Source organism: Capsicum annuum, chromosome 10, assembly GCF_002878395.1.
Source record: "Capsicum annuum cultivar UCD-10X-F1 chromosome 10, UCD10Xv1.1, whole genome shotgun sequence".
Lineage (NCBI taxonomy): Eukaryota > Viridiplantae > Streptophyta > Magnoliopsida > Solanales > Solanaceae > Capsicum > Capsicum annuum.
The window spans coordinates 120,741,388-120,813,476 of NC_061120.1; positions in this window are offsets into that span (position 1 = coordinate 120,741,388).

Genomic DNA, 72,089 nt, shown 5'->3' on the forward strand with positions numbered 1-72,089 from the left:
CTCTCATGTAAAATTCAAAACTGCATTCACTACTCTAGACAATTCAATAGCAGCCTAAAATAAAATGGTCAGCTGCCGTTCTGGACAACCTAGTGGCCAATATTATTGCATCCAGGATTTGGGATTTTACCCGAATCAATCTTCCTTTATTTTCAGGATGTAAGCCAGAAGAGGATCCACAGGAGTTCCTCGATCAAGTGTAAAAAGTCACACATTTCATGGGAGTGAATTCCAATGAGAGTGATGAGTTAGCTACCTATCAGCTACAAGATATAGCCCATACATGGTTTAAGTAGTAGAAGGTAGACAAGGGTGCAGATGCAGAGGCCATAGAATGGGAAGAGTTTGCTATGGCTTTTTCAGATAGATTATTTCCCTTAGAGATAAAAGAAGCCATGGTGTTAGAGTTCATTAATCTTAAGCAAGGAAGTATGAGTGTTAAAGATTATTCCCTTAAGTTTACTCAGTTAGCCACGTATGCTCCCTATGTAGTGGTAGAAAATAGATCCGGAATTAGCAAGTTTGTGTTTGGGGTATCGGGTAGAGTGGTTAAAGAGTTCAGGACTGCAATGTTGATTAAGGAGATGGAGATATCTAGACTTATAGGCCATGCTCAATAGATAGAGAAGTAGAAGTTTAAGAAGATGGAGAGAGAAAATAAGAGAGCTAGAACATGTAATTTTAGCTTCTCTCAGCCTAAGTCTTAGGGTGGAATTCATTCTCAGTTCCTCCCAAAATCATTATCCCCAGTTCCATCTTCAACTAGTGCACTAGTACCAAAGTTCAAGAATAACAGTCATGATGGGGCGCCAGGCTCCAAGACCCAGAGTAGTGCAAGTTGGGTTCGTACCAACCTATTTTATGAAGAATATGGTAAGAATCATTAGAAGGTGTGTAGAGATAGTAGTGATGTGTGTTTTGGATGTGGCGCGTCAGGTCATAGAGTTCGATATTTTTGTAAGCTTGGCCTATGAAGTCAGCACAGCCATTCTTCAGCTCTGTCTGATCATTTGAATCAGTGGGGTGACACTTCTAGTGCCGCCAGTAGGAAGCGCCCAAATAGGATTTATGAACTTTAGTCTATGAAAGATCGAGAAATTTCTCCTGATGCGGTTACTGGTACGTTACAGACCTCTCTTTTCACATGTTTATTCCTCATCCAATTCAGGAGCTTCTCTGTCTATTGTAACTCTTTGTATAGCAGTTAGCTTTAAAGTCAGACAAAATATTAACAAAACCTTTCTCAGTCTTCTCCCTAATTAATCAGTCTATCATAGCCTGACAGGTATATAGGAAGTGTTCAATTAAGATATCTCAGGAAGTCAGGCTTCCAGATTTCAGTAGTAATATTAGTATGTGTAGTAAAGTAAAGGGTGGGAATGATGCCTAATCCACCTTTACCTCTGTTCAAATTTTTGTACTTCATTTATCATGATACCTACGCATGATTTATGTCTCAGCTCCATGAACACAGCTTTTATTGACGCACTTTCTATAGAATTGTGTGTGCTTACAGATCCTAGTATGAGGAGTTAAAGCTTACTCAGTAGTATGAATCATGTTCCATGAGTGCAGAAATCACCAAACTTAGGTCATGAAGCTCATAATTACTACTCTCATGCCTTACAGTGTGTTTAGCTCCTTTACCATCTCGATTACAGTCTTTATTATAGTCTCAGACATAGTGTCAACCTCAATCTCAATCCAATAATTAAATTCATAACTTGATTTAGTCTCAGGATTGCTCGACTATAGCAAAAAGTTATCAGTTACTCAGATTTTTAGTATCTCATACCTCAGTTTTTAGGCTATTTCAGAATCATATCAAATGCCTGGTCTTGTATTATTAAATATTACAATTTTTGTGAATTTTTTCTCAGTTATTTAATGTTATCCAGTCAGTCGTTACCTCGTATACATGACACTCTACGGTCTTAGTTTAGTTATTCAGGCTAAGTACAGTTTTGTCTTGCAGAGACAGTAATTTAGTAAATCCAATAAGTTAGTATGCTTACGAATTTGTGCTCAGAACCCATGCAAATAGTTTTAGTATTCTAAGGTGAAGAGTTCTACTAAGGTGGAGAGTATAGTTGAAAGGATATCTTTAAGATTAAAATTTTTAGTTGCAGTGCATAAGGCTTAGCCACTTCATCTTAGATAATGTTTCATAAGCCATGACTCACATTATAGAACTTATTCAAACCATGCCAAGATTTCCATATCCCCTAAAGACACTAGAACATTCCATAAATTATGTCAGAAAAAGGCTTCATTCGATTATAAGTTTTTAGCATAAGTTAGTCCGCAGAGCCTGTGATTCAGTTTAGCAGGTAGGTGGATAAGTTTGTATGGTTTCCCATCTTTATATTCATTCGTGCTATCTAAAGTCTCATGAATAAAAATGTTCCAAGATGGGGCAACCAGGTAGTTGTGTATTCATCCCAGACCATGTATCATGTCTTAGTTTTAGGCCCTAGATATGATATCCAGATAAGACTCGATTCGTAGGTTCCCTGTGCACCATCCTAGTTTTCCTCAGTATCTTAGCCAAGTATGTATTCTTCGAGAGACATAATCTCCCAAGGAGGGAGATGCTTGATAACTCCCGAGCTATTATGTCCTAAACTGTCCAGCTTCTCATCACATCATGAATCTAGTTTGGAATGGTGTCTACTCATAGGTTGACCCTTAAGTTCCAATCTCAGCCGTGAGATATGTATTTAGAGGCTCAGTTCAGTGGCTGATATTCAGTCCATATATCACACTTCAGACTCAGTAATGTCCCCAAGTCCCTCTAGTTAAATTTCTTTGGCCGGATTACTCCGTTAAGGGAGCTACTTGGGAAGCAGAACTAGACATACGGACCAAGTATCCTCAACTCTTCTCAACTAACTTAGACTTAGCCCAAGGTAATGGCTTTCCTTAAGCTTATTCAGTTTCATGCTCAGATTTTCTTTACAAACTTGGTGTCATTTACCATTGCGTACTCAGTCATATATTCTTTAGTTAGTCCAGTCATGTATTCATGAATCAGATATGCATGATCAGTATAAGAAAATCAGATTATCAATACTCCCAGTCATGCATTCATGAATTAGCTGAGTCATGTACTCATGAAATTTAGCATGTCGGTAATATCAGTCCTATAATCAGGTCCCAGTTATTTATGTCTAGTAAGAAGATTCAAACTATTAGTACTCTAAGTTTAGTCAGTCTCATTTGAGAATGAATATTCCTAAGGGGGATATATTGTAAGACCGCACAAAATTTCTAACTTAATTCAGTCCTTTAAGCTTGATAAGGGGTCCTAGACTTAGAAAAATTCTTGCTAAGTATTCAGATTTCATTTATTTTTAGGCTTAAAAAGTTGGAAATCTCATTTTGCGACCTTAATGTCCTTTAAATATCTATATTTTAGTTAATTCATGATCAGGAAGGTCAATATGTGAACTCGAGCAAGTTTTGAATTTTTTGGACGTCATTTGAAGCTCCTTTGGAATACCAAAATAGTGAGCTAATAAAATCTTGGAGCGTTGAGCCGATTATTGCATTGGTTGATATTTTCCTCAGATACCAGTGCCAAATTCCAGTAAGTCAACATGATCTTGGTGCGACGCGTCGACTATCGCATCGATGCCATCGATGAGCTGTATCAACCTGTGCATTGGTAACACCATTTTTATTCATTAAAAGGCCGCATTCTTGAAGGGTATTTGGGTCTTTTCCCCTGACCCTCAACCCCCAAAACACGAAATTTAATAGCCTAGAAAGAAAATAAACTCATTCTTTCTCAATTTATCTCAAGTACAAGCCTTAGGGTTTTTAATTTTTAAATCAAGAACTCAAGATTTCCATCATTAATTTCCAGAAATTCTGTAACAAAGTATGTAAAGTTTTCATTGAAAGGTCCCTTCCACCCGTGGAGTTCAAGAAACTTCTTTTAAAAACATAAATTATGATTTCCATGTTATGGGTTTGAGTGTAATCATGTTTATGTTGTGGTATGTGTTCCTAGTTGAAATCTTTATGTATGTCTTGATATTATGAGAGCATGTAAGAATTGTGATTCTCTTAAATTGAAAATCTTTAATTATGAAGTCATGATGTATTAGCATTGTTGTTCATTCCCAAGTATGAAGCTATGCTTACCATGTGGTTGATAAAATGCTAAATTAAGATTATGGTATTTTATGATCCTTTGGTGATGTAAATGATGATCTTATGCTATAGCCACATGTTTACACTGTCTTCCATGCTAAAGTTATACCTTGTATATGTTTGATGGAATGCTGAGATTGGTCTAACGAAATTATGATCTGTTAGCATGCATTCCTATTCATGTGCTAGTTCATGGCTTTCAAGCGATTGATGAAATGCCTAATAGAATGCATTTTGAGTTGTTGACTATTGTTAAGTATACAAGAATTGTCATATCTTATTATTTTTATTCTATTGAGTCTTGGGGTAATTAATAACTGATAATTTAGCTGTGCGCCTAGAACTAGTGTCAGTTACAGAACAGTCTCAGTCAAGTCACAATTAGTAGTACTCTAGTTCAGTTATAGAACTCAGGAAAACTCAGTAAACTCAGTATCAATCTAGTCCCATTCAGTATTCAGTTCAATGCTTCATAATCTCAGTCAGCTAACAAAACTCAGTAGTATTCTGTCAGTCAATGAAACTCAATAAACTCAGTTCAGTTCAGTTATTCAGTAAAATCAGTAACAGATCAGTCCAGCCTAGTATCAACTGGGAAATCAATCCAGTATCTATCTAGTTGGGAGTAGGATTCAGCATCGAGTAAACCCAAGGATAGGGTCTCACCCGCCAACAAAGGATGTGATCCTGAAAAGAAATCCATGCATTCCAGAACTATTTAGCCAGCGTAGGTTGAGATATAACCATATGAGTCTAGGGTTAGTACATCTCATTCAAGTTCTCCAACTAGCGAGGGGCTGATGGAAGAGCTCCCTGTCAAAGAGTGTTAACTCATAGCTGGTCTTTACCCATGGCAAGGTACTAATACCTTCCAACAAGGGTTATAGGTTGGACCCCAAATAGTTTAGAATGGGGCATGTCGATTAGATGGTTACTTCCTGTAATCTTAGTCTTATTCAGCAGTAAAGAACTCAGATAGTTCTATAGATTTCAGGACTATCAGATGCAGTCACTCAGCTCGTTATGAAACTCAGCTAGTTCCATCAGACATAGGACTGTAAGACAAAGTCACTAAGTAAGCAGTATATTAGTTATCAGTAACATCAATTAATCAATATTCAGACTCAGTATTTGGTATTATCACGATCTCAGTTATAGTTCATGTATTCATACATGTACTCTCATTCAGTCATGCTTATGTTATTCAGTTGTTATTGTTCATGCATATAAATAATGCATTCAGCCTTACCTCACTTTGCATACCAGTACATTCACACATACTGACATATACTTTTTTTGTGGTATGGCATTTTATACCATAGGTTTAGACATACGGGATCTAGAGAACCCTTATCAGATGATACTTTCAGCAGAACGAGTAGTGGTGAGTCCTCATACTTTAAGGACATATTTATTCATTTAGTATCTCAGTTTATTTTTAGTAGTCGGAGTTATCTTGGGGATTATCCCATCAACTCCACTGTTTAGATAGTTTTTGAGGCTTTTTAGACTAGATGTTCAGGCAGTATTTAGTATTTCAGATTATGATGATTTTATCAGATTTTATCATTTCTTTTTATAAGTATTACAGTTTTGAATGTTATAGCATTTCAACCTATTGTTCCGCATTATACAGTATTATTACTTTGTTATTGCAGCAGGTACAATTCATGAGTTAGCTTATGGTCCTTTAGGAATATGAGCACCGTGTAGCGTCCAGGGTACAAGACTCGAGGCATTACACATACATACATAAACATTATGGAAATTTGAATATAAAAAAATACATAAACCATCCTAAAAGTTGGTGTCATAGTGTGATAACAACTAAGTACATCTCGACGTCAAAAACAACATAACCAAAAAAGCCAAAAGAAAACATAAGTGTATCTATGAAAGCATAAAGCGACATGAACCAGATAGATGAAGTTAGAGGTTAACTGCGAAAGCATCAATTGACCACTACCTCAAGAATATTCCAAGCACCGCCAATGCAATATCGTGTGATTAACTCATACCTAGATATGCATAGAAAGGGAACAGAAGGGATAGGTATGTTCCACTTGTACTCACTTGAATCATAGGCCAACTGAGCAAAGTAGAAAATAAAGTTTATAAAAACATACTATGGGCATGTCACCTTCAATCAAAAAATATTCCAAATGGTAGCCGACACCGTCTCCAACAAAAATTCTAGTTATAACATAAATATCAGGCATAAGTATGAAATGAAATACAAAAATAAATAGACATCAAATCAACAGGAAAGTACAACACATTAGATTCATAATATATGAAACAAAATAAAAATGATAATGATGATGATGATGATGATGGTGTGATATGTCTGAGGCTATCGCACAACCTCCGAATATACATATCAAGCACTGCTGCCGAGGTAGGACCCATGGAGGGTTCTCAACCCATATATTATCTAATTACCAATACCAATATAATTCCATTATCCATAACTCCTCGATAGAACATGAACTTTGGTAGAGGGTTTTTAAAGATGTCATATTTCAGTAAGAAATATCGATATTACCATAGTGTTACTAAAGCCTCATGAATGTATATATGCTATTAGGATGTAATTCTCACAACCTATCAAGAATGGAAATTTCAAATACAACCAATACATTAGTATTGAGCTAGAATCCACTTAATAAACCTACTATCCATGTTTAAGTATAATCTATTTACCATTAGAGTGAAATACACAAGTAATATGTCATTGATACCACATAAACCCTAACTTAAACATATAGCCAACAACATCATTAAAACTCCCACTCTAGTTACACATACCAAATAGTGTCTGAAAACACCAATAACAACAACATAGGCTCCACACAGGAACATAACAATAATAACACCATCTTTAAGATTAGTAACCATACCCAGAGCATGTATTTTTTATCAGTATTATATACCCAACCTAGTTTGAAAAAATTTAAGTCATAACTTACCTCAAACAAAGAAAGCCCAGTCCAAAATCCTCTAATAAACAAGCATTTCCCTCACAAATAGCCTCAAAATAAACTAAGACTTATAAATAAAGAATCTACATGAAAAAGAAAACAAAAGGTACTTATATAGCTTATTTTAAATACGGGTTCAAAATGGACCTTGAAATGTGTTTTAAAAAAAAAGTAAAATAAGAATTAATGTTCATAAATACATTATAGGACAAAAGGAATCCATAGTATAAAATCCAAGAGAAAATAGGTTAAAAAAGTTAAATCTTGAAGAAAGCCATTTTAGGACTTTTGAGAAAGAATTCACAAATTTCACTTTTAAAACCATATTTTAACAATCTTTAAATGACAAGAATTAAAGAAAAATAATTGGAATAGGCATTTGGAGCTTAACCAAGATTGAAAATAGAATAAATTTAAAAAAACTCTAAAACCAAAGCTTCAAGTCTCAAAAATGGTGGAAAATACAGAAAAAATCTATTTACTTGCAGTACCATTTGACGCTATAAAGTGGTCAAATGGCCTCTTTAGTTGTCACTGGTAAAGTTGTCATGTATCAATTTAGTAATACCCACTTGCATGCCAATTTGCTAAAGTGTACAAGGGGCCTCCTTAGTGGCCTCAACTAAAGCAGATAAGGCCAGCTTTTCCCAGCTTGGGTCGAGTTGCTAAAACAGCCAAAATTACTCGTTAGAGCCGACTGATAAGCCTGACAAAATAAAGCTTTAGCGCCCATCACTAAAGTGTCTGAAATGTTGGTTTAGAGACTTTACAAACTAGGTGGTGCACCAGCTGAACTTTTAAATTTTACAAGTCTTTGCCAAGACCTCAAGATTCATCTAGATTCTTGAGAATAAAAACAAATGATGCTACTATATTGAACCTTTAGTTAATATTCTATATTTCTTCTTATTTTTAGTGTTAAATCCTTTCAATAGCCTTCCAATGTCATTTATGATTTATTAGAACTAATAGTTTGGTTATCGGGTAGTTTTTTTATTTTTTAGAGCCAATTCTCTATTTTGATGTCTTTGCTGGTTTCAAATGGCCACCAGGTGAAAACTTTATCAAAACTATTTTAAATGAAAATTTCAAATTTTCCAACAGATCCATAATATAAATTTAAGGCTACATAGATCTTTGGTTCTGCTCCTGATACAACCGAGCTCATTTTGACCTATTGGTAGAAAAGTTGGAAAATTAAGAATATGGGTATAGAACCCATATTTGGTTGAAACGACCTTGGATGGAGAATCCAAATTTTCCATTATGTTCAGAACATTCAATTTTTGTGTGTTTATTTTGTTCATCTATTTATATCAGATTCTGAATGAATCCCGAGGCCTTAGCAAAAATTTAGAGAAATTTCCAAGTTTCAACAAATAACTGGCGCCTCTATGGTCGCACCTCTTAAGTATCAATCTTACCAGTATGTGAAGAGAGGGTAGTGCCATCTCAACAAGGGATGTGATAATCTCCATACTTTTTTCTTATGTTAGGGTGTGCGATTGGACACCTGGATGTGCGATCACAACACCCGATTACCAGGAATTGGTATAAATAGACCACTTATGTCTCAAATTAGTCTATTTTTGCATCCATGCCTTGAGAGAAAAAAAAAACTTAAAGAGTGTGGTAACTCAAAATTTAGGCTTGTGGGTTATTTGAAAGCTTGTTTAATATATATTTTTGTGATTATCATTCGAACTAAGGTAAGATTTCACGTTTTTTTTTTAAATTTTGATGATTTCTTGGCCAAAACCCGAAAAGCTTGAGGGCTTGATTTTAAGCCCAATTTATACTGGTTTTTACCCATTCTTAAGCGTTATAATTCCTTAATGATATGTGAATGTAGGGTTGGGCTTGGAAATGTAATTTTTTGAGTAGGACCCATGTGGGGTTTTGATGTTGTTTCTGGAGCCAAAGTACAATGGTGCGAAATGGGTATCGTTGTTATGGTATTAACATTTAGATTGTGATTCTGATAGCTTGGCATTTTTTGAGGCTTCTTGAAAGGTAAAAACCAAGGTACAGTAGTTTGTGACATTTCTTCAACGTCGATGTAGACTAGGTTTAACCCTAATTAGATTAAAGAACTTCATAGTATATTAATGATATTTTGTTAGACTAGGATAGGTTTAGGTGTTGGTTTTATGGATTTCAAAACTTGGGTTTAGTTGATCGGCTTAGGATATTTTGATACCATAAGTTTGAATCCTTTAACTTGTTCCCTTAAGCTTTAGTTGAATTCGAATTTATCACTCATGCTTAGAATGAGAATGAATTAGTTTACTCAAATTAGTCAAATTTAACCTAGTTACTCATGTTTTAGGTAATTTCTTATCTTAGGGTTAACTAAGGTCTGTTTAACATCTAAAAGTAGATTTAGATACCTTTAGCCTAGTTTGGGTCAAACTTTGTCTAAAATGGAACTCGAGGATTAGAGTGGACTCTTAACCTACCTTAGGCTTTGACACATGTTAGGTTTGGGTAACCTTGATGCCGATTAACTCTTGAAAAAGGGGTATTTAGGTTATGGTGAGAAATCTTAGTACTTGATGATATTGTTGGTAGATGTAAAGAACGATTACATTGTTGTTTATGCTATTATGATGATGATAATTATATAATTATTACCGGTTCAATTTCAAGTCTTTTAGATATTTATGATTTATTCAAATCCGAGCCTTGGTGATATTTATGATCGATTTAATTTTGAGTATTGATGATATTTATTACTAGTTAAAATTTCAGTCTTAATGATATTTATGCCTAATTCAATTCTAATTCTTAATGGTACATATTTAAGGTTCAATTCCAGTGATGAATATAATTACATATTCAAGTCCGAATATATATATATATATATTTATATTTATTCCATGGTGTATTATGGCATGAAAAGTGGTGGTTAGCTAATATTATAATGGCTAATGATAAAGGATGCCTAGTTGATAAAATGGTGAATTTGAGATAAGTAGTAACTAGTTGATGGATAATGTTAGAGATAAAATGGGCTAATGATTGACTAGAGGTTTATGGAATAAGGTTTGTAAATTGCCATGTGGTGGTGTAGTGCCAAATGATGGCGAATTATGGAAAGATAGTTAATTATAATGTAGATTGACTACTTCCTTTTCTCTTGGGTGTATTCTCTAATCATATTGGATGGTGTAATGAGTTCTTTCCTTTTCTGCACCAATTGGCATATGAGGGCAAATTTTTAGTGAAGTTTGTATGTGGTACATTGTTACATTTTGTTATCATTATAATCTTAGTTTATGTACTAATTATGAATAGTAATGATGGAGATGATTCAGGTTTGATTTTGTACCTAGGCTTAGTTACGTTTTCTTGTATTTAATCATTTTTATATCATGACTTAGCTTAGTTGGCTGATGATGCTTATAGAGTACCCATTGTTTTGGTATCCATACTACACTTCTGTACCTTTTTGGTGTAGATCTATGTAATAGTTATCGGCATTGACCGCAGAGTTGATCTTTCGGGGATATGGTGGCTCTTGGAATTAGAGTCACCTATTTTTTTCTATCTTTATGATTTAGTCTTTTATTTTAAGATATATTTCTGACTATTCTAAGTATGATGAGTTGTATTACTACTTAGATGCTCTTGCACAAGCTCTACCAAGTCATGGTATTGGTATTTATTTGTTGACAGTTTTATCCATTAGAACACTATTTATTTATGACTTTTGTTCATTAAATTTAGCCTATGTTGGGCATTTTATCCCAAAATTAACACATTGTACTAGCTTCAAGTTAGGGTTTTCGTTTACCTACTTGCGAGATTTAGTAAGTCGCATCATGACTCGTAAATTTGGTCATGAAAAATTAGCATCAAACCCTAGGTTTAACTAGTATTGTTACTACAAGACCAAGGGTCTTGTAAAGACTTATAAATTTAAACAATGATGTCCATTTCCAAACTTTGGGAAGCTATGTAACATTCTTAGAAGTTCTAAACTCTCTTCACTCAAACTGTGGAAGAGTCAGAGTTTGTTAGTAGAGTATTTCTTTGACTGTACTCTTTTGTAAATGGCCAGGACATGCGCTACTTCTACGTGAGATGAGCATCCCAAGATCGAGCCTAGGGATCCTACTTTGTTTTGCGTATGATGTAGAGGTCATGGACATTCTTGTGATGTGTCCCCAGCTACGTTTAAGGATAGGCCGCCTTCCCCAAACCCTATTCCTGCTCCTTTTCCTGAGTTAGAAGTGTTTCTGCCAAAGCCAACAATGGACCAATGACTAGCCCAGGCTCTACTAGGTTCTATTCATTCCTCATTGCCCTGAGATACATTAGTTTAGCTGTTGGGTTTAGTTGGTGGGGTGTCATATGATGGTGCACAGTCTACTGATCAGAGTGGTATTGAGGTGGTGGCATAACTTGTATCTATAGCTCATAATGTTAAGGTTTCTCCTACAATAATAGTTGCTCAGCTGGTATTAGCCCAACCAATAGTTTCTAAGACTATTATGTCTTTCGAGGAGCTTAAAATGATAGGTATATTCTTGGGATTAACTCCGCCTAGTTTTTTTGGTTCCTCAGGCAAGGATGCATATGAGTTTCTGATTCTTGTAAGGATAGGCTTCATAGTTTGGGCCTTGTTGAGGTTCATCGTGTAGATTACACCATAGTTTAGTTGGACTAGTCTGCTCATCATTCGTGGAAAGGTTATACGGATTCTATACCAGCTGGATCTTCTCTATTGTCTTGGACTAAGTTCTCTGAGATATTTATGGAGAAGTATATGCCTCACAACCTTAGAGATTATTTAAGGGATCAGTTCTGTAGATTAGAACCAGGCTCTAAGAAAGTTGTAGTGTATGTGGCTTATTTTCATGAGTTGGCTAGGCATGTGACTTTGAATCTTGAAACTGAGTATGGGAGGGTTCATTGATTAATTATAGGGTTGAGACTTCCTATTCATATATCAACTCAGATTTTGGTCCTTGGAGGAAGATTTTTTGTAGTGGTTTTAGATTTGTTATAGTAATAGAGGAGATGAATTTTGAGGCCCAAGGGGAAACTATAAGAAGTCTAGATATCAAGGCCCTTTTAATGGGAGCCGTAGTAGTTCCTAATTTAGAGGTAATAGTTCTCATGGTTAGTATTCTCTGAATCCATCTTATTAACCTCAAACTTAACCTAGTGGATCGGTTTAGGAAGTTTTTCATATTACTAATAGAGGTCAGTTTAGTTCTAGTGATTGCCTTAGTCACAATATTGGTTGGTCGTTGATAGGTGTGTCCACTTTTTATTCTTGTCAAGATTATTTTACTGGGTCAGTTTAACCTATTAGATCAGGTTCAGCTTCGATGACATATTTTAGTTTTAGGTCATTTGATCATTTTATGCGTGACTGAACTGATCGTGGGGAGATTGTTCTGTCAACAAAAGGTACTTCCCCTATTAGAGTCATTTATCCGTCAATTAGAGGTGGTTCTCATGGTCACATGGGTGGTTCCCAAGTTGTTTGAGATATTTCTCAGGAAGGTTGGACAGTAGGTCAATCAGGTACCCCATAAGGTGCCGAGCATAGTCCATTGGATGCATACCTGCTTCACCCAAGGATTAGACGTCGGATGTTGTTGCTACAGGTACCATTTTGGTGTATTGCCAACCAGCCCTTACTTTATTTGATTTGGGATCCACTTATTCTTATATTATTGCTTCTTATGAACCATGATTGGAGTTGTCTTATTATTTATTATCTGGGCCATTGTGTGTATTTACTCCCACAAATGATTCTTTAGTAGTGCATCAAGTATTCATATGATATGTTATAACAGTTAGGGATGTTTATACTTATATTGATCTTATATTTTAGATATGGTGGGTTTTGATATGATTCTAGTCATGGACTAGTTATCAAACTAATAAGAGGTCATAAATTGGTTTGCCAAGACTATTACATAAGCTATGTCGTGCACACTGTAAGACCTCGCAAAATCCTACGCTTAATTCAGTCTTTTAGGCTTATCAAGGGGTACTAGACTTAGAATATTTTAGGTAAGCACTCAAACTTAGTGTCATATTAACCTACTAAGGTTGGCAATCTTATTTTACGACCTTTACGTTCATTAAATATTGATGTTTAGGTTGATTTATAATAAGGAATGTCCGTAGGTGTTTCCAAATAAGTTTTTGATTTTTTGGACTTCGTTTGAAGCTCCGTTGGAATCCCAAAACAGTGGATCAACATGATCATGGTGCGCCGCATCGACTATCTCGCTGAATACCATTTTCCCTAGCTACCAGCATCTAAGTCCAGTGAACCAACACGAACATGGTGCGATGCATTGTCCATCGCGTCTATGCCATTACTGCGCTGCGTCAACTGGCGCATCGGTAACCTAGTTTTCAGTCATTAAAAAACCACAATCTTGGGGATATTCAGGTCTTTTTCCCTCAACCTTCAGCCCCCAAAATACGAAATTAAACTCCCTATAGAGAAAATATAGTCATTCTTTTTGAAATTTCCTCAAGAGCAAAACCCTAGAAGATCCAAATTCAAATCAAGAACTCAAGATTCAACCATAAACATTCAAAAATTCTTCAATAAAGGTATTTGAAGTGTTCATCCAAGGGTTCCTTCATCCCTTGGAGTCCAAGAATCTCTCATGAACTTGAAGTAATTGATTTTATAATTTCCATGGTTGGAATTAAAGTGTATCTGTGATTGCTATTTTGATTAAGTTCCTAATTCAAGATTATATGTATATATCTCATGTGAAATTGATCATTATGTGTGTAGATTCATGTGAATCCATGACAAACCCTTGACTTATGATATTAGAGATGAATTATGATGCTCACTTGTTGTTCAATACTATGTGCATATTCCATGCTCACCAAGTGCTTGATAAAGTGTCCATGTGAACAATTAAGAGAATCAAATCATGTTAAGTTAGCTTATGTGCAAGTGATATCATGCAAGAGTTTGTAAAAATGCCCTAATGTATGAATAATGATCAAGTTCATAGTTTACATGTTTCATGCTATGTCATATCTGTTAATTTATGCTATCGAGTCCTGGGGGTACTTGTACCCAACAATTTAGATAATTACTTAGAGCCATGGTAAGTTGTAGAATAGTATCAATCACGACACGATCAGTAGTACTCTCAGTCAGTTACAAAATTCAAGAAAAACTTAGAAAAATCCATATTTGCCCAGTCTAATTCCATAGCCATTTCAACCTCAGTAAACTCAGTCAGATAGCAGAATTTAGTAGTATTCCATCAGTCAACGGAACTCAACAAACTCAGTTTAGTTTATCTAAATAGTAATCTCAGTAACCGTTTAGTCAAGCCTAGTATAGACTAGAAATCAGTTCTGAATCTTTTCAGTTGAGAATAGGATTCAACACCGATTTAACCTAGAGGTGGGGGAATTCCTATCAGCAGAGGGTTTGACCCTTAGCAACAATCCCTGCGTTACACTACTATGTAGCCAGCATAAGTTGAGGTATCTTTTAGCCAGACATTATGAGGGTTGATACTTCTCATCCGAGTTATCCTGCAAATGAAGGTTGATGTAAGAGCTTCCTATTAGCGAGGGTTAACTCACATCTTATCCTTAATCGTGGCATGGTATTGACACCCTTCCAACTGGGGTTATAGGTTGGACCGCAAATTAACTATAGAAGGGGCATATCAGCTAGATGATTACCTCCTATATTCTCAGCTCCAGTATCAGTCTCGAAATAGAACTCAATTCAGTTTTACAGATTCACAACTATTAGACATAGTCACTCAGTTCGGTACGGAATTCAGTATGGTTCCGTAGTACTTAGAACTATCAGATATAGTCATTCAGATAATTGGAAATACATTATTCATAAACCTAGATATCAGTTATTAGTATTCTGATTTAGTACTCAGTGTTAGTACAATCAAAGTTACAGTCTATGTGTTCATGCATGTACTCTTACTCAGTCATACTTATGTTATTCAGTTATTATTGTGTATGCATATGAACCCATGCATATCATCCTACCTCACAAAGCATACAAGTACATTCAAAGTACTGAAACATACTTTTCTTTATGGTAGGATGTCTGATATCATAGGTTTAGATGCACAGGCCCCAGAGTACCCTTAGCATTTTAGATTCTTAGCTTTCAGAGTAGTGGTGAGTACTCATAGTTTAAGGACATACTTATTATTTACAACATGTTAGTTTTATTTCAGTACATGGAGTTAGTTTGGGGCTTCTCCAATCAACTACACAGTTCATACAGTTATAGGCTTTTTCAGACTAGAGTATTTTCTGATAGTTGTTTAGATTTTTAGTGCTTATATTTAATTTTTGTATTTTTATACTGCATTTAGATTTACTTACAAATTTGAACCTTTGGGCATATGTTTCTGACTATTTCTGCAATAATTACCATGTTTATTATATAGTTATTACAGTAGGTACCAGTCATGGGTAAGCTTATGGTCCTTTGGGATTATAAGCATCGTGTAGCGTCCAAGGTACAGACTTGGGTATTACCAACTTGGTACCAGAGAATAAGGTTCAATAGTGTCCTAGGAAGTCTGAAAGCCACATCTAGTAGAGTTATGTGCATGGGTGTGTTGCTCACCACACTTATGGATAAAAGGCTATGAGATGTTTTTGGAAAAGTTTCCTTTCTTTTACTATTCATATCATATGAGTGAGTATGTGCTCCAGTTACACTCTTTTTCTAATCCTAGCTTCTATTCCATTTACAGAATATGCCTCCAAAGAGGACTCAGGGAAGAGGAACTAGAGATCAGTCAGGTCCTCAGCCCATCCATCCAGATCCTTTAGGTGAGCATGTCTCCAATACGGAGTTTAGAGCAGCCTTCACAACCCTAGCTCATTCTATGGTAGCCTAGAATAAATGTCCATCTATGGTTTTGGCCAACCTAGTGGCTAATACTACTGCTGCCAGGATTCTGGACTTCACACAAAAATACCCTCTATATTTACTAGGTCTAGGTTAGATGAGGACCCTCAGGAATTTCTTGATTAGGTGCAGAAGTTTATTGATATCATGGGGGTAACTAAGGTTGAGAGCATTAAGTTAGCCATATATTAGTTATAATATATGGCTAACTCATGGTTAAATTAATGGAAGGTAGAGAGGGCCACAGATACAGGGTCCATAGAATGGGAGAAGTTTGCAGTTGCTTTTTTGGATAGATTATTCTCGCTAGAGTTGAAGAAAGTAAAGGTTGGAGTTTATGAACTTGATGGAGGGAAATATGATGCTGTAGGAGTATTCTCTTAAGTTTACTTAGTTAGCCAGATATGCCTTGTATGTTGTAGCAGATAGCAGAGCAAAGATAAGTAAATTTTTGTCAGGAGTGTCAGCAGCGTGGTCAAGGAGTGTAGGACCGCAATGCTTGTTAAGGAGATGGACATATCAAGGCTAATGTTCCATGCTCACCAGATATAGGAGACTAAGAATAAATAGAAAGAGAGGGAGTATAAGAGGGCGAAAACATGTTGTTTAAATTTCGCTCAGCCTAAGTCAGAAGGTGAGAACTAGTCTAAGTTCCCCCCCTAAATCCTCAGTTACAACTCCTTCCTCAGCTAGTGCTCCAGTTCAAAAATTTATAGATGGCAACTGAGATAGGGCATCAGGCTCTAAACCCCAAGGCACTGTTAGGAGTGCCCAAACCAATCCTATTTTCTAGAAGTACGACAGAAACCACCAAAGTATCTGCAGAGCTAGTAGCGTTGTGTATTTTGGATATGGCAAGCCAGGCTGCAGAGTCTAACAGTGTCTTCATGTGGGTCCACAGAAGTAGCATAACCGTCCCTTAACTTAGTTTGGTCGTCCTAATAATTAGGGTGCCTCTTCCAGTGCCACCAGTGGGTAGTCCACAAATAGACTCTATGCTCTTAAATCCCGACAGGATCAGGAAAGCTCTCCTGATGTGGTCACTAATATGTTACAAGTTTATTATTTTCATATTTATGCTTTACTAGATCCAAGAGCTTCTTTGTCTTTTGTTACTCCTCATATAGCAGTTGATTTCAGTGTCAGTGTAAAAATTCTAGTAGTGCCCTTCTCAATTTTTACCCTAGTGAGTAAATCTATCATAGCCTGGCGGGTATATAGGAACTGTCCAATTACGATATCTCAGAAAGTCACTTCAGCAAATTTAGTCGAATTAAAGATGACTAATTTTGACATCATTCTTGGCATTGATTGGCTTCATTCCTGCTATGCCTCAGTCGATTGTAGAAACAAAATTGTCCAATTTCAGTTTCCGAATGAATCGGTCCTAGAGTGGAAGGGTAGTACTTCAGCACTTTGGGGTCAACTTATTTCTTACCTTTGGGCTGTAAAGATGATATCTAAGGGATGTGTCTACCATCTTGTTTGAGTATAGGACTCTAGTTCAGAAACCCCTACTCTTTAATCAGTATCAGTAGTATGTTAATTCCTATATGTGTTTCCTAAAGATCTTTCCAGAGTTCCTCCTGAAAGTGAAATTGATTTTGGAATTGACTTTTTCCTAGATACTCAGCCCACCTCTATCCTGCCATACAGGATGGCTCCAGTAGAACTCAGAAAATTGAAGAAAAAGTTAAAGGATCTCTTAGATAAGGGATTCATTAAAACTAGTGTGTCCTCATGGGGCGCACCAGTTTTATTCGTGCATAAGAAAGATGGTTCCCTCAGAATGTGCATAGATTACCATCAGTTAAACAAAGTTATGGTTAAGAACAAGTATCCACTCCCCTGAATCAATGACTTGTTTGACCAACTTCAGGGTGCCAGTTATTTTTATAAGATTGACCTCTGATCAAGCTATCATCTGGTCAGAATCAGGGAAAGTGACATCCCAAAAATAGCTTTTCGAACTAGGTACAATCACTTTGAATTTTTATTCATGTCCTTTAGTCTTACCAATTCCCCAACAACCTTCATGGATATGATTAACCGTGTGATCAAGCAGTACTTGGATATGTTCGTCATAGTCTTCATAGATGACATTCTCGTTTACTCCTGTATTGAACATGATCATGCAAACCATCTTAAAATAGTATTGTAGACTCTCAAAAACCATCAGCTATTCGCCAAATTCAAAAAGTATGAATTTTTCTAAAGTTAATAGCATTCCTTGGCCTTATAATTTCCGATGATGACATTAGATTTGATCACAAAAAGACCGAAGAAGTGAGAAACTTGCCCAGGCCCATAACTACATCAGATATCAGCAGTTTCTTAGGTTTTTCTGGTTATTATCGATGGTTTATTGAGGGATTTTCATTTATTGCATCACCTATGTCCATATTGACTCAGAAGAAAGTCAAGTTCTAATGGTCAGATCCTTGTGAGAAGAGTTTTCAGGAGTTAAAGACTCGACTCACAACTGCTCTAACGTTGGCCCTACCAGATGGTTCTGATAGTTTTGTTGTGAACTGTGAATCTTTCAGAGTTGAATTGGGTTATGTTTTGATGTAGAGAGTTAAGTTCATATCCTATGGTTCTAGATAGCTTAAGCCCTATGAGAATAACTATCCTACTTCTGATTTTGAGTTACTAGTAGTAGTTTTTGCCTAAAATATTTGAAGGCATTACAAATATGGTGTGCACGTTGATGTGTTCATTGATCATAAGAGCCTGCAGTAGGTGTTCTCTCAGAAAGAGCTCAACCTCCATATGGGAGGTTGGTTGGAATTATTGAAAGACTATGATATGAGTGTTCTACACCATTCGAGCAAGGAGAATATAGTGGTTGATGCTCTTAATAGAATGTCTATGGGTAGTGTTGCCTATGTTGAGAATAGTAAGAAGAAGTTAGTCCAGGAAGTTCATCAGCTAGCCCGACTAGATGGTCACTTAGTCGATTTAGAAAAAGGTAGTGTGTGGGTGCAGAGTAGTTCAGAATCATCCTTAGTTCCCTAAGTGAAGGAAAAGTAGGATAGGGATCCCACTCTAGTCCAGTTGAAAGAATCAGCCAGAAATCAGAATGTAGAGGTTTTCCCCTAAGGGGGAGTTGGTGTTTTGTGTTGTCAAGGTCGGTTGTGTATGCCAGGTGTAGATGACTTGAGATAGAAAATTCTTGCAGAAGTGTATGGTGTGCGTTACTCTATTCATCCAGGGGCCACGAAATTGTACTATAATTTATGGGAGATCTATTGGTGCAGTGGGATCAAAAGAGACATTGAAAAGTTTGTGGCTAAGTGCTCAACATATCAGTAGGTTAAGATTGAGCATCAGAAGCCTAGTGGGTCCACGCAAGAGTTTAGTATTCCTAAATGGAAATAAGAAAAAGTGAACATGGACTTCATAACTAGTTTGCCTTATACTCGTTGTTAGTATGTTGAAGTTTGGGTTATTGTAGACAAGATGACCAAATCAGCTCATTTCTTTATAGTTCATACCCCCTATTCATCCAAGGATTATGCCAAACTATATATCAAGGAGTTGGTCAGATTGCATGGTGTTCCATTATCCATTATTTCAGATAGAGGTACCTAGTTCACCTTTTATTTCTGGAAAGCATTCCAATAGGGTCTTGTATCAGAGTTTATCTCAGTACAGCCTTTCATCCTCAGACAGATGGTCAAGCAAAAAGGACTATTTAGACCTTGGAAGATATGCTGTGAGAATGTTCGATAGACTTTAAAGGTAGTTGGTATGACCACTTGCCTTTGATTGAGTTCACCTATTACAACAACAATCACTCCAGTATTTAGATGGCTCTGTTTGAGGTGCTTTATGAGAGGAGGTGTAGATCTTATATTGGTTGGTTTCATGTGGGTGACGCCGCAGTAGTAGGTCCTAGCTTGGTGTTTGATACCTTGGAGAAGGTCCAGTTGATCAGGAAAAGTTTTAAGATAGCTTGGGGCTGACAGAAATCATACGCAGAGCTCGAGTTCGATATTGGTGACTATTTGTACTTAAAGATCTCTTCTATAAAAGAAGTGAAGAATTTTGGCAAGAAAGGGACACTCAGTCCCTGATATGTCGGTCCTTACTGAATTATTAGCTGTTTTGGAAAGGTAGCTTACAAGCTTGAGTTACCTTTAGATTTATCTTCAGTACATCCAATGTTTTATGTCTCCTTGCCAAGGAAATGCATGGGTGACCTATCAGTCGTAGTCCTTATTGAGAGCATAGATATTTAGAACAACCTCTCTCATGAAGCGATCCCAATCAAAATCCTTTACTATCAAATTTGCAGACTAAGGAATGAAGAAGTTCCTCTAGTCAAAGTTTTTTGGTGGAATCAGTTCGTTGAGGGAGCTACTTGGGAAGTAAAAGTAGACATGGGAACCAAGTATCCTCATCTATTCTCCTCTAATCCAGACTCAGCTCAAGGTAATAGTTTTATTCGGCTTAATCAGTTTTATGTTCAGATTTCAGTTACAAACATGGTACCAGTTCCCATTGCATGTTCAGTTATATGTTTACGAGTCAGTTTAGTCGTGTATCCATGCATCAGATATGCATGCTCAGTATATAGATTCAGTTTATTAGTAATCTTAGTCATGCATTCATTAATCATGCTCAGCTATATCCATTCATCAGTTATGCATGGTATGATGCATTGGCTATTTTATCCAGCTACCAGCGTCCAATTCCAGTGAATCGACACGAGTATGGTATGATGCATTGGCTATCGCATCAACCTGCTATCGGTAACCCAGTTTTAATTCATTAAAATACCGTATTCTTAGGGGTATTTAGGTCTTTTTTCGTTGACCCTCAGCCTCCAAAAATTAAATTAAACTCCCTATAGAGAAAATATAGTCGTTCTTTCTCAAATTTTCCCAATAACAAAACCGTAAAAGATCTAATTTCAAATAAAGAACTCAAGATTCAACCAGAAACTTAAAGAAATTCTTCAACAAAGATATTTTAATTGTTCATCCAAAGTTTCCTTCCACCTTTGGAGTCCAAGAATCTCTCATGAGCTTTAAGTAATTGATTTTATGATTTCCATGGTTGGAATTAAAGTGTATATATGGCTGTTATTTGGATTAAATTCCCAAATCATGATTATATATATATATACATATCATGTGAAATTGATCTTTATGTGTGTAGATTCATGTGAATCGATGACAAATCCTTGACTTGTGAATTTAGAGATGAGTTATGATGCTCACTTTTTGGTCAATACTTTGTGCATATTCTATGCTCACCAAGTGCTTGATAAAGTGTCCATGTGAACTATTAAGAGAATGAATTCATGTCAAGTTAGCTTATGTGCATGTTATATCATGCAAGAGTTTGTTAAAATGCCTCAATGTATGAATACAGATCAAGTTCATAGTTTACATATTTCATGTTATGTCATATCTCTTAATTTATGCTATCGAGCCCTAGGGGTACTTGTGCTTGATAATTTAGATGATTACCTCGAGCCATGGTCATTCATAGAATAGTATTAGTTATGACATAATCAGTAGTAATCTCAATCAATTACAAAATTTAGGAAAAACTCAGTAGAATCCATATTTGTCCAGTCTAATTTAGTATCTAGTTCAACCTCAGTAAACTCAATCAGCTAACAGAATTTAGTAGTATTCTGTCAGTCAATGGAACTTATCAAATTTAGTTCAGTTCAGCTAAATAGTAATCTTAGTAACTGTTTAGTCTAGCCTAGTACAGACTAGAAATTAGTTCAGTGTCTATTTAGATAGGAGTAGGATTCAACACTGATTTAACCCAGGGGTGGGGGCATTTATGTTAGCAGAGGGTTTGACCCTAAGCAGAAATCCTTGTGCTATAGAACTATGTAGCCAGTGTAAGTTGAGGTATCATCCTGCCAGACATTATAAGGATTGATACTTCTCATTTGAGTTATCCTGCCAGCGAAGGTTGATGTAAGAGCTGCCTGTTAGAAAGGGTTAACTCACAGCTTGTCCATACCCGTGGCACGGTATTGATACCATTCTAACTGAGGTTATAGGTTGTATCCCAAATCAACTAGAGAAGTGGCATGTCAGTTAGATGATTACCTTCAACAGTCTCTGTTCCAGTTTCAGTCTCAGAATAGTACTTAGTTCAGTTTTAAACATTAAGGACTATCAGATATAGTCACTCAGTTCAATATAGGACTCAGTATGGTCGTATAATACTCAGAACTATTAGATATAGTCATTCAGATAATTTGTAATACAGTATTCCTAAATCCAGATATTAGTTATTAGTATTCTGATTCAGTACTCTGTATTAGCACGATCTCAGTTATAATCTATGTGTTCATGAATGTACACTTACTCTGTCATACTCATGTTATTTAGTTATTATCGTTCATGCATATGAACCCATGTATATCAGCCTACCTCACAGAGCATACTAGTGCATTTAAAGTACTGACACATGCTTTTCTTTGTGCTATGATGTCTTAGATCATAGGTTCAAATGCACGGGCCCCAGAGAACCCTTAGAAGTTCAGATTCTCAGTGTTTAGAGTAGTGGTGAGTCCTCATAGTTTGAGGTCATCTTTATTATTTATAGTACTTTAGCTTTATTTCAGTAGATGAAGTTAGTTGGAGTCTTGTCCCATCAAATCCACAGTTTAGACAATTGAGGCTTTTTCAAACTAGAGTATTTTTAAATAGTTATTTAGTTTTTTAGTACTTATATTCAGTTTTGATATTCTAATACCGTATTCAGATTTATTTACATATTTGAACCTTATGGTATATGTTTCCTTCTATTTCCACAATATTATAGTATTTATTATACAGTTATTACAACAGGTACCAGTTATGGGTTAGGTTGTGGTCTTTCAAGATTATGAGCACTGTGTAGCATCTAGGGTATAGACTTAGGGTATTACGCATACACCCAATCTTGTGATAATGAGTATGTAGTCACGATACGATAAGGAATATTTGTTATATTCCTGCTAGGAGTCCTATATCAAGGAATTGCGAGTCTTATCTCACTTATATCTTTGATACTAATATGGAAAGTTTGTTGGTTGACTCTATTCCTATTGTTTGTGATTTTTTGTTGTCTTCCCTATTGTCCTTCTTAGTATTCCCCTTATTTGTGAGACTGAGTTTGCTATTGACCTCGAGCCTGGCACCCGACCTATTTCTATTGCACCTTTCCATTTGGATTCTACTGAGCTTAAGGAGCTAAATTCTCAACCTTAGTATATTATTGGTAATTTTTTTATTAGACTGAGTGTGCCCTCATGGGGATTTCCTTTATTATTTGTAAAGAAGAAGGATGGTTTTGTATGTATGTGCTTGGATTATAGGCAGCTTAATAAAATGACGGTGATAAACCATTATCCTATGCCTCGCATCGATGATTATTTTGACCAGCTTCAAGAAGTCATGTTATCTTAGATTGGTTTGAGGTCTAGTTACAATTAGTTGAGGATTCAGGTTAAAGATGTCTCGAAGACAGCTTTTAGGAACCTTTCTGGTAGTTATAAGTTCTTAGTGATGCCTTTTGGGTTGACTAATTCCTTGCCATATTCATAGGATTGATGAACTGAGTATTCAGGCCTTAATTGGACTCTTTTATGATTGTGTCCATTGATGAAATCCTTGTGTATTGGAAGTGTAGTGAGGAGCATACTCAACATTTAAGGATTATGCTCCATACTTTGAGAGATCATGTGTTTCTTACCAAGTTATCTAAGTGTGAGTTTTGGCTTGAGTCGGTGACATTCTTTGGACATTTTGTGTCCAAAGACGGTATTATGGTAGACCAAGAAAAGATTAAGGTGATTTATTATTGGGATAGACCTACGTTTTCGACTAAGGTCCCTATTTTCATTAGTTTGGCCAGTTATTATAGATGCTTTGTCGAGGGCTTTGCTACTATTTCAGCCCCTATGACTATTTTGATTCAGAAGGAGGTTCCCTTTTTACGTTCCAAAGAGTGTGAGTCGAGCTTTGAATGTTCAAGGAATTTCTTACTTTAGCTCTTGTATTAGCTCTTCATGTTGAAGGTAAGGGATTCACCATATTTTTTTATTCTTCTGGTGTTACTCTAGGTTATGTATTGATGCAGTGGGATCATGTTATTGCTTATGCTTCTAGATAGCTTAAGGTGCATGAGCATAACTACCGACTTCATGATTTGGAGATGCCGGCAGCAGTATTGGCACTGAAGATTTAGTGGCATTATCTATATGGTGTGTATTATGCGATTTTTACTGATCATGCCTTCAACATCTTATAACCAAGTCGGAGCTTAATGCTCGACATGTTAGGTGATGGATTTACTTAAGAACTACGATATTTCTATCTTGTATCATATGAGCAAGGAAAATACGGTAGCTTCTTCCTTGAATTGGAAGGTAGTGAGTATGGGTAGCTTGTCATGTATTTCAGTTTCTGAAATGCTATTAGTATGGGACATTCAGTCCTTATCAAACTTGTTTATTTACCTTTATATTTTAGACCCTAAGAGGAGTTTAGCTAGTTTAGCGACAACGTCTCTTTATTTGGGATGATTTATGATCGTCAGTTTAAGGATCGCAAGGTTCACCACCTTCATGATCAAGTGATAAGGGTTGAATCTGAGAGGGGCACAATACATTTCAAGGGTTTTTTGAGATTTTGTGGTAGTATTTGTGTTCCTTAGATTGATGACTTGATTCAGTTGATTTTTCATAAGGCTCATTGCTCTAGATATTAAATTCACCCCAGTACAGCCAAAATGTATAGAGATTTCACATAACATTATTAGTGGAGTGGTATTTACAGTTTCCAAGTGCACACGCAAGTACACGTGGTCTTATCAAGTAGTAAAGTGGCTTCAAGGAAGCCCAAGTATCGATCTCACAGGGACATGCGTTCGCAGCCTAGCTAATTCTAGTCTAACTAATTGCGAAAAAATAAACAAGAAGAGAGATTTTAATTTTTTTATTAAAAATAAAATAAATGATGCGTAAAAATAAAAGTCTTGGGACAATCAATAGATTAAAGCACAAGGTCAAAGCACTTCGAACAATCAAACTATGTTATTGAATTTCCTTCGTTAACTTGCTTATCTTGGTTGTTGATTCGTAGGGTTAATTGCATCATCATGATTTCCCTACCTCTAATATTTTACCTAATATGGAAATTACAACTACATAATTGAGCGGGGATTTAATAATCTAATTAAGTTAATTAAATCTATCATCGTATATTTGAATCAAGTAAGGCATCTAAGTACATCCCTTTCCTAGATGCTAAGTTCAATTTTATATTATAAAAGAATAAAAACCCAAACTTTATTTATTCTCATGTTCTATCTCTCTATTCCCTCTCCCGAGATCAAAAGTTCAATAATTTATGTATTTCATGGGTGATCAATCCATAAAATAATTAAAACAAAAATAAACAAACAACCAAAAATGATAAGCGAATTAAACAAAATTAATCCAAAACAATAATAATCATATTCTTGGCTTTAACCCCAGAAAGAGGGTTTAGCCTTGAATGGAAATATTCATCATAAAATCCCTTGGAATCATGATACAAACCATAAAAAACTAAATTAAAGAATGTTAAAACCTAAAAAAAAGTTGTGGTAGCCTCCAATGATGTCCCAAGTGATCTGGGATGTTCCAAGTTGTCCCAAGTTGTTTAAAACATTGTTTAGGACGTTATATTTATAGTATAAAAGTTATATACCAAGAAGGATTAGGTTTACACACTGTTTTACTTCATTTGGTCGAAATTTTCCCTATTTTGGTGCTCTTTGCGTCGCGCAATATTTCCTGGACATAATTGTAAAAAATCAGTCAAATTCCAATAGCTAGTCGCGATTTCAACGTGACACGGTGCCTTATTAAACCCCATTAAAAGATACACGCGCCTATGGGTAAAACTCGTAGGCCTATTAGGAAACCATAAATATTTTGAAATCATACCTTGGCTATATTTATAGTACATACGCGCCCCATACATTTTAGGGGTCCAAATTGCGTCCAGCTTGCGTCTTGTGCTTTTGTTGAGCCATTCCGAGCCTTATTGAGTTTTTTTCACTTGATTTGAAGCTGGAAAATCCTTAATATATAATAATAAACCATTTAGAAAGAATCATATAGTATTAAACACAATAATTTAGACTCAAAACAACACAACATCCTTAAAGACAAACTAGAAACACGAGCTAAGCATAGGCTAAATTCACATTGAGTTTAAACTAATTGTTTTGACTCTTTTATTGATCCAATTTACCCTTGAACATTATAAATAACTTTTTTTACATATAAATACATAATTAAAACATTAATAACTCATCAAAACACATTAGAACCCAACACAAGAGACTAGACAAACACCTAGCTCAAGCAAGTTACACTAGTTTTCTCGGTTTACTTCTAATTGATCAATTTTAATCAAAAATCATGTGAAACCAACATTAAACATCGTAAACACATACTTGGACACGTAAATGATCATTTATGTCATTATAAACACATATATCATACGAATCATCCTCAAAGTAAGGCTAAAAAGGCTAGAATAGTAACGCTAGAATGCATAAATTCTCCAAACATCACCACCCCACACTTAAAGCCTTGATCGTCCTCAAACAACTCTTAACTATAAATACCATGATATAGAGAAACTCCACACTTCTAATACAAGCAATAAATTCAATCTAGCACTACAATGACTACACGAAATGCAAGTTCGCAACATAAGCATGTTATACACAATTAAAAGCTCATGAATCCTATTTCAAAAATATCCTAGCCTCAAAAATTTAATCCACAAGTAGCAGACTCATGCATATTTTTCAATCAAGGACATCATATAAATAACCCAAATTCGTCAAACATGTGCCCCTCACAACAAGAAAGTTACCAATACTTACTCGCAATAATGTAATTTATAACATAATAGGTACAAGAATTAAATTACGCTCACTCTCACAAAGAATTCACAAGTTACACATAATGAACCAAAGTCTTACTCTTAGTCTAATGCTCCAGTAATAGTCGAATATAAAGCTTAGGATCAATTAGGACTTTTTCGGGTTGTAGTGAAGGCTAAGAGATGGGTAGGAACCCTTTTTAAATATTGGCTAACCTCTCTAAGTGCTTTAACACACTACATTATTCATTTAAAACTAATCTCCAACAACCAAATTATACTTTTTCATCCACCCATACCTTTTATTTTTGCCCCATCTCTTTTAATCATTTTCACAAACACATCATGGGCGTAATGTTTATTCCTTCAAGATTAATTTTTTTTCATTCTCTACAATCATAAGAATATTTTTAACACCATTTATATCATTCGAAACCACCAAATATTAAATATAAACGCCAATAACTATTTCCTTGGGGCATCAATTTCACCTTTTTCTTCTTCAATTTCTCAAACTCCTTTTTCACTTATTTCTTTTTTTTATCAATTAAAGTACTTAGGAGTTTTTTGGATTAAATTATCGTCTATCAAAGAAGGGGATTAGGCTAATTATGAGGCTACAAAAGAAAAGGCTAAAGGCTCAATGGGGGTTAACTTGGATAATGCACAAGGGCTAGGACAAATAGAAGGTTCAGAACAAGGCTATCAAAGAAATGCCTAAATTATCTCCTAAACCCACATTCTTTATTTCACTCTACATACACACCGGGAAAGTTCTAAAAATCACATGCAACATGAAATATACAAATACCTCACATCACACATGACATATGCTCAACTTAATAAGATCATCATAAACTCCCAACCATATAATAGAACAAATTCAAAATTAAGCCAACATGAAAAAAGTCATAAAATTAAGACTAAAAGTCTCAAAATAGCAATTCACTGATCAATCCACATGCTTTTACAAACAAACCTACTTGCATCATGTAATCAAAAAATTTACCAACTAGAATGTCTTACTTATTCCTAACCTAAAAATTTTTAAATTTAGAAAAACTTTGGGAATTTTCCCACCCCATACTTAAAAATCTAATTTGTCCCTAAAGTGAACTTTTAAAGTAAGAGATAGAAATACTACCTAAGGCCTCTAGGCCTAGCTAGTAGCATCTTCACATATAATTAAGGTCTATGAGATCCCACACTTAATCTTTACCATGCTTTAAGCTCAAGTTTATGGTACTCAGACTTTCCATTAATCTGTGAGTCAACGAAAAACAAAAACTCCATGAAATAAAAAACTAAAAATTAAAAAGAAAACATACTTATATTGGTTTGCCTCCCATGAAGCGCCTAATTTAGTATCGCAGCACGACCCATATAAATGTTTCCCCCCACCTTGAGGATATAAAATTCACCCCAAAATCGCATCCATATTTTTTTTCTTGCTCATAGGGAGTTGGTAAAAAAATTGAAGAACCGAGTAATGCAATGTGCATGGTAAACAACTCGGTCTTGAAGTGAGGTATGTTTTTATTTTTACCATGAAGCTAATTCTTGTTCCTTATCTTCACACTCTTCCACTATTTTAAATGATTCCACAGACAAGACATTATCTAAATATAATGTAGAAAAGCGTTTTGAATGTAGCCCAACAAATCCTACTTCATAATTTACACAATCTACTATACACTCACTTTTATTTGCCTCCTCAATTTCAGTCTCAAGATTAAGATAAAAATGGAGTGGCTGTGATTCTTGTGTTTGCTCCACGCATTGGTTAATATCCTTTCCATATATTTCTTTTCTTAGACACTATAGACATGGTGGCAGTGGTGTCCCCTTAATAATTTCCACAATACTAGTTTTCAATTACTCAGACTTCCTCAAATTATCTGCATTACATTATAAAGGTTCCGTCCAAGCACTTTCATAAAAATCTGGAAAATAAGCCACAAGGGGGTGTCCTCCACAAAAACAACAAAAATTGCCATCCCAAACTGACATCTCGAGAAGAGTGTGAGAAAAATAAAAATAAAGGAAAATAAAAATAAAATAAACAAAAAAAATTTACAACTCAATATAGAAAAACTAAGAATAAGATAGTTGCCTAATAAAAAGTCCCCAGCAAGGGCACCAAAAGCATGACAGCACACACACAAGTGTATGTGGTCTTATCAAGTAGTAAAGTGACTTCAAGGAAGCCCAAGTATCGATCTCACAGGGACTTGCGTTCGTCTCCTATCTAATTCTAGTCTAACTAATTGAGAAAAAATAAACAAGAAGTGAGTTTCTAATTTTTTATATTAAAAATAAATTAAATGATGCGTAAAAATAAAAGTATTAGGACAATCAATGAATTAAAGCCTAGGGTTAAAGCACTTCGAACAATCATACTATGTTATTGAATTTCCTTCAATAACTTTCTTATATTGGTTTATGATTCGTAGGATTTATTGCATGATCATGGTTTCCCTTCCTCTAATCTTTTACCTAATATGGACATTATAACTACATCGTCGATCGAGGATGTAATAATCCAATTAATTTCATTAAAACCATCATCCTATGTTTGAATCAAGTAAGGCATCTAAGTACATCCCTATCTTGGATGCTAAGTTCAATTCTTTATTTTATAAAAGAATAAAAACCCAAACTTTGTTTATTCCCATATTCTATCTCCCTATTCCTTCTTCCGATATCATAAGGTAGACAATATATGTATTTCATGGGTAATCAATCCATAAAATAATTAAAATAAGAATAAAAAATAACTAATAATGATAAGCGAATTAAACAAAATTAATCCAAAACAAAAATAATCATGTTCTTGGCTTTAACCCCAGAAAGAGGTTTTAGCCTTGAATGGAAATATTCATCATCCAATCCCTTGGAATGATGATACAAATGTAGTACCACACATTTTGTACTATAATGAAAATCCGTCATTCCTATGCATGGACATTTCAAAAGCCTTGAATCCTATGTAAATTTAGTGTGTTAATAAATTATGTAGTGTGGTAATCTATTTGAGCATGAATTTAGATCATATAGGTCCCCTAACTCAAGTACAAGTTGAAAGCTTTCCTATCGTTCATGTTTTAGTGAGCGTCAAAAATTGGGTCAACTTCAATGGACCATAAATTGTTGTATATGATGAACTGGAAGGCTTACTATATATTAAATGAAATCTCTTTGAATTATCTTTTCAACGATACCAATTTCGCTTAAATCTGATATCGTAGCAAAGAGTTATAGCCATTTTACTCCAGCATATCGGGCTAGCAACTGAGTGACGACAATTTTGATGGCCTGTCATATTTGTGATGCCTTGTCAAAATGGTTGTCAGCCTTAGGAAGAATCCAGCTTTTGTGTGATGACATTTATGATGGCCTGTCACATTTTTGACGCCTTGTCACGAATGTCGTCAGCTTTTCTTTCCAGAACTTCAGGGACATTTTAGTAAGGGTATTTTGGTCTTTTCCCTTCACTTCCCATGACATAGAACCCTCAAGGAACATATTATCTTCCATTCTCTTTCGTTAAACATCTCAAAAAGCTCTCTCATACACTTTTAACCACAAGATTAAAGTTTCCCCTTAAGATCATCTCCTCAAGAAAAAGAATATTCTTTCCTAAAGGGGTTAAACCCTATCCTATAAATATCAATAGCAAGCCTAAGGATTTCTCCAAGAACCTTCAAGAACCATTAGATCTCTTTCAAGATCAAGCTTTAAGGTATGCGTAGTGTTCATCCATGTGTTCCTTTTATCCATGGATCTCAAGAATCATGTTTTAAATTATAAATTGTGATTTCCTTGTAGTGTTATGACTATATTCATGTTGATGTTTGTTTTTTGGATTCAAGGTTGTATCTTTATGCATTTTCCATGAAGCATGTGAATAGGTTTATTGAAACCCATAAATTTTGAATGGATTAAGATTTCCAATTTGATATGTAATGCCTTAATTTTTTGAACCAAAACGCTATACGATGCTCATGACCTGAAGGACCACAAGCTAACCCATGACTGATATCTGTACTTGTAAACTGCATAATATCTCATAAAATATGTGGAAACATGAACTGTAAGGCCATAAGGTTCAATACTAATACATATTTAAAAAATATGGTATAATAATACCAAAAAAGAACATAAATACTGAAGTTTGAACATCTAATCTGAAATCTAGTCCGAAATCCTCTAACTGAACTGAATAAGGAGTTGATGGGACATGTCCCCAACTAACTCCAACTACTGAAATAAATTGAAAACTAAAATAGAAATGAAATCATCATGTCCTCAAAGGATGAGGACTCACGTCTAACTCTGACTGCTGATCCTGGAATTTACTGTTGATTTGGAGCTCATGCCTCTGAACCTATGGTGTAACATAAAAGAAAGCACCATAGCACAAATGTCTCAGTATGTCTAAATGTACTGAGTATATGAGTGAGGTAGGCTAAATGCAAAGGGTTATATGCATTGACAATACTGACTGATATGAACATGAGAGTACATACATGCATACATAACTGTAACTGCACTCGTGGAGATACGGACTACTAAGTCTGAATATTGACAATATGAGTGTACTGATAATGAGATTATGAAAGACTAAGTTTACTGATATTGATATGTAAATCATTAATAAGTGATGGATCTGATACTGTAGTACTGATATACTAAGAGACTGATATTGCATTACTGATAAATAAATGATTATTTCTGACAGTTCAAATTGGGAAGAACTGGTCTGATTGACTGTATCTGACAGTCCTTAAGCTGAGTACTGATAGCATGAGTTCTGATAACTGTTGTGATTGATAGCATTAGTGACTATATTTCACAGTCCATAAATCTGAAGGAAACTATCTGAGTTCCATTCTATTTCTAAGTTGACTGTATCTGACAGCCCTAATATACTAAAATCTGAAGAGCTATCTGAGTTCTTTACTGAGACTAGGTAGCTATAGATGACAGTCCTAAATTCTGTAACTAAAACTGTGGGAAGTAGTTATCTAACTGATATGCCCCAAATACGCTATAATAGCTAAGCTGGGGTCCAATCTCTGCCTCGACTGGAGGGGTGTCAATACCGCGCCACTGTTAAGGACAGCTGTGAGAACCCTATATTGGCAGGTACTCAATGAGAACGGTGGGAACCCTAAAATGACGGGTTAAGCCACCTCATCAACCCTAATCTGATGGGTTAAGATATCTCAACCTATGCTGGCTACGTAATTCTGGAACATAAGGATGACTACTAAGAATCACAACCTGAACTGGTGGGTGGGTTCCCATCCTTGGGCTCACTCGGTGCTAACTTATACTCCCATCTGAAGGACACTGAACTAAATAACTAAGTTGCACTGAATAACTGAACTGAACTAACTAGTTGAACTGATACTGATTAACTGGACTGATACTAGTGGTATTGTTTAGCAATGTTAAACTAAGTTTACTGGATTCCAATACTGACGGAATGTACTGACTTCTAAGGACAGGTTGAAAGTACTGAAGTTACTAAGATTGACTGTGAATACTGAGGTTGCTGAGGTTACTGAGCACTGAGATTACTAAGATTTCTGAGTTTTCCTAAGTCATATGATTGACTGAATTCTATAGATCATGGCTTGACTGAGAGTATTGTGAAAACATGACATGGCTCTAGGCACACAACTATATTTTTTGGGTACAAGTACCCCCAGGACTCAATGGAAGGAAATTGACACAACTTGAATTTCTTGAGTACACGACCATCAATAAAAATCCATAATACATGAGTGGGGGATTTCATGAAGTACATGGTCATCATAATATATATCATGAATATGAATGCTTATAATTAAGTCATAAATCACATATTATAATATCATGGGCATTCCGAGAACATATACTATTCATAGCAATCGCATGGAAACCATTCAAGCGTAAGGGAACGACAACATGTAATGTTTAGTTCATATTATAGTGATTTAGGGATATTATACTTCGTGTATTTATTCAACATCTCAAACATAGTAGGGAAAGTATGGATATATTTTGTGTACATAATTTATATCTCCATTATCATACATGCTTTATACAACAACAATAACAACACATAATTTGCATGGAAATTCATATTGGAGTGTATGACTAACATGAACTTGTTATTTAGATATCATGAAATCATGTAAATATGAAGTTCTAACATACTAGGCATTTTATCAAACACTTTGCATGCATTCTTTAAGGCATAGATGGATTTCATACTTGCATTCTATCAATCCATCTAAAGATCATGTTTTTCAACTAACAGCATAACTTTCATGAGATATATAGTCACGATACTATTATGTAGCAAAAAAACAAGCATCAACATGCGTATGATCATATCACCACAATCAACCAAGCTTTTGTATTTTAAAGAGTGATTCTTTAACTCCACAAACAAAAGGAATTCGTGGATGAACACTACGCATACCTTAGAAGGGAGGTTCTTGACGATTGACGGAGGAATTTTCTTGAAATTGGATCTTCAAGCTTAATTATGCAACCCTAGTTGTTTTTATCTTTTAGTGCTCTTGGATGATGAGCTTTGAGATGTTAATAGGGTTGTAATGTGTATAGAAGCAATATATTTCATAGGGTTAGGTTTAGGGACATGTAAGGAGTGTTAAAAGACTTAATTATCCTTAAAATAACTCAAAACGGAGTGTTTTGGACACCTGGAACTGACTTAGGAAGCGCCCAAGTGATTACCTAAGCTAGGTTGGGTGGCACCTAATTAATTGCCTATGTTTGGGTTGGGCGGCGCCTAACTAATTGCCTATCCTTACTGTCTCTCACGAAAAAGGGCATAACTTTTCTCTCGGGTATTGGATTAAGGCAAAATTGATATCGTTGTAAATCTAATTTGATTCTCTAAAATTTGGTGGGTCTAAATCAGCCAAAATACCATCTTAAGATTGAGTTATACTCATTCAAAGATGACCCTTTCAAAATCAAATACTAAAACTTGATGGATTCAAAAACTCTTAGCTTGTATTACCTTAAGTGACTCATATGAACATGCTTAATGTATCATAAGCTATATTATCACTAGGATACTCATTGTAAGTCATTAACTAAAATGCTACTCACAGGATAGGAGGTTTCATACGTAGGAAAAATGGTTCGTCTCCTAGCTTAGAAACATATGGGGTATTACATGATATCCATACCTATGTCTTAAAGAGTGCATGAAAGGTGTTCATGTCTTAAAGAGTGCATGAAAGGTGTTTGATAAATTCTTAGGATGCTATAAATTCATGTTTACATGGTTCCATGATATGTAAATGACAAGTCCTTGTTAGCTATATACCTCAATATGAATTCTATGATATTGATGTGTTGCTATTGTTCTGGTATGAAGCATGTATGATACTAGAGATATACAATATGTATATAAAATATATCCATGCACTCCCTATCATGCTTATGATGTTGAAGAACTCCATGAAGTATAATATCCCCTACTTATGACAATGCAAATTGTGGACTCTATTTTTATGATCAAGTCAATAATGTTGTGTCAGTTTCCTTCCATTGAGTACTGGGGGTATTCGTACCTAAAATTATAGTTGTGTTCCTAGAGCCATGTCATGTTATCATGATACTATCAGTTAAGACATGATCTATAGAATTCAGTTAGTTATGTCAGTCAGGAAAACTTAGAAATCTCAGTAGTCTCAGTAGTTCAGTAATCTCAGTACTCAGTAATATCTGTAACCTTATTACTCAAAGTCAATCTCAGTAACTTCAATAATCTCAATCAGTCCTTAGAACTCATTACATTTCTTTAGTCATCAGAATTCAGTAAAGATAGTTTAGCTCCACTAAATAATACAACTAGTATCTGTTCAGTTAATCAGTATCAGTTCAGCTAATTAGTTAAGTTCAGTTATTTAGTTTAGCATAGTTATCCAGTTAAGTTTCTTTCAGATGGGAGTAGGATTCAGCACCGAGTGAGCCTAGGGATAGAGACTCAACCACTAAAAATGATAAAGATCCTTAAAAGCAATCCCTAAGTTCCAAAACTACGTAGCCAGCGTAGGTATGAGATATCACCTATTAGATAGGACTGGCATACTTAGGAGTCACTCGTTATCACATTTATATGTATTGGACTAATTGCAGGAGTAACCCACTAGATTAGGATTGACTCCATAGTAGTTGTCTTTACTGATGGCGCGGCACTGACACCCTTCTAGTCAGGGAAAAGATTGGACCCTAATCAGCTTAGCGTGGGGTATGTCGGTTAGATAAACATATCCCACAGTTTTAATTACAGATTCAGGACTGTCAAGTATAGTCAATTCAGTTCAGTAGTACAAATTAAGGGCCATTAGAGACAGTCAACACTTATCATTATAAATAGACTTCATGATCACCCATTAGACAGAACTGATCCCAACTATAGTTAAACAGTATCAGAATCATCAGATTTAAAGATCACCCAATAGATAGGACTAATCTAAAATTTAGTTACTTCAAATAGAATAGAACTCAGATAGTTCTATCAGAACTTAGACAATCAGATATAGTCATTCAGTATCAGTTACATCTGTTAGGCCAATCATTACAGTTATATCAGTTATGTTAGTTGTCATAGCTTACGTTATCAGTACTCAGTTTCTGGGCTATTAGACACAGTCAATCGAATCAGTTCTTCATAATTTGAACTATCAAACATAGTCATTTATCTATTTAGTATCTCATTATCAGTAAATTTATGTTGATAATATTTAGACTCAGTAATCACTATCACCACGAGTTAAGTTATAGCTGCTTATGCATGTATGTATTCCCACGTTCATATTAGCCAGCATTGTTCATGCATATAAGCCTTTGCATTTAGCCTACCTTACTTGTATACTCTGTACATTTAGTTGTACTGACACATTTGTGCTATGGTGCTTTCTCTTATGTTACACCATAGGTTCAGAGGAATGTGTTCCAGATAAGTAGTAGAATTCCAGTCGCAGAGTTGCAGTGAGTCCTCATCCATTTAAGGATGATATTATTTTCTTTCATTTATTATTTAATTTCAGTTTTGCTAGATGGAATTAGTTGGAGACATGGTCCATCAACTCCTTATTCAGACAGTTTAGAGGCTTTCTAGACTATAGCATGTCGGATAGTTATTTTAGATTTATTTTGGCATTGTTATACCATTTTCAGACATTATTCTTATTAGATGTTTTTATTTATATTTGAACCTTATGGCGATTCAGTACATGTTTCCATATTTTCTTATTATATTATGCAGTATACAGGTATAGATATCAGTCATGGGTCAGCTTGTGGTCCTTCAGGGTTATGAGCACCGTGTAGCATTTCGATTAAGAAAATTGGGGTGTTAAAAACTTAGTATCAGAGCCTAAGTTTCAATAGAGTCTTAGGAAGTCTGAAAGCCACATCTATTAGAGTCTTGTACATACGTTCGTGGTGCACCACACTTATGTGTAAGAGGCTATGAGATGTTTTAGGAATAGTTTCTCTTCTTTCATATCTCAAATTGTGCTATATCAAGGTTCTCTAAGAAACTCATGTAGATTCTCATCATGCTTTGCTCATGTTAATTGCACCTTACTTTAAACGTGACAAAAATAGCGAAGCTCAAGTCTTAAAGACAGGGCTTTCTCAGATAGTATCCCATCAGTTAAGTTATGTCCCAAAGTTTTACGGATCTTATTCATAATCATGAGAACTCATTCTCAAACCCAGATTTAGATATGCCATCAGATCCCTTCTCAAAATCCTATGATAGCATGTGACCCAGAGTTAGAAGCATAAACCTAGGAGTTTAGCAGTAGACAAGTTGGGTTACAATATACAGAGTGAATAAATTATGTATTCATGGGGATAGTTGTGCTATAATGAATCAGTAGGCTTGAACAGTGTGAGTTAAAAATTTAAGTTTACGAAATTGAAATTAAGCATGAAGGTGTGAATGTGATATTAGTAGTATGTGAGAAAACTGTGGCAGATGATATGTTTAGTAAGGAGAGTATGTGTTTATAAGAGTATAAGTTTGTGATGATGATTTTAGTGTAGTTCAGAGATTAGTTTAGTGTTCACAGACGTATGATGATGGCTTAAAGCTAAGGGAGAGATTCAGGACTGTCAAATACAATCAATTCAATTCAGTAGTACAGATTCAGTACCGTAGAGATAGTCAATCCTTATTATTATAAATAGACTTCAAGATCATCCATTAGATAGGACTGATCCTAACTATAGTTAAGCATTATCAAAATCATCAGATTTAAAGATCACCAGCTAGATAGGAGTGATCTCAAATTTAGTTACTCTATATAGAAGGGAGCTCAGATAGTTCCATTAGAACTTAGTCTGTCAGATAAAGTCGCTCAGTATCAGTTACATCGGTTAGGCCAATCATCATAGTTACATCAGTTATGTCAGTCATCGTAGCTTACGTTATCAGCACTCAGTTTTAGGATTGTTAGACATAATCTATATGACCAATTTTTCATAATTCAAACTGTCAAAAATTTTCACTCATCTATTCAGTATCTCAATATCAGTAAAGTCATATAAGCAGTATTCAGACTTAGTAGTCAGTATCACCATGAGTTAAATTATAGCTGATTATGCATGTATGTATTCCTATGTTCATATTAGTTAGCATTGTTCAGGCATATAAACCTTACCTGACTCATATATTCAATACATTTAGTTATACTAACACATTTGTGCTATGGTGCTTTCTCTTATGTTACACCATAGGTTCAGATGCACGTGTTCCAGATCAGCAGTAGAATTCCAGTTGTAGAGTTGTAGTAAGTCCTCATTTATTCGAGAATTATATTATTTTATTTCATTAATTATTTTAGTTCAATTTTGCTTGACGGAGTTAGTTGGAGACATGTTCCATTAACTCCTTATTCAGACAGTTTAGAGGCTTTCTAGACTATAGCATGTTGGACAGTTATTTTAGATTTATTTTGGTATTGTTATACTATTTTCAGACATTATTCTTATTAGATATTTTAATTTATATTTGAACCTTATGGCCATTCAGTACATATTTCCATATTTTCTTGTGATATTATACAGTATACAGGTATAGATATCAGTCATGGGTCAGCTTGTGGTCCTTCAGGGTCATGAGCTCCGTGTAGCATTCTGGTTCAGAAAATTAGGGTGTTACAAACTTGGTATTAGAGCCTAAGGTTCAATAGAGTCCTAAGAAGTCTGAAAGTCGCATCCAGTAGAGTTTTGTACATGTGTGTGGTGCACCACATTTATGTACAGAAGGCTATGAGATGTTTTAAGAACACTTTCCCTTTATATCTCATATTGCGATATTACAAGGTTCTCTAAGAAACTCATATGGATTCTGTCATTCTTCACTCATGTTAATTCCACCTTACTTTTAAGGTAACAAAAATAATGAAGCTCAAGTTCTAAAGATAGGTCTTTCTCAGATAGTATCCCATCAGTTAAGTTATGTCCCAAAGTTGTACGGATCTCATTCATGATCATGAGAACTCGTTCTCGAACCTGGATTTAGATATGCCATCAGATCCCTTCACAAAATCCTATGATGGCATGTGACCCAGAGTTATAAGCATGAACCTCAGAGTTTAGCAGTAGACAAGTTGGGATATGATATCCTGATTGAATAAATTATGTATTCATGGGGATAGTTGTGCTATAATGAATTAGTAGGCTTCAACAGTGTGAGTTAGAAATTTAAGTTTATTGACTTGAGATTAAGCATGAAGGTGTGAATGTGATATTAGTAGTATGTGAGAAAACAGAGGCAGATGATGTGTTTAGTAAGGCGAGCATGTGTTGATCAGAGTTTATGTATATGATGATGATTTCAGTGCATTTTAAAGAGTAGTTTAGTGTACACAGATGTATGGTGATGTCTTAAAGCTAAGGGATAGATAATAGATCAAGTAACCAACTTAGGCTCTCAGATTCCAGTAGTAGTGCCCGTATGTACAGAAAAGCAGTTAGGGAAGGTAATTCTTGACCCATGTTTATCTCTGCGTAAAGCTTTATACTTCAGTCAGCATACTGCCTATTATGCTTCATTTATCAGATTCCATGAATGCAACTTATGTTCAAACTTATTCCATAGAATCGTGTGCACTTTTAGTTTCCAGTATAGGGAGTTTAATTCTAGGTCACTCAGTGTTACAAATCGTGTTCCATCAACTCAAAAATTCCACAATCAGGTTATGCAGCCCATCACTTATTTAGTCCCTTTTCATATGCATAATACTTTATAGCCTCATCTCAGCTACTTAGATTAAGTATAATTCAGTCTTGCATACCCAGCATTCAGTTACAAGTTACTCAGTTAATCAGATAAGTCAGTTTGTCTATGCATTTATGCACTACGCTATAGTTTTAGATTTCAGATAATTAATCACAATTTTATACCTTGGTGCCTTGTGCATCTCCACAACTTTCTTAATATCTCAGCAAGGTCAGTCTAGCATCCTTCAAGGGACATAGTATCCCAAGGGGGAGATACACTATAGCCCCCAAACTTCCTTAATTTAGACATGTCATTTTCTTTGATGAATCTATCTTGGAGGAAGTGTTACTTACGATTCCACTCTCTAGCTCCAAAACTCAGTAGTAAGCCATGTACTCAATGGCTTAGTTTAGTCCCCGATATGATACTCTATCTATGTCATGCATTGCAGAATCAGTTTAGTTTAGGCATCATGCTCCAGACGCAGTTATGTTTTCATGTTTCCGCTTATGCATATTGAGTAATTAGTCTCAAACTCATCGATATTTTTAGTTTAAGGTACTAGCCTTTCATAAAGTTACTCATTCTCATGTTCAGATTTCAGTAACAAACTTGGTATTCAGTTCTATGCTTAGTTTTGAGTTTAAACTTGGTATCTTTACCATTACATGTTCAGTCATATGTTCATAAGGCAATTTAGTCATGTATTCACGCATCAGATATGCGTGGTCAGTATATCAGTACTTTTAATCATTCATTTACGTATCATGTTAGTCATATAGTCGTGCATAAGATGTGTATGGATTCATCTTATCAGTTATGAATCAGATATGCATTCTCATTTGAGAAACTCAGTTCATCAAAACACTCTGTCCTACATTCATAAATCAGTTACTCATGCATCAGATGTGCATGTTCAGTGTGATGTATTCATCTTATCAGTCATGTTAGTCCCGAAAATATTTTTCAAAAGTGTATGTCTTGTACGTACTTTAGTCTATATTTTCTTCCATCTTAGTTATTCTCACTTGAGGATGAATGTTACTAAGAAGGAGATATTGTAATTCCCCATATTTTGGTCTAGAATGAAAATTCATCATTCCTATGTGTAGACATTTCAAAAGACTCAAATCCTATGTAAATTTAGTGTGTTAATCAATTATTTAGTGTGGGAATCTATTTGAGCATGAATTTAGATCATATAGGTCCCCTAACTCAAGTACAAGTTAAAATATTTCCTATCATTCAAATTTTAGTGAGCGTCAAAACTTGGGTGAATTTAGATCGACCATAACTGGTTCTATATGATGAACTGGGTGGCTTAATATATATCAAATAAAAAATCTTTGAATTATCTTTCCAACGATACCAATTTTTCCTAAATCTATTATCTGAGTAAGGTGTTATGCCCATTTTACTCCAGCATATCGGGCTGTCAACTGTGTGATGACAATTTTGATGGCCTGTCACATCTGTGATGCCTTGTAAAAATGGTTGTCAGCCTTAGGCAGAATCCAGCTTCTGTGTGGCGATAGTTTTGACAGCCTGTCACATTTTTATGCCTTGTCACGAATGTCTCCAGCTTTTCTTGCCAGAACTTGAGGGATGTTTTAGTAAGGGTATTTTGGTCTTTTCCATTAACTTCCCATGACTTATAACCCTCAAGGAACATATTATCTTCCATTCTCTTTAGTTAAACATCTCAAAAAGCTCTCTCATACACTTTCAACCCCAAGATTAGGGTTTCCTCTTAAGATCTTCTCCTTAAGAACAAGAACATTCTCTCCCAAAGAGGTTAAACCCTAGTCAATAAAAATCAATAGCAATCCTAAGAATTTCTTCAAAAACCTTCAAAAAACATTTGATCTCTTTCAAGATAAAGCTTTAAGGTATGTGTAGTGTTAATCCATGGGTCCCTTTCATCTATGGAGCTCAAAAATCATGTTTTAAATTATAAATTGTGATTTCCTTGTTGTGTTATGACTATATTCATGTTGATGATTGTTGTTTGGATTCAAAGTTGTATCTTGATGTGTTTTTCATGAAGCATATGAATAGGATAGTTGAAACCCATAAATTTTAAATGGATTAAGATTTCCAAATTGATAAGCACACCTATGCCTTGAAGAGTGCATGCAAGGTGTTTGATAAAATGCTTAGGATGCTAGAAATTCATGTTTACATGGTTCTATGATATCTAAATGACAAGTCTATGTTAGCTATATACTTCAATATGAATTCCATGCTATTGTTGTATCGTTATTGTTGTGGTATGAAGCATGTATGATAATGGAGATATACAATATATACATGAAATATATCCATGTACTGCCTACCATGCTTAAGATGTTGAAGAACTACATGAAGTATAATATCCCCTACTTATGACAATTTGAATTGTGGACTCCTTTCTTATTATCAAGTCAGTCATGCTGTGTCAGTTTCCTTCCATCGAGTCCTGGGGGTATTCGTACCCAAAATTATAGCTTTGTCCCTAGAGCCATGTCATGTTATCATGATACTCTCAGTTAACCCATGATCTATAGAATTCAGTTCGTATGCGACTCAGGAAAACTGAGAAATCTCAGTAGTCTCAATAGTTCAGTAATCTCAGTGATCTCAGTACACAGTAATATATGTAACCTTAGTATTCAACATCAATCTCAGTAACTTCAGTACTCTCAATCAGTCCTCAAAACTCAGTACATTTCGTTAGTCATCAAAATTCATTGAACTTAGTTTAGCTCTGCCAAACAATACCACTAGTATTAGTTTAGTTAATCGGTATCTATTCAGCTAATCATTTCAGTTCAGTTATTCAGTTTAGCTCAGTTATCCAGTTTAGTGTCTTTCACATGGGAGTAGGATTCAGCACTGAGTGAGCCTAGGGATGGGGACTCAACCATTAGAAAGAATAGAGATCCTTAGAAGCAATCCCTAAGTTCCAGAACTATGTAGCCAGCTTACGTATGAGATATCATCCATTCGATAGGACTTGCATACTCAGGGGTCACCCGTTAGCACATTTTTATGTATATGACTGATCCTAGGAGTCACCCACTAGATTAGGACTAACTCCACAGCAGTTGTCTTTATTGGTGGCGTAGTACTGTCACCCTACCAGTCAGGGCAGAGATTGGACCCCAGTCATCTTTGTTTGGGGCATGTCGATAATATAAACACATCCCAAAGTTTTAGTTGCAGATTCAGGACTGTCAGATAAATTTTATTCAGTTTAGTAGTACAGATTCAGTACCATTAGACACAGTCAATTGTTATCATTATAAATAGTTTTCAAGATTACCCATTAGACAGGACTGATCTCAACTATAGTTAAACAGTATCAGAATCATCAGATTTAAAGATCACCTGCTAGATAGGACTAATCTCAAATTTAGTTACTCCATATAGAATGGAACTTAGATAGTTCCATCAGAACTTAGACTGTCAGATATAGTCGCTTAGTATTAGTTGCATCGGTTAGGCCGATCATCATAGTTATATAAGTTATGTTAGTCATCATAGCTTACGTTATTAGTACTCAGTTTGAGGACTTTTATACATCGGCAATCAGACCAGTTCTTCATAATTTGAACTGTCAGAAATAGTCATTCATCTATTCAGTATCTTGGTATCAGTAAAGTCATGTCGACAGTTTTCAGAGTCAGTAGTTAGTATCACCACGAGTTAAGTTATAGTTTCTTATGCATATATGTATTCCCACGTTCATATTAGTCAGCATTGTTCATTCATATAACCCTTTGCATTTATCCTACCTCACTCGTATACTCAGTACCTTTAGTCGTGATGACGTATTTGCACTATGGTTCTTTCTTTTATGTTACACCATAGGTTCAGAGGCATGTGTTCCAGATCAGCAGCAGAATTCCAATCGTAGAGTTTCAGTGAGTCCTCATCCATTCGAGGACGGTATTATTTTATTTTATTTATTATTTCAGTTCTATTTTGCTAGACAAAGTTAGTTGGAGACTTGTTCCATCAACTCCTTATTCAGACGGTTTAGAGGCTTTCTAGACTATAGCATGTCTGACAATTATTTTAGATTTGTTTTTGTATTGTTATACCATTTTCAGACATTATTCTTATCAGATGTTTTTATTTAGATTTGAACCTTATGGCTATTCAGTACATGTTTCCGTATTTTTATGTTATATTATGCAGTGTACAGGTATAAATATCAGTCATGGGTCAGTTTGTGGTCTTCGAGGTCATGAGCATCGTGTAGCATTTCGGTTCAGAAAATGGGGTGTTACAACAAACAATAAAAAAACTAACTTAAATAATGATTAAACCTAAAAAGAAGTTTTGGTAGCCTCCAATGATGTCCCAAGTGATCTAGAATGTTCCAAGGTGTCCCAAGATACTTAAAACGTTTTTTTAGGATGTTATATTTAAAGTAGACAAGTTATATACAAAGTTAAATTATGTTTACACACAATTTTCCTTTAGCTGCACAAAATTTTCCCAATTTTGGTGCTCTCCGTGTTGCGCCGTTGTTCCAGGTCATTATTGTCAAAAAATTTGTTAAATTCCATTTGCTAGTCGCGATTTCAATGCGTTATGTGGCCTCCTTAAATCCCATTATAAGATACACGCATTTATGGGTCAAGAACTTGGGCCTCTTATGAATCCATAAATGTTTTTAACTCAACCATTGTCCACTTTCACAGTCCACAGGTGGCCCATACATTTTAGGGGTCCAAATTACGTGCAACTTGCGTCTTGTGCTTTCCTTGAGCCATTTTGAGCTTTATTGAGTTGTTTACACTTGATTTGAATCTTCTATAACCTTTATATATCAGGATAATCCATTAACGAATCATCATATAGCATTAAATACAACAATTTAGATCTCAAAATAATACAAGATTCTTAATGACAAACTAGAAACACGAGCTAAGCCTAGGCTAAATCCACATTGTGTTTAAACTCATTGTTTGGACTCTTTTATTTATACAATAGACCCTTTGAAAATTATAACTAAGGTGTTTTCCATATAAATACATAATAAAAACCTTAAGAAATAATTAAAAGACATTAGAACCCAACACAATAGACTAAATAAACACCTAACTCAAGCTAGTTACACTAGTTTTCTCAGTTGGCTTCTAAATGATCAATTTGAATCAAAACTCATGTGAAACCACCATTAAAAAACATAAATATATACTTGGACACATAAATTCTCATTTATATCATTATCAACACATATGTCATAAGAATTATCCTTAAAACAAGGCTAAAAAAGCTAGAACAGTAATGCTAGAATGTATATATACACCTAACATCAGGTATGAAGATAGATATGGAATGCTTTGTAGATTTTTTCTTATGTTGGCTGTAGGAACAGGCCGAGCATCAATGACCAGGTGGTTTTAGTCAGAGATTACCCATTCTCGAGTGGAAATAGGAATGGATTACCATGGATTTTGTTAGTACTTTACCTCGTATGCTGGTGGTTATGATGGTATTTGGGTCATTTTGGATCATTTTACCAAGTCAACACATTTCATTCCTATTTAGATGTCTTTCAATGTTGAGAGATTAGTCCATATCTGTGTACGAGAGATAATCCATTTGCAAGGGTTGCCCATTTCAATCATCTCAGACCATGGTTCTGTGTTTAATTTGAGGTTTTGGAGAGCTTTACAGGAGGATTTAGGTACTCAAGTGGATCTGAGAGTAACCTTTAATCTGTAGACTGATGGCCAGTAAGAGCAAACTATTCAGGTTCTAGAATACATCTTTTGAGCATACATATAGATTGATAAGGCTATTAGGAGCAACATTTAGCCTTGGCAGAGTTCGCGTATAATAACAACTATTATTTGAGTATTCAGATCACACCTTTTGAGGCCTTGTATGGTAGGAGATGTCATTCTGCGATTGGATGATTTGAGACTTCTTAGGTTATGCGTCGTGGTACTAATTTATTTCAAGATTAGATAGATAGAATCATGGTGATTTAATGGTATAATTAGGTTATGCGTCGTGGTACTAATGTAGAAATCCTTTTCGGCTCCATGCCTTAAGATTTGGAGTTGGTAACCATGTATTCCTCTGTGTATCACCCATGAATGGTATAATGAGGTAAGAGAGTAAGGTCAAGCTTAGTCTGAGGTGTATTGGACCTTTTGAGATTCACTGTGTTATTGGTGAGATAGCTTGTGAGTTAGTTTTACCTTTGAATTTTGATGCTATGCATCCAACTTTCCATGTCTCTATGTTGCGATGAAATATTCCCGATCCATATCATGTGCTTAAATAGGACTCAGTCTAGTTGTAAATGGCTTTGTCCTTTGTAAAGGAGCCGGTGATTATTTTTGATAGTGATGTGAGGCGGTTGCGCACTAGGGAGATTAACGTAGTTAAGGTTCAGTGAAGATACCACCCAGTAGAGGAGGCCACTTAAGACATCGAGTATGAGATGCTGGCACAGTAACTCCACCAGTTTAAGACCTTAGGTATTTCCTAATGATTAACTATTGGGGATGAAAGTTCCTTTAGTAATGGATATTGTAATGGCCCTTCAAGTCATTTTCCATATTATTATTTGTTTTTGTCATTAAAACCTTTCCATAGCTACCCCAAGTCATTTATGAGTTGCTGGAACTAACAGTTCAGTTACAAAGTAGTTTGTTTCTTTCATAGAGAAAATTTCCTATTTTGATGTCTTTGCTTCTAGATAATAAACAAGCCACTTTTAGCCTTAAGATATTAATTCTACCTAAAACATAAGTAACTAAGTTAATTATGCCTAAATTATGATTCCTTAATAGGCTAAATGATCAAAAGAATACTAATCATTCCACCAAGACTTATTCCCATCCCATATCTAGCATAATATCATAAATATAGTACAAATTAATGCAATACATGAGGAAGGTATACCATTTCTGCCTGGATGCCGAAGAAAAGGCAAGCAAAATTTTCTAATCCATCGATTTCCCCTTACAAGAATCTTCTGCCAGATTCCACGCTATAAAAATCATAATCTACTCATCAATACAAGATCAACGATACCCATTTTACAATTTTGTACTATGAGACCAAATTAACAAAAAAATCCCATGTGGGACCCATTTGTAGAATTGCCCTTTTGAAATTGTCAACATGTCCCTCTATGCTCAAGGAACATTTACCCTCTAGGATGAGTGAATTCCGAGATCAAATGGTTCTACACTAAACCCACCAATATTCTAGGAATTTATGGGAAATTATGAGAAATTAACCATAGAATTTATGAAAAATTAACAAGAATTTGGAGAAGAAATGAGTTATTGGAGATTACGAACACCCAAAAATCACCTACTAATGTTTCTCCAAAGTATTCACACCTTCTAGGGAACTACTTACTTTGAATCGAGTGAGAAATGGGAGAATACGGGAAAAGTGAGGCAATTAATAGTACCAGGTATCTCTTAATTGGACATTGGGTCTCTTAAGCAGTCATCGCTTAAATCCCAAGTGCTACTTTATGACACTATTGACTTTTGCACATGTTGCTTAAATGTTATTTGCGACAATAGCTTAAGAGACACCAGCTACGCAAACTAGATGTCTTAAGAGATGTTGCTTAAATGGCCTTCGCTTATGTGACCCAATAGGTGCTTAAGCAAAGGCACTAGCACCAACTGAAGACTTGGAAATTTTTCTAAGTCTCTACAGACCCCTCGAGATTCGTCTGGATTCTTATTTATGCAAATAAATTATGCAACCCTATAAAATTTTTCATTTTAGAGTTAATGGCGTAGTCAAAATTTTCATCTGAGGTCGTTATGATGAAAAGTGGTCTCACACCCATGTGTGATTTTCCTTAACTTTTGGTCAATAGCTTAAAATGAGTCTGAAAGTATTGGAACCAATACAAGGATCCTTATAACCTAAAATCGATGTTTCGAAGCTACTAGAACTTTATGAATTGGCATACATATTTTTTCCACTGGTGTTTTTGCCCAATACCATATTCTTACTAGCAAAGACTTCAAATTATGAAATTGGCTCTAAAAAATAAATGAATTTTTTGGTAATTGATATGTCATCTCTAGCAAGTCATAAATGATTTAGGGTAACTATATGAAAGATATAAATGGAAAAAATTAGAGGAAATGACTTAGAGCGCCATTACAATGTTGAACTTCTAATCTTAAAATACCATACTCGAAAACAGGCATAGAAGAAGTAAGACCACTCAAAATTTGGGGATACCATAAGTAGATGTCAGTGCCACTAGAGGATCCACATTCAATGCTTGAGTAAAACTATAGGCAAGATCTGGCACAGCTGGAAGTAAATTACTCGGAGCTAAGGAACACCATTTGAACTTAAAGGAACACCCTCCAAATGAATCATCAAATGAATCAATAACCCCTCCAAGACCGAAGAAGATAAAACTCTATAGAACATGAGTAGATCCTTTATCTCTATCATGCTTAACCTGAGGCTCAGGGGAGAGCCATAGGGCACTATCTCTAGAAGGGTTAGATCCTTGTGTCTATCCTGTTCCTCAGAATTATATATAAATCACAACTAGCCTTCTAGACTGGGTTATCTCCTCTGATGATGGCTTAGTATCGCTAGCCTCATGGGATTTAATACTTACCATCTATGCAGAAAAGAGTGTATCTCAATTTAGAATATAAGGTGTAGAAAAACCAACACAATCAGGAACCAAATAAAGAAGTTTCCTAAAGTTAAATTATAGCCTCTTAAAGATAGATACAGATATCTCCAAAGCAATCAGTACAGATACCAGCATTAAAGAAGGAACAACATTAGGAGTTTAGGGAGTACCATAAGAAAATATTAGTACCACAAGAGGATCCATACTAGACGCTTGAGGAACACCATAGGCAGGCACTGACATAACTGGAGGTAAGTTACTCGAAATTGTGGAACACCATTTGAACTCAAAGGAACACCCTCCAAATAAGTCACCAAATGAATTAATAACCCCTCTAAGACTAAGGTAGGAAAAATCTGTCAAACCTGAATAGGTGCTACATCTCTAGCATTCTCAACCTGAGGCTTAGGGGAGGTCCGCCTGGTACTATCTCTAGAAGGGGTAGATCATTGTGCCCATCCTCTTCCTTCAACTCGTCCATAACTCACAACTTGCCTCCTAGACTGGGATATCTTCTTAGATGATTGAGCTACATCCCTAGAATTATGTGATTTTATCCTCACCACTTATATAGAAAATAGTGAAACTCAATTTAGAAAGAGAGTATAGAAAAACCAACATGATAAGGAACAATATAAGGAAGCTTCCTACAGATAAATTGTAGTCTTTTAAAGATAGACACAGATGTCTATATACCAATTCATGAGACTTTACTCAACATCACATTTATGCACTGATGAGACCAATGAACCGAGCTACTCTAAAACCAATTCATCATAACCCAGAACAATGGTCTTGATTAAACTTATCGTAGTTATGCCTTGATAAGTAAGTCAACCACCCAAACTGATACAAAAGAGAAAATTTTAAAATATCCCTAGGCATGACTTTAAGAACAAAGTTGAACAATACATACGTAAACATAGCAGATATTTGAATATCAAAAGATACATAGTCCATCTCAAAACCTGGTGTCACAGTCTAAGAAGAACTAAGTACATCTCGAAGAAAAAATAATACAATTTAAAAATCTTGAAGAAAACATAAGTCTATCTCAAATAAAACAATGAGACATAAACTAGATAGAAAAAGGTTGGAGGTCAACTCTAAATGCATAGGATGATCACTATCTCAAAAGAACTCCAAGTAAAACTAATAAGCTACAGCACGGTGAACTTGTACCTAGATCTTCTCCAAAAGGGAATAATAGGGATGAGTATTATCCACTTATACTCAATTGTAATACCCCGCAGTTTGGGGCTAGTCTTTGAAACGTCGTTCCTACGTGTATAAGCTATGATTTAAATTATACCATGAAAATATGAGTTGCAAGATCTTTATCCTCATGTTTGATTTGATTTTGAGGTGAAAAATGTTCCTAAGAATCACTTAGAACAAAGTTGATCTTAGTGCCTTTGATTAGTCTAAAGTATGTTATTTGAGTCTGCAAGGGTCTACTTTAAATGAATATAACTTTTTATATACATATAATTTTGCAGCTCAAGGCCTACTAAATTATATATAATTTAATTATCTTTCCAACGATTCAAATTTCACAAAAATCATATACCTTAGCAAAAAGTTATGGCATTTTTTGTGAGAGGAAGTAAGCCGACGAGATTGGGATGCGATGCATCGGTTATCAATGCGATTACCAATAAAACGTGATGGCCAACATGCTACAAGACTATTTCATATACAATTTAAATTTTTGGGGTTTCTAGGGGCACTTTGGTTATTTTCCCTCACCCAAATCTGCCCATAACACTTAATTTCATCCCCCCAAAGCAATATACACTCAATTATTCATCTTTTCTCACAAATAAAAACTCTAGCCTCCTCAAGAACACCAAGAAATTCATCAATTTTTTTTCAAGAAAACCAAGAACTCAAGTTTTCTAATTCAATAATGCTTTCAAAATTATGTTTCTCCTTCAAGATTAAATCTTTAAGGTATGTGGGAGTTTATCCATAGGTCCTCTTTCATCTATGGAGCCCAAAAACCCTTTTCCTTTAATTAAAGAATGAATTTTTCCTTTATTATGGTATTTTGTATGTTCAATAAAGGTTGAATTTAATGTTTTCATGATGTTTGTAACTCAATTCAGCCCATGTGTGAGTCCATGCACGATTTTAAATTCCTCATGCTATGAATTTGAACTTCCCATGCTTTATTTAAATAAATTCCATGATGGAACCTAAATTCAAAAAGTTTAGCAATATTCTTATGTTTTAAATTCATGCTTTCCACACGTTTGATGAAATTCCCATATCATGTTAAGTAAATTTCAATATGAATACCCAAGTTATGAATTTTGCGATGTAACTCTATTATTCGCTAATGTCTAAGAAATTGTAATGTCGATGTTATGAACTTTACATATTTTGATGAAACACTAATGACCTATTCAAGCGAAATACATGTGAATTCCGCAATTCATGATTTTAGTTATGTAATCATGCTATGATCCCATGTTTAAGATATTTTTATGTTCAAGTTCATGATCCCCATGTATTTGATGAATTTCCCATGATAAATTTTTAATCTCCAAGTGTTTGATGAAATGCCCAATGATAGGTATCTTTAAATACTAACTATTTATCATGTCCTCAAATCCTTAGTATGGACTTGTTGTTATTGCTATCGAGTCTTGGGGGTTCTGAATACCCATAGGGAATATCATTGAGTTAGTAATATGGTCAGTTGTGAGTCTGATTAAGTTAGCTTAGTCTGGTTTTAGTTCCAGTATCAATTAACACATTAATAATTACCTGAGAATACGTATGCACTTTTATTTTTAGTATTCCATGACTTAAGCTTATCAGTTATCAGTTAATAGTGCATGCACCAATTAGTATTCCAATTTGATTCAGTTGAGAGTAAGATTCAACACTGAGTGAACCCAGGGATAGGGGATCACCTGCCAGTAGAGGGTGAGACCTTTAGTAACAGTCCCTGTGTTCCAAGACTATGTAGCCAGCGTAGGGTGAGATGTTAACCTTCTAGTTGAGGGTTGATATCATACGGTTACCTGCCAGTTTGAGGGTAACCCTTACTCCTTTGGAACAACCCTTTAGTGGATCCACATAACCAGTGTTAGTACCCGTGGCATGATAATGACACCCTTCTAACTGGGGTTATAGGTTGGACCCTAATTAGCTCAAATTGGCTTATGCTAGTTAGATGATACCTCCCATAGATACAGTTTCTCTTTTAGACTTAGTTTGGTACTGAGTTCAGTTTTACAATAGTAGGACTATCAGAAATAGTCACCAGCTCAGTATAGAACACAATTTAGTTATACAGAATCAGAACTGTCAAAATTAGTTACTTAGTAATCAGTAAGTCAGTTATCAGTACTCGTAGCTATCAGTTACTCAGTTATTAGAACTCAGTGTTCATTTTTAGTTACAGTCTCAATTATCTCAATTATAGTCTCAGTTACAGTTTTAGTTACAGTCTCCTCACAACTATTAATTACTCAGTTATTAGAACTCATTGTTCAATTCCGGTTATAGTCTCATTTATAGTATCAGTTATAGAACTTAGTTACAGTCTCAGTTATAGTATTAGGTATAGTTTTAGTTATAATCTCAGTTACAATCTTAGATACAGTCTTAGTTATAGTCTCAATCATAATCTCAGTCTAAAATTAGATCAGTAACTCAGTCAGTTTTAGGTTTGCTTGACCGTAGTGTACAATTATTAGTTATTCAATTTTCAGTATTTTAGTACCTTAGTTTACAAACTATTTTAGAATCACGTTATACATTTTGTCTTACATTCTCAAATAATATTTTTTTTCATAAATTCATGCTCAGTTACCTCATGTTACTCAGTCAGTCCTTACCTCATATGTATAATACTCTATAGTTTCAATCCAGTTATTCAAGCTAAGTATAGTTCATTCTTACATGCCTAGTATTCATCTATTAGTCATTCAGTTAATGAAATATGTTAGTATGTTTATGCATTCGTGCTAAGTGTAATTGTATATTCAGATCCTTAACTTATGTCAGTCTCCATCACATAGTTTCAGACCCGGTATTTATACAGTATCCATGTTTTATCATATCCCAGCTTTAATTATACTTATATTATTCCAGCCTATTAGTGACTCTACTTAAACTTAGCGTGCATGTTTTATTGTTACATATGAAATCAGTTTTACTTATTGCATTCGCCCCTGCATTACTCAGTACATTCTAGAAGTACTGATACACATATACGTTTGTGTGGATATATTATTTCATAATATAGGTACCAGTTTAGCCCGCACAACACGATCAGACAATTGCAGATTCTAGCCAGTAGGTGATGAGTTCTCCTACTTCGGGAACTCCAGACAATTTTAGTTTATGTATAGTTTATATATTTTCCATGTGTATTGATTAATAGTAGTAGAGACATTTCCCAACAATCCATAGTTAGTATAATAGAGGCTTTATAGATGTCAGTCAGAGTCATTCATGTAATTCTAATTTGATCCTTTCGATTTATCAGATTGAAAGGTTTATTAGTATTTTATTTCTTTTGATTTTTCAATATGATTATGTTTCCGCACAACAGAATAACTATTTATTATGTTATAATTTAGTTGCTTAACAGTATGTCAGTTCATGGGTTAGCTTGGGATCGCTTGTGGTTACAAGCATCGTGTGACGACTAGGGGGTAGTCTCAGGTCATTGCATAAAAAGGGATCATAGACCTACTGGGAAAAGTAGAAAATAAAGTATATAAATACATACTATGGGTACCCCACGTACAATTAGAAAATATCATAAATAGTTGCTCACATCATCTCTACTCCTAGTTCTGGTTATTACACATATATAAAGTTCAAGTATGAAAAAAGCATATAAATAGGGAGACATCATATTAACATGAAAATACAACACAACAGATACATAAAGTATAATTTCAATAAAAATGATAATGATGATATGGTGTGATATCTCTGAGGTTGACGCACAATCTTTGTACATACCCACCAATCACTGCTTCTGAGATAGGACCCATGGGGAGTTTTCAACCCATATATATTGAATAACCAATACAAACACCAATCCAATATCAATAACTCTTCTCCAACATATGATTTTTAGTAAATCATTTTTAAAGATATCACATTTCTATCCAAAAACCAATATTTCCATATTGGTACCAATGCCTCATGAGTGTACATATGTTATAAGATGTAATGCTCACAACCATACAAGAATGAGAATTTCAAATCCAACTAATACTAAAGTACATGAGCTCAAATCCACTGAAAACATAGGCATTTATGATTCAATATAATCCATGTACCATTAGAGTGAGATACACATGTAATTTATCATTTATAGCACATAAACCCAATCTTAGGAATGTCCCCTTGGAAGAAAACAACAAAAAATATGTGTATATATATATACACACTGAGCCAACAAATGTGTATATATATATATACACACAAAGGCAACAACATAATATGAGACCCCCACCTGGGTCACACATAGGAAATAATGTCTCAAAACACCAATAACAACAACACAGGCCCCCACATGGGCACATAATAATAATAACAATATTTTCATGATTAGTCCCCATACCTATAGCCTGCTTTAATATCAGTATTAACTACACAACCCAGCCTAAACTAAGTTAAGCCATAGCCTATCTCAAATAAAGAAATCCCAGTCCAAAAGCCTCCAATCACACTTTCTCTATACAAACATCCCTGAAATCAACTAAAACATACAAATATTGAATCTACGCATCAAAATTAAACCAACGATCCATATTGACTACTTCTGAGTCGGAGTAAAAATGGACCTCAAAAATAGGTCTTCAAAAATAAGGGTAAAGCTAATATTTTAATTCATAAATACATTACCCAGGATTAAAGGAATCCATATAAGAAAACCCAACAAAAATGGGTTAAAAATGGGGTATAAACTTGAAGAAAACTATTTTAGGCCTTCAAGGCCGAAAATTCTCAATTTTAATTTTTGAAATTGTATTTTAACAAGCTTTAGATGATAATAATTGAAGAAACATAATTGAAGTAAGGATTTGGAGGTTACCTAAGCTTGAAAATTGAAGAAATCACCCAAAAATTCTAAAACTAGAAGCTCTAACTCTCAAAAATGACAAAGAATAAGAAAAATCTAATTATATACTTTACCAGTATTGACCACTAAAGCAGCCAAATGGCCACTTTGGAAATAATAGATAAAGTTGTACAAGTAGTAAAGTACTAATTTTGCAACCCACACTTTTGTACCAGTCCACTAAAGCAAACAGGAGGCCTACTTTAGTGGCCTTCACTAAAGTGGACAAAACCCGTGAAAGAAACCTTTACCAGCTTGGGTTCAATTTCTAAAGGGGCCAAAATGATGCTTTAGCAGCACCAGCTGGGTGGTATACCAGTTGATTATTGAAAATTTTCAAGTTTCCGCCAAACCCCTCAAAATTTACTTAGAATCCTGAAAATTCAAACAAACTATGCTACCCTACCAAATTTGGTTCTCCAGACTGAATGAAGACATCAAATTTTAGAAAAGAGACTGCTTTCATTAAATTGACCCCGAGGTCTAATTTTATAAATTTTCAAACTATGGTTTTAAATATGATAATAAAGCCATAAAATCACTCCAACATGCTACTAATCCAAAATAAACGTTCTAGATTTTCTAGTTAAATTGTTTTACCATCTGACACATAGAATAGTAAATGTTGAACAAAGTTAACTATAAAGCATTTTTAACCAAAAAAAAACACATACTCATATAAAGCTCACCAAAATGCAATGGAAAATATGCCAATTATCCCCACACCCCAAAATCATCACATAGAAACTATGAGGAGGGGTGAAAATTTCAACTTATAGAAAATAAATAATTAAAAAAAGTAAGTTATTACAATTTTCAATAGGTCAGCTTTTCATTCATTCATGGATAATGTGATGTGCTTATGCGGGCAGGACTTTGATGATGCTGGAGAGATTCTATTCAGTTCAGAGTAGGTATCTTATTTGGTAGGACAAGAGAATGCAATATTTGGAATATGAGTTCATTTAATGGTTCATACTTTGAACTTTCTTTAGCTTGGTTATGCTTGTATTAATGTGATGTGTGCATGGTGTGGTTTGGATTTGCATGTTACAGTCATGATCAATTCATTTGGGGGATAATTAAAGGTTAATAATAAGTTTGTGGTTTTTTGAAAAGTGAAGGAACTTGGTGAAAAAGGGATACGTATGGTAAAGTCCCCTGAAAGTATTAGTTTACCTGAGAGGTTATCTAGAGAGTCTTGCTTGGAGAAAGCAGTCCCAATACCTCTTTATTTTGTGCTTTTGGGCACTTTCTATCCATTGACTTTCACAGATGAAAGTCATTTTAGTAGTGGATTTTATAATGACCCTCTAGGTCATTTTTTTGGTTTTCATACATTTTTGTATTTTGTGCTTCCCATAGCGGCTATAAGTAATGTTTGAATAGATTTTTGGGTGATAGGCTCGATTCCCTATTTTGGAGTTTTCGTTGTTAAGATATTGGTCTTGGACCAAAACCTACAAAATGGCCTCAAATGAGAATTTCAATAGCGCCATCAACCCCAGAACATTTAGTTTAGGGTATGGTAGCTTTGGTCCAGATCACAAGGATTTTGAACCTATTTTGTTTTATTGGGGTGAATTTAGTTTAAATATAACAATAGGTGTAGGACCCACATTTACTGAAAGAGATCATTGATGAAATTGTTAATGGTTTTGTGGAGTTTTAAAAGTCAATTTTTTTATGGTAGCATAGTTCATTTCCATGTATGGGGTTTTGAATGAATCCTGAGCACCAAATTGGTGTCTTTTGGGACTTGGGAAAATGTTTTGTTTTTCAGTATTTCATGCAACCACTTTTTATTGTTTGAATTCATGAGGTATTTCTATGACCCCCACTGTCATTTTTTTGTATTTCTACTTAATTTAATATTTAGAGATTTCGTATAACTACCTTAAGTAATTTATGACATACTAGAATTTTCAGTTTCATTACCAAGAAGTCTATTTGGTTTTTAAAGAAAATTCCCTATTTTGAAGACTTCGTTGGTTCAAATTGGCTATCAGGTGAAAACTTATTATAAGTGACATTATATGTTGATTCTAACTATTTTAATAACTCTAAATCATTGATTTTGGGTTAGTTGGACCCTTGGTTTAGCTCCCAAGGCTTTATGACTCATTTTGGGCTATTGGACGAAAGATAAAAAATATGTCAAGTAGGTGTAGGACCCACTTTTAATTAAAATGACCTTAGATTGAAATTTCAACTATGCCATTGAGTTTGGAGCATCAAATTTGATATGTTATCATATTTTTTTTGTGTATAGGGGATTCAAGATAAATTCTGAGGGACTAAGTAGATTGGCATTACCTAACAGGTATAGTTTAAGCAATACCTTTGATAATTAAGTGATCTTTGGTCACTTAAGTGGTATCTGGGTAGACACCAAATAACGCTAAAGCGACATTGTGTTGCCTAAGCGGCCCAGTGTCTGCTTAAGCAATACTTGTATACTTGGGAAGGGTATAAATATTCCAATTAGCTCAATATTCACTATTTTTCATCAATTTTCTAGAATCGTGAACCCTAATAAGTGGGAAAAATAGGAAAATCATTTGAAGGTGATTTTGGAGCATAGATAAAATTAATTTACATATTTCTTCCTCAATAATATGGTAGTCTTCTATTATTTTCATGGTTAATTTCTTCATCTTTTTCAAAATCCCTGAAGGATTGGTGACATGATTGTAGCACCATTAGTGCTCAAAATATTCCTTAGGTATAGAGGGGGTATGGTGCTAGTTTCGAAAGTGTGATTCCATAAATGGACCTCACAGAGGATTTTTACGTAATTTAGGACCTGAAGTATGGTAGTGCAATAGAAGTATCATTGTTCTGTTCTTGATAAGTAGATTGTTATTTTGATGATATGGAATCTTGTGAAAGCATCTCAAAAATAGAAATCGCTGGTTAAGAAATTTTTGTAGGCTTTTCTTTGGTATCCAGATGATGTTCCATGGATTTATAGCACTTTCAATGCATAAACTATGAAAATATGTAATTTTCTTAGGTTTTTTTGAGTGATATAATGTGTTTTTAGTATATTTTGCAGGAAATTAGGTTTTGAAGGATAAATTGAACAAAAAGATAGAAATTGAAGTTTCTATCTACATATTAAGGCAATTTTTGGTGTATCTATTGAAAATTAAAGCCTAGTAGCTCAAAAGTATAAAAAGAAAATTGTATATATCTATGTTCACATACGATCTGTATAGGTACATACAATCCATATGTGACCCAATTATGTACAGAGAGTTAAAGTCCGTCCTGGAGCTGCAGGATCTTTGTAGAAGTTCTGCACTTACCTAGGCCCACATATGATGTGTATGCCATACATATGGTCTGTATGTGGCCTATGTAAGTGGACACCGACCTCAAATTTCTTTTTTCATTCGAGATTTGATTTTTAGGGTTTTTTTGTGCACTACATATACCCTTTTTATATTTTGTAGTTAGGTCACATAACGTGACACTTAAAACTTATATTTTGATTCTAATATTTGAATTTGATCTTTGTATTGCTCTTTTATTGATTCTTGTCGATAATTTAATTTCAGACATTGAGTTTTATTTAATAATTCTTGTGATGTTCTTTAATGGCTTACATAATGAACTATGTTGATCATTTCTAAACCATGAGCAGCTAAAACTCTTAGCTAGGATTGTAAGAACTGTGTCATATTGATAAAGTAGGGGAAATGTGAAGTGGTTTTTAAACTAGTACTTGTGCATGCATTGTATTATCAACATTTTAGTCATTGTTCTAGTGGTTGCAAATGTTAGGATCCCACATAGGTTATTGCTATTTACTCCACAAGAGGAGTAGTGACTAGGAAAAGATAATTACAATAGTAATTTGAAGTTTAGCTATTGATCTAGGCTAATTAGTATTATCAATGTAAGATGGTTAAATTTCATCTAATAACTTGAAACTCAAAAAGTAATAGTTAACTAGAATCTAGGATAAGGGTTAGTAATGCAACATCCTGTGACTCAAAAGGTAAAGGATAAAATCTATCTGTGTGTCCATAATACAGTTGATGGTACATAACTTATCAGATTTCGCATTCAAAGTACTAGGTCAGTTTAGCAAAGCACAATAAACCTACAGATTGGAGAAGCTTGGTGGAACATAATACTAGTGCTCTTCTCCAATAGTTTAAAACCAAAGTTACATATCATTACTTGTTTAATATTGTTACTACAAACCCTAGCTCAATTTTTTCAGCCTATTGAGTTTAGTAAACAAAAGATATATATCCAAGTTATCCTTGTGGGTTTGTCCCTAACATAGTTGGATTATTATTCTTGACATCTACCACTTTATCCTTAATTTGTGGTGTTGTTTGGGTGTTGATAAAAAGTTTAGCACCATTGTTTAGAAAGTAGGTGTTGTGTTGATTAATGTTTTTTAAAGTTTGCAGGTCTCTAGTTTTTCTTTTCTTAGTTGGGTATACGCGGGTGTATGCCTAATACAAGGAGTAAAGACAATCCCTTACTCCCAATAAATCCTATCCTTGAGAAACCATTGCAGCCTAATTATACGATGGCGGATCCCGTGTGTCTAGGAAATTTAAAAGGTGTTTAGGATTATCCAAATGCTATACCTCCTCTTGCTCTACGTTATCCATTGAATATTATAGATAGGCACTGTAACGACCTGATTTGCTAGAATCGGAATGTCACACAATCCTCATGATCCCGAAGGACCACAATCAAAACCTCTACTAATATCTGTACCTCAATACTACGTAATATAGATAATAAATATAGAAAATGTCCATAAGGTTCAAAATCTAATATTGTTCACGTTTCTCAAATAATCTAACTAAGTTAAGCTGAATTTACTTGGTTCCATATCTGATGGAATACTACTTAATCACGGTATTTGATTGACAATACAGAGTTTTAATAGAGTACTCGATTACTACAGAGGTCAGAATTGAACACTTGAATACTACTAGATCTGAGATGGGTACAGAACTGAGGCTATATTACTAGCAATACTGAGATTACGGCGATTACAGAGATTACTAAGATTTCTTAAGTTCTGTATCTATCTAAGAATACCAAGGTCTATAACTCGCAGAGTTCTGAGAATCATGGCTCGACTAGAATTATTGTGAAAACTGACATGGGCTCTAGACAACAGCTAAATTGCGGGTATAAATACCCCCAGGACTCGATAACATAAAATTAAAACATAACCATTATTGAATAATCAAGATCATGGACAATCATTCACCATCATAATCACTAATACATCACTTCAAGCATTTAGGAATCCTAAACAGGTGATAACATAGGGGGACATGCTACTGGATCATACTCAATTCAACAAGTCCTTGCATTAAGCACTTCGCATATATTTAAGTCTTGACATGTACCGAAGAACACATAATTGGGGAACTTTATGCTATCATGTTACAATTCAATCACTAAGGCTTTTTAACAAACACTTGGGATACATGGGCTTAAACACAATTGGGGATTTCTAATCAACATGCTGGAATAGCTCTAATTCCATCACATAAGCATTTTATAAAACATATGGGGAGCATGCTGTGCTTATTCAATAATTTCTACACCTAATTGACATGAACACATCACTTAAAAAGCAACTTTAAGAGGGTTTATTGTGAACATCACATGAATATCACATACTACTGTCAAATCTTAAAAACCTTGCAAAAAAACATGAATCATGAAAACTCATAAACATAAAAGCTTTGAAATTTAGAAAAGAGTTCTTGAGCTTCTTAGATGAAAGGGATCTAAGAATCAACAGCTTCAAACCTTGGGAAAACTCTTTTCTTGAAAGACCTTGGAGAGATTCTTGATTTCTCTTGATCTCTATTGATTTTTATTGAAGAAGAAATAAGGTTTTTGATTTTGTAAAACCCTAGTTTTGATGTTGAAGATGGGAAATAAGGCTGAGAGCCTTTTATCGGGTATATATAAGGGCCGAAAATAAGTGAAAAAAGACCAAAAAGCCCTTGGAATTAAAATCCAAAACTGGAAGAATCCTGATTTTTCATACTACCGTAAAGCACCATAATTGTGCCAGCTCGCTGGAAATTGGACAATTGAGAAACTGCTTGATAGGACGATGCGGTGGAAATCGTGTTGCCGCCTTGGTTGTGAACTGGAAAGGTACCGGGATGCGGTGGAATCACATTGGTGCACTAGAAATTGACAATTTTGAAATTAAGCCTTGGTGCAATAAGCCAAAATCATAGAGGCTCACTGGATTTTGACGATTGCCATTTTGGGTGGCTCCACGATGTGCTAAAGTTCGAGGTGGCACACTATCTCACTAAAATGGCTCTATCTCTTTGCTCGAGTATCAGATTTTGGTGAATTTGATATCTAAGGAAAGCTTAATCAATTCTCACTTAAGGAAATTCTATATGGTTCAAAATACTTCTTACTTGGGAAGACACTTCTCAACCTTTTTGTATGAATTTTCACTTCACAAAACATACTCTAAGGATGAGACTAGGAGAGAATTTTGTTGGGCTTTACAGAGAGATAGATCACATACTAGAAGGGGTATCTAACTAGAGGAGGATGGTTGGGGAAGTTTCGTTAGCTCAGCAGGTAAAGTTTGCTAAGGCAAGGTCGATAGTTTATCATTGTGTAGTGCTCAGTGGAAATTGAAATAGAGTTCATAGATATCAGTCTAAAGTTATCCATGTATTCTAGTATTTCAAACCATATGATGATAAGAAAAACATAGGAAATGTTAAGCCAATAAAAAAAGAGCCATCATTCCTCCCGCACTGCCCCCAATATAAAGTTTAACATAACTAGTGGCATGATCTAGTTCTTAAACTTGAAGTATGTATTTTTGGGCTTAGATATAGATGATGTTAGTATGCACCTTGCTAACATTATACGGAACTACACTTGTTATACTATCCCAGGGGTGGACCACGAGTCACTTAGACTAAGGTTGTTCCTTTTCCAGTGATAGGTGAAGCTTAGTTACGGTTAGGGGAACTGTTAAGAGTATCTATCACCACATGGAAAGATTTGCGCAAGAAATTCTTAAATTATTTATTTCCACCAGCCAGGATGTTGCAACTTAAAGATGAGACATATAATTTTAGACAACTTCATTTTAAGTCGATCTATGAGGTATGGTTCTAGTTAAAGATGATTCTTAGCATGCTTATCAATCGCCAAATTTTAGGGATGAGCCTATTGGAGATATTATATAGAGCCTTAAATATTAGTTCTCGAGCCATGGTAGATAACATCACTAGATGAGCATTTATGAGATTACTTTTAGAAGCAACTTTTGAGGTTTTAAACTAAATATCTCTCTCTAACTGAGGTTTGTATACTCGACAGGGTGAAAGGGGTATTGGGACTTATGATATAAGAGCTTCTAGTAAATAGAGAGCAGTTGATGAGTTTGTCGCATAAGATATTACACAACTGAGGATCGACATTGGGGTACTGACTAAGAAATTTGTAGTGGTCAATTCCAAAAAGGTGAACACAGTAGGTGCACTAGGTTTACCCTCCATATATTAGAGTCAGACTTATTGGAGTAGGCTTAATATCTTTATAAAACACCCCAAGTCTTGGACACATGTAAAATTTCCTTGGTTTTTGACTTACTAGATTTGGTACGACTCAAGGATACCAATCGTACACTTGAATAAGACTTATGGGTTGGATTAAGGGTTTAATTATATGTTAGGCAGTGTGAACATATTGGTTACTACCCAAGATATGACAAATCAAAGTGTAATTTATATCTAAAGATACGAGTGGTGCAAGGTAAATCATATGGGGCTTTATTAAGTTATCTTGTATAGTTTGCCCATTATACAATTGGTGGGTACAATTTAGTGTTCTATTTATATCCTTAGGCATAATTTTGAGAGGTATGAGTCCAATGGGAACCAGTATGTAGGGTCTTGGAATGGTCTTGGGTATGAGTTAGTGTGCTAACTGTACCCTAGCATACAGATAGTAAGGGTGAGTCGTGCCCTAGATCGTGGTTGTTTTAATTCTAAGTCAAGGGTAGTTTAGACATTTTCTAATTCAAATCCCTTATGTTCTCACATTATATAGCCCTTGGTGTCCTCTCTTCAAACTTATTAAAGGATATAAATACTCTAAAAACTCTCTCAAACATACTCTTGAAGATTAGAGGCTAGGGTTTCTTCATGTGTTCTTCAAAGGATTTAAGGTTCATGTTTCTCTTCGAAATCTTCTTCTATAAGACATTTAATCCTTCCCTCATTTTTAGTTCAAATTAAAGTCATGTGTATTATGTTTTAACCATTGATTTATGAATCATGATTGGTGGTTTTTGAAATATATGTTGAGGGTATTGATGTATATGGTTTGGTATTGGTTTACACTATGATTTTACATATTTTTGGTAATGCTTTGCATATTTTGGTACTTCTTTATTAAGGTTTAAAAAATAGTTCTTGAATAACCCTAATTATGGAGGTTTATGCATTAGTTTTGGTCTTGGTAAAGGTATACCCTCAACATGTTTGATAAAATTCCTAAAAGAATGTCTTCTCTCTATTGTTGATTTTTTATTGGAAATCTTGCAAGGTTTTGTTAGGTAATTGAACCCTATATTAATTTGGATGGTTTTTGCATGGCTTAAATGGTTTGTATGATATAAATTTTTTAAATGTTTGGCATGGTCATAAATGGTTTGGAATAGTTTTAAATGTTATGAATGGTATAAATTGTTTTGCAGGATTAAAATGTAAAGGATTGGTCGCTGTGAAATTATTTATGCTAGTGGGGTATATGGGAATCCCTCAAGTTTTTTAATATGGTTAATGAAAGGGTACATGGAATCCCTTATTATTATACATGGTTAGGTATGGATAGTACTTGCAATTATAGTCAGTATGATGATACCACCACTAATAACCTGGGTGAATAAATGGTTAATGGATTGGTTAGTTCTTGTTAATTGTTTTAATTGGGCAATAATTATAAGGTGTGTAGCAAAGCGGTGGAAAGTGGAGGTCTCGAGAGGACACAAAACTAGAAACCTATATTTATTGATGTGAGTTTTGTTCTTAGTGACTATGTGCATAATGTCACACTATATTTTTGGGGATGTACTAGTCATCCCAGGATTTCTTCCCTGGTTGTGTGGCTTCATTCACTGTGGAGCTTTCATTATGGAGTTGAACCTTTATAGCCCATAGGTGGTTTAGTACGGCAAAGCTACAAGCGTAGGTAATGGTTTTAAAGATATGCTAAACCCGATTCCCTATCCCAGCATGGTTATATAGATATTAGGGTGGTGTGTATTATGGGTGATTTTACTTGGCTTTGTTAGTGGATACTTTATCATTATCCTCAATGCATGCTAGTGTTCACCTACTAACCTATTTTTGGGCAGTTGTATACCTACGATTTCTAGGGATCCAAAATTCCACTTCTCATGCTTAGTGATCCAATTAAAGGACAGCTGATGTTGGATCAAAGTAGTGAGATTTAATAGTTTTGAAGGAATCTATTTCATGTTATTAGTTATATTACATATTTCTTGTCTTTCATAGACTTTGGTTTTTGTCTATGCCGGGGGCACTTCCCAACTAGGTACTCTTTGGTTAGTCTAAAGGTTTTGTATGGACATCTATATACTTGGGTATGGTATGGATTGGTTATGTTTCACATATATATACATATATATATGCATCAGATTATTATAATTAGTTTTGGTTTATGGGTTTTGGAATTAGTTTGGTTGGTCATTGGGTGGTTTGACTTTCTTGGGTTGGTCTCGGATATAGAATTATCCCTTAGTCACCACATGGTTGTATACACTATCTTTTTTATATGTCCAAACTTTATCCGACTCAAGGTATTCATTTGGGGGTTGTGTTGGGTAACAAGGGTAGTTCTCGATCCTAGTTAGGCTTGGGATTGCCCATTAGGACAAGGCCTAGGTTTGGGTCATGTCTGTTTATATCAAAGATTTAGGTTTAGGTTTCATAGGGTGTCCATAAAGCCATGTTGAGTAGTGTCCTTCTTATTAGTGTGTCATACACCACACTTATAATAAGAAGTCTACAAGGCATTTAGGAACATTTCACTTTCTTGGTTATTCTACTTTCGGGCTATAGAGTCTAAGGTCTTAAACTCTTTTCTGAATTTTCCTTTCTTAACTCTTTGTATCATGTCTTCTCAATGATCTAAAGTTCGTAGAAACTTGCTTGTCCCACTCGAGGACAACATGGATGAATCTAGTCAAATTAATGGGGCACAAACCTAGCCAAGGGTTAAAGTTTCTAGTATTTTGTGTTGTATCCCACCGGTCTCAATTGACCCAATATCAAAAGGTGATACTCCTACTTGGTTACCTTAAGAAGAGGTTAGTAATGCTGAGTACTATTATCCTAATAATCTATTCAACCTAAATAGTGATAACTCTATCACGCTAGTCATATCTTATTGGTACGGGGATAAATGAGATAAGGTTTGTAAATGGGCAAGGTAAGGGGGTCTCAATTTTTTAAACAAAAGGGGAGGCCAACGGTATAGCGATAAATAATCCATAAAAGGAAGAGTTGGGTGAGTCCTAACTCCTATTCTGTGTCTTTTGTTCCCTACCCTAATTAAATTTTAATGATGGTATTTTTAGATTGGTAAATTTTTCAAGGGAACAAGGGGCCCAATCATGGGCCAATAGGGCCCATTCTACGTCATCCTATTTTCTTTAAAAATTTTATGGTTTGCCATAGCATAGTTGTTGGGAGGGAGGAAGGAATTAATATTTTAGTTGTGGTCAATAGAGTATTTTGTACTATTTGTGGCTCTAATAGTGGTGGGATTATCTTAATGTTCTTACTATTCCTTGGGGGTTCGAGGCATCTTTTGATACCGATATTGGTATGTTGAAAACTTATTTCTTTATGGTGTGTATGGTTTAATTGCTTCAAGATTTCCTCTTTTTTATGGTCCCATATGTGGTTGTGTGTTTTTATTTCCATCCTAAGGTTATTTTGGACTCTTTTTTTCTTCATTTTCTACCTCGGTAGGTGACTCTGTGATTGCCAAAAGAGTCTATAGGGGTGTGTGGTATATGTTTGTAATAAAAGAGTCTTGGTGGATTTGATTGACTCGTATATGGTGGGTTTTAATGTCATTCAAGAATGGATTGGTTGCACTCGTACAATGCCTCATTATGGTGATAGATTTTTAGAGATTATCTGTAGGCTCCTTGGTAAGTCAATTGTGAAATTGAAGAATGGGTTCATTTTGTTCCCTGATTTTTTAAGGGAATGGTAATATCATATCTTGTAACTTGGAGATTGGTCTCCAAAAGGGTGTCTCTAATTATTTGGCTCGAGTTAAAGATTTTACCTCGTAAGGTCAATCTTTGTATTCAGTTTCGGTGGTGAATGATTTTCCTAGGGTTCTTTCGGATGACCCTAATCATATCTTTCTAATGGGGTGGTTGGTTTGGGGTTGGTCTTGTTTTTGACATTTGTCTAAATTTCTATTCCTTTTTTTATAGAATCATTTTAGTGGAGTTAAAGGATCTTAAAAAGAATATAAGGGATCTCTTAGATGAGGGCTTCATCAGTCCTAATGTTTCTTTGTGAAGTGTTTTTGATCTTGCATGCATAAGTGGAATAGTTTTCCTTAGGAAATTAGGTTGTTGGTAGGTGACTAAGGAATTTGGGGTGGACTATGCTTATGTATATTCTATAAGGTTACTTTTCTAGTAGTTCATGGTGGTTGGTAGATCCTAGGGTTGAATAAAGAATCTTGATTTTGATAAAAGGGAGTTGTAGAGGTAAACTGGTACGTTGGATGAGGTTTATTACTTGACGAATACAATAGTGGTAAAATTTTGACTTTTAGATCGAATGTTTAGGATGAACGGATGGATTGGGGGTTAGGTCATTAGATATTACATCATGGAGCTTATATGTATTTTCTTACCTATACTTGTGCTTTATTGTTGGCATGAAATTGATTATTAAAATTCATGGTTTTGAAAGTGGATTGTGGAATAATTTAAGGCTTTGACATAATTTCTCATTTTATTAATGTTCCATAGATTATGATGCGTTGTTTACACTTTATTTATGTTCATGAACATTATGGGATGCATGGGAATGTTAAATGTATTTCGGGGTATAATGGTTTTTCCAAATTACTTGGTTTTGGTCTTGGAAATTATATTACCTCAAAATATTTGTGAAATTTCCATTGAATATAATTTTTTCATGCTGTTTGACTATTCTTAAACCTTTGAATTGTATGAAAGGTTAAAGGAACAGGAATTAGTTTTGGTTGGATTCAAATAATTTTTGAAAAGGCTTTGGTTGCCATGGTTTGATTTTAAATGGTTTTTGTTTAATTGTAAACCTTAGAGTCAATTTGGTCCATGGTTTTTGAATGTCTATCCTAGGCTCTAGGTAGTATTAGGTTGAATGAGGTTTTGGGGATAGGAGAACCAAGCATCACTGGTGTACATATTCGATGGTACTCGTTAGAGTGAAGTATAGTACTAGTTGGTAAAATGGGATGAAGGATGGTGATTAATCTAGGTTTCTCTTTTAGTGGTGGACTTCAAAAGAAGGTCACGTTTGTATATTTTGAGAATACTATTCTCTCCCGATTAAGAGAGTACTCTACTAGTGTTGACGGTATTTATTTAGTTCTTATGCCTAGCGTTCACATTTTGCATTTGCCTTATTTCCTGGATATGAGTCTTGACCTTATGTTAAGTTATTCATAGTATAGGTGATCATGTTTCTTTCAGTATCCATCCTAAGAACTCCTTTTATGGTATGATTTGGTCGGGATAGTTCTTTATTATGGTCTACATGGTTTCTATGAAGTACTTTGTGCCTATAGTGCCATGTCTTGTATTTAGGATCTTTCCTGGGGAGGCATGGATAACTCTAATAATTTGGTTTATTATATGAATCTTTTTATACTATGGGGTAGTGGCATTGGGAGGCATGGTGATGTTGTGAAATGGGGAATATAAAAGTTCCTAAGTAGGGGAGAGTCTAGGGTAACTACTACAAGTAAGGTTTTGGAAGGTAAGATAAGGTTATTGTCATGGGAAATTGTTAGGAAAGAAATGGGTAGTGAAAACCTTATGAAGGTTGAAAAGGGTGCTAGCTCTTTTGATGGATAGATCATACCGTAAGTTTGTTAGCTACTTGAGATATGTTATAGGGCATGGTTTTATGAATTGTTTTCATGGCATAGTAGTGTATTCTTTTAGATGTTCAATTATAGTTTGGGGGTTGTAGTTATAGTGGTTGGATTTGGGTTATCTATGTCTTTTACTCAAGGTATCCATATTATAATAGTAATGGAAGCGGAGTGTTGTTTTGGGATAGATGTAAGGAGTAAACCTTGGTGGCCTAAGTTAACTCCTTTTAGCTTTGGATAGGCTTGAATATAGAGGTGGTGTATAGCTAGACTCAAGCTATCGTAGCGGTGTGTCTTTGAAAATTCTAAGTTAAATTGGACTTCTCTATGCATGAGTCTAATCAGCCAGTATTCTATGATTTTACATTGGGGTACTGTGTGGATGGTCCTTGGTTGGTTATTTCCTTTGGGTGGTACTGATATCTCGTATTCCTTGTTCTTTAAGGAGGTCCCGATAAGGATATTGGATTGGAATGTTTACCGTTTGCAAAAAAAAGTTGTTTCTTCTATAAACGTTCCATGGTTGAACCAAAAGTCGGAAAAAGCCATTTGGGATATAGAAGTGTACATTAAGTCCATATATCCATGTTGGTTTTTCTGGAAAATCATGTGTAGGGTATATGTTCTTTATCATATCTTCGTTTCTAACTTGGTTAAATGTGAAGAATGGTTTCTCTTTCATCATTGCTTTATAACTTACTTAAGGGTCAAAATGGTGGTGTTGGGGTGTAAATCGTACTTAGAGTATATGGTCATCATCTCATCTTGGTTTGTGTCCTTATCTTTAATTTTTGATTGAAGGAAAGTTAGATGTGTGTTAATGTGTTACCTAGTGCTTGTTCTAACCCTTCCCAATTTTTTGTTGACAAATGATCCTAGAAGGGAAGACTAAAATACCCCAAGTCTTGGACCCTTGGAAATCTCTACGGTTTTGGATATGCTGAGGTTGATACGACTCAAGGGTACTAATAGTAACCTCAAATATGACTTGTGGAATAGATTGAAGGTTCAATCCTATGTTAGGTAGTGTGCTTGTCTTGGTTACTTACAAAGATAAGACTCATCAAGGTACAAGTCATATCCAAAGATATGAGTGGTGCAAGGCAGGTTGTATAGTGCTTTGTTGAGTTGTCTTATGGAGTCTGCCCATGGTACGGTTGGTGGGTACAATTAAGTGTACCACTCGTACCCTTAGTTATTAGTTAGGGAGGTGTGAGTCGTATAAGAACTAGTGTGCAGGGTCATGACATGGTCTTAGGTACGAGTTGGGGTACCACTCGTACCTTAGGATACAGATAGTAAAGGTGAGTCATGCCCTAGATCATAGTTTGATTTAATTTCAAGTCAAGGGTAATCAGAAATTTCCTACTTCAAAGCCCTTCTATTCTCACGTTATATAACCCTTTGTGGTATCTCATAAAACTTACTAAAGGATGGAAACACTACAAATACTTTCACAAACTTCCACTTGATGATTAGAAGTTAGGGTTTCTTCATGTGTTTTTTAAAGGGCTCAAGAGTCATGTTTCTCGTCGAAATCTTCTTGTATAAGGCATGTACTCCTTCCCTCACTGTTAGTTCAAACTAAAGACATGTGTATTTTGTTTTAACCATTTATTTTTGAATATATATGTTGAGGGCCTTGATGCATATGGTTCATTATTGGTTTAAACTATGTTTTTACATGTTTTTGGTAATGCTTTGCATATGTTGGTACTTATTTGTTATGGTTTAAAAAATGGGTCTTGAGTAACTCTAATTAAGTGGTTTATGCATTGGTTTTGGTCTGGGTAAATATATGCCCTTAACATGTTTGATAAAATGCCTAAAAGAATGTTTCTTATCTGTTGTTGAATTTTCATATGAAATCTTGCAAGGTTTGGTTTAATAATGGAACCCTATATTTAATTTGACGGTTTTGTATGGTTTAAATGGTTTATATGATATAAATTCTTTAAATGTTTGGCATGGTCATAAATGGTTGGGAATAGTTTTAAATGGTGCACATGGTTTGGAAAGAATAAATGGTAAAGCCTTGGTGGCTTTGAAATTGGTTATTCTTGTGGGGTACATGGGAATCCCCCATGTGGTTTAATATGGTTAATGGAATGGTATATGGAATCCCTTAAACCTGTACATGGTGTGCTATGGGTAGTACTTTCAAGTATAGTCGGTATGACAATACCACCACTAATGACCTTGGTTAATAAATGGTTAATGGATTGATTGGTTTCTTGGTAATGGTTTTAATTAGGAAACAATGGCGGGGTATGTAGAAAAGCTATGGAAGGTAGAAGTCCCAGCGGGACCATAACTAGAACCTTATATTTTGTTGATGTCATTTTTGGTTTTGGTGACCTTGAGCATGATATCATACTATATTTTGCGGGATGTACTAGTCATCCCATGTTTTCTGCCCTAGTCATGCCACTTCATGAACTAGGTCGCTTTCCGCAGGGGGAGCTGAACCGATATAGCTCATAGGTGGTTTAGGACGGCAAAGCTACACAACCCATGAAAAGGTTTTAAAGGTATGGTAAATCTGATTCCCTTTCCCAACATGGCTATATATATATATATGGTTGTATGCATTATGGATGGTTTTACTTGGCTTTGTAAATGGCATTATTTTATCGTTATCTTGAGTGCATGCTAGTGTTCACTCACTAACCCATCTTAGGTTTGTTGTATACCCACGCTATGCAGGGACGAACCATTCTACTTCTTATGCTTAGTGATTGTATTCAGAGACAGTCGATGTTTGATTTGAGTGGTGAGCTTCAATAGTTTAGAAGGAATCTATTTCATGTCCTGGGTTACTTTACATATATATTGTCTTTCATAGAATTAAGTTTTTGGCTATGGTCGCGGGCATGTCCCGGCTAGGTTCTCTTTGATTGGTCTAGAGGGTTTGTATAGACAATTGTGGACTTGGGTATGATATGGATTGATTATGTTTCACACATATATATATACTTGCATCAGATTATTATGTTTGGTTTTTGTTTATGGGTTTTGGCTTTAGTTTAGTTTTCATTGGGTGGTTGGACTTGGTTAGGTTGGTCTCAGATATAAACTTATCCTACATTTACCACATGGTTGGATATACTATTTTGCTATATGTTCAGACCTCAAGTAACTCAAGGTATGTATTTGGTGGTTGGGTTGGGTAACAGGGGGCGATTCTCGGTCCTAGTTGGTCTTATGATTTCCCATTACGACAAACTCTGGTTTGGGTTATCTCACTTTATCTTGAGTTGGCAGGCTTTCGACTCCGAGGGAAAGGAATCAAAGGTTGGAACTATTATTGTGATAGGTACAAAGATCATAGTAGGGAGCGTGATGGTGATTAAAGATGGAAAAATAACTATAAAGAGAGGGGAGATAGGTATATTTTGCTAGGAATTCGTGATACAGAATCAGTAATGAAGACGACGCTGACCAAACTAGTGAAGAGGCTAGACTTAAGGAGATTAAGGCTGATATTTTATGCTTGACACAAAAGGTTGAGTCTCATGCAAATGCTATCAAGAAGTTAGAGCACCAGTTAAGGAAGTTGTCGGCTAGGTTGAATCAAAGATAGCCAGGTACACTTCAGAGTAACATGGTCAAAAATCCAAAGAATGAGGGTCACTGTCTTTCTATCACTACTCGGAGTGATTTATCTTTTAGATCCCCAGTGACTACTGATGAGATTGAAAAATGATAGCATTGTTGTAGATGAGAGACCCATTTTGAATCTGGACAAGGAGAAAGGTGTTGATGTCGGTGTAGGTGAGGATAAAGGTAAGGGCACAATCGATGATCCTGTGTTGAGACAAATTCCACCACTGCCCCGCCTTTTTCTCAAAGACTAATATAGAAGAAAGAGGAAGGGAAATTCAAGTAGTTTATTAACATGCTAAAAAATTTGATCTTGAATATTCCTCTACTTGAGGTATTGAAGTAGATTCCTGGGTATGCTAGGTTTATGAAAGAGTTGGTGATGAAGAAGAGGGCTTCTAGTTTCGATGACATTTAAGGAGTGCACCATTGCAGTGCATTCACTTCAATGTCTATGGCCCCAAAAAGGAGTGACCTGAAGCATTCATGACCACATGTACTATTAGGACATCAAAATTAGGAGTCATCATTAATTTGATGTTGCAAGATGGATTCTAGAAACTATGCTTGATCCCTCTAGAGTCGACTAATATGCAGTTGTTTATGCCAAACCAAATTGTGAAGAAACCCATGGGCATTTCTTTTAATGTAGTGAAAAAAGTTGACAACCTTATTTTTCCGTCTAATTTTTTCATTCTGGATTGTGAGGTTGTCTTTGAGATGTCCATTATTATAGGAAGACCATTTATGGCCACGAAAAAGTAATGGTCGATATGGAGTAGGTGGAGCTTAGATTCAGAGTCAACAACGAAGATGTCACTTCAACATTCGAAGAACTATGGAGTACCCAACCAACATGAGGGTTTTTTTGGTGATCTATTACATTGATGACCCCAGAGGGTACTCCTTTGGATACCTTGACCAATTCTTAGTAGTCAAGGTATCCACATCGTGCCGAGATGTTAAATCAACTGATTGGAGGGAGGCAACCCACTAATGTGATGTTCACATTTGTTTATCTTTATTGTAGGTAAAATAGAATAAGCACATGCTTGGAATGCACTAATAATTTCTTGGTTTAGAATCTTCAAGGTAAGGAGACTTAGTGACCAATTCAGCAAGGTCATAAGTCCCACGTGGGCCACATAAGTTGTGTATAATTTGAAAAGATTGTATTTTGATAATTTTTTGGTGAATTTCTGGACTTTAAAAAACGAACTTACTTGTAGGGCCATAAATACCACTTATAACCTTGTAAGTAGCAAAATAAGTGTCGGAATAAAAAGTCCAGATAGCAAGGAACTTTGCAAAAAAATTATGCCAACATATGGTCGACACATA